Source organism: Cupressus sempervirens, chromosome 4 (assembly GCF_028749045.1).
Source record: "Cupressus sempervirens isolate cs-2001-9-10 chromosome 4, ASM2874904v1, whole genome shotgun sequence".
In the NCBI taxonomy this organism is placed as follows: domain Eukaryota; kingdom Viridiplantae; phylum Streptophyta; class Pinopsida; order Cupressales; family Cupressaceae; genus Cupressus; species Cupressus sempervirens.
This window is the reverse complement of record NC_143121.1, coordinates 274,413,357-274,485,445: the sequence shown is the minus strand read 5'-3', so window position 1 is coordinate 274,485,445 and position 72,089 is coordinate 274,413,357.

The window sequence follows — 72,089 nt, the reverse complement described above, 5'->3', positions numbered from 1 at the left end:
ATGATCTAGCTGACCAAAATGCATAAGTATCCAACCATTGCAATGCCCTAGTACATAGGATCAAAATACTAAATACATAGCTCATTCCATCAAACCAAGAAAGAAATAGAACCAACATAGCCCTCCGATAATTTTGAGAGGTAAGACATGAAAATTGAAACTAAATTCAATATCTCTTACAGAAAGAAGAACTAGGAACATCGAGAGTGCAAAAGAACTACAAGCACCTATAATGGCATGAGTCATCAACACATCATCAGGCTAATGTCATGGAAGCAACACTCACTTGACAAAAGAAGAAGACAAATATGGCCAAAATGAAACCCCAAATTGACTTTATAATGTATTATGAGTACAAAAAGATACAAATATGTGCAAGATCCCAAAATGCAATAGAGTGACAATTTATCTCAGTGCTTTTGCAAAAATACTACAAAAGGATGTCAACAAAGATCAAAAGACACATAAGGTTGATACAATAGATAGTATAACCCATGAAAAATAATTTGAAACAACATAATCAATCTTTGGACCTAAAATAACGAAGATATCCATTAGAATACAAAAAATGAGAAAAATGGATGGGATATGTTTGGAGCAGAATTTGGAAAGTAAAATGTCTAAGGATATGTCTCATGAAGGACAAAAGAGAAACTCTAAATTTGACTACATAAACTAGAAACCAAAAAAAATCAAAAGTTGAAATAAACTACACCATCATGATGGGCTTAGAATTATCTTTCTAACACTTCTTTCACATCAAAAAATAGAGTCTAGATGAGCAAGTTATAGCCAAAAAATCACATTTAGGTAAACAAAAGTGTTGGAAGGGCAAAATATCTTTTCCCACCTCAGGATCCATGCCAAAATACCACAAAAATCATGCCCACCAACACCATAAATTATTTGGGAAGCACATTAGTTTTGTAAAAAAAATGTTTCAATTTACATGTACAAAAAATCTCGATTAACATAACCAAAAATCTTATTTTTGTGGCAAAATAATCCCAATTTTTGTACAAAACATTGCAAAATCACCACCTTAGGAAATTTGCCAAAAAATTCATGATTTTTGGAAAAATTTTGATTTGCGTACTTAGAATAAGAAATCATCGCCTTAGGAAATGTGCCAAAAAACAAAAAAATCTTTACCTTGAGAAATGTGTCCAATCTAGAAGTAATATTATTTAGCCTCAAATTTTAACTATGTACAAATTGGACAAATTTTATATGAAAATAGAGATTTTTGGGTGCTCTAGAGAATAATGGTGTTGTTTATTTAGGCTCAAAGTGCTCAGAAAAATGGTGACCCCCATATTCAATACAAAAAAACTTCAAAAAATGAAACCCTCAGAAAGAGAAAACACATATCTAAAAGCAAAGCCATAGTTGTCATAAATAGAATAAGGGAATGCAGATTTGGAGCTCTAATACCATGTTGAAGTTGATGAAAGATCAACCCCACAACTCCTAAGAATCACCTACATGTAAACACTTACCACACAATAGAATCAAAAGGCTATGGAGGTTGAAATTTCTAGATCCATAGATGAGACATTCTGGATGAGAAAAAAGAGAAATTGCTATTATCAAAAGTGAATTAATCAATCTCAATAAATGTTTACAATGAGTGAAAATTCTTATAAAGGAGATCAATACTCTAAAAAGGTCTAACCTAGGTTGCATCATAATAATTAATAAAGGAATTAATTATTAGATGCCCAAAGTTTAGCTCAAGAAAACTAGAGTTAATTAGAAAATATCTAGTTACTCTAACATGTATGCATGTGTATATACATGTATGTATATATGTCTATATGTATATATGTATCTATATATATGTAGAGCTTATTTAAGGTGGTTATTACATCTTAGCACAATGGAAAAATTAATCTAAATACATAAATATTGTAGAATCCAAAAAATAAAACAATAAAACTCACTCAACCCATGCTAGGTGACTTACCTCAAAATCCTTCACAAAAATAATGAAGACTAGGAAAAATAGGTAGAGTTTGAAAGAAATTTTACAGAAGCATATCATAGTAGATATTTTTAGAGAGAAACAAGGCGTAAACAAGTTAAATATGTCTAGTTTCTAATTAGCTAGTTAATTACAAATTCTTGTAGAACTATCATCAGATTAGGTACAATAAAATGAACAATTAGTCATTCCCAACAAGCAGGATCAAATACAATTTTCCAAGTTGATAAAATTGCATATGTAGATGTATGTATGTATGTTTGTTTGTTTGTATATATGTATGTGTATATTTATGTAGTCATGTATATATTTATGTATGCATGTATGTGTATATGTGTGTTTATATATATGTATGTATGTATGTATATACAGAGAGATCTTGTGGATTGTGGAGGTCAATGGAGATCTAATATTCATTGTCATGTCCTTGTGATCACTACATTTTGTTGTCATGGCCTTGTAATAGCTACATCTCATTGTCGTACCCTTGTGATCTCTGTATATGTATATATGTATGTATGTTTATATCTATGTATGTTTATATATGTATATATATACATACATATACATATATGTATGTCTATTTATGTATGTATCCATATAAACATAGAGATATTTGTATATATACATAGATACATACATAGATAGACACACATATGTGTGTCTATGTATTTATATACACATATGTATACATAAAGAGAATCTTCTCTAATCAATTGCTTGGGGAAATATACAGAGATAAATGTTTAGAAGGAAAAGAAAAGAACATTTACATAAGTAGCTCTTCTCCCCTTAAAGAAAATCATAGAGAAAGGACACAAAGATCACAAGGGCATGTCATGACAACAAAATTATAGAGAAAGAGCACAAAGATCACAATAGAATGACAAAAATATGCAGAGATCACAAGGGCATGACAATGAAATGCAATGATCACAAGGATATGACAATAAAATCCCCGATTTCCACTAATCTCCACCTAGGGCATGACAATGAAATGGAGAGATCAGAAGGGCATGAAAATAAAATAAAGTGATCACAAGGGCATGAAAATGAAATCTCCACCAATGTTTAGAGCTTAAAGCTCTCCACTAATGTTTAGAGCTTAAAGCTCTCCACTAATGTTTAGAGCTTAAAGCTCTCCACTAATGTTTAGAGATCTCTACCCTCCTTTAGAGTTCTCCACCCTCTTTTGTGCGCAACTCTCTACAATAGACCAAAAATAATGGGGAATGGTTTATCTCATGTTTTCCTTTTTTTGTTTATACTCACACAAGCTTGCAATTGTGATGTAAATGTTGATATTATGATGGCATTGATGAAAATAACAAAAAAAAAAAAAAAACATGAAAATCCACAAATTACCCTACCATTGCAAATTATCATTGCAATTTGACCCCAAATGTTGTAGTGAATGTGAGTATTTTTAAGAATTTCAATTTGAAGATAGAAAAACCTATGGTTGGGGTTCCTACTATTGAAAGACAATAATATGATCTTGTGATTAAGAGTAGAGGAAGAAGAAAGAAAATTTCTAATTAGATGAAGGCTTGCAACAAGTATGACTCATTTGATCCTAGTGGTTGTAGTAGCAAGATAATAGTTGATATTTCTGATGATATAGGTGGTTGTAGAAGTAAGGTTGGAAAAACTTCTAGGATGATGAATGAAGAGGATTTGTAGATTAAGAATACACATGGGATTTATATTTTGAATTTATTCAAATGTTAAGAAGTCCTTATGGAACATCTTTTTTTTGAAACCTTGGCTCTCTAATGTATGTGCATCCTTGGGGTCTATTACCTTAAGCCCTACTTATAGTATCCCCTTAGGAGAAGTTATAGACTCATGGCTCACTTTGATCAAGATTCCTCTTCTCCTCTCTTTAGGAACCTTAGTGATCCTATGGTTTCTCATGACCCTAATCCTTCTATGGAGCATGACTCTTCTCATTCATCTGATGATGAGGATGAGGATTTAAGGGTTCCTCCTGAACAAGTTCATAAGATTGCTATTGAGATTGATAAAATGCATAATTGAATTCCTCAAGAGAATCACAATACCAATATTATGGATTATTTTAATGCTCTTAAGAAAGTATTTTTGTAATGATGGACATGGATCTCTTGTGTTGTCTTACTAACCTTGTCCACACCCATGTTAAGCCTTTAGCTCAAGCTGCATCTAAAATAGGAATAGCTTTATGTATCACTAGTGTTGAACTACCTTGTCTCTTTCCAAACCTATCTCTAGCATTCCTTCTTATGTTGCTCCTATTGTGACTATTTATATTTAACCATTTAATCCTCATGTTAGTAGTCTTACTATTTATTCTCTACCCATGAGTGTTTCACCTATTTCATTTCCTATCTCACAACCTCCATACAATAGTGTTCATTACACTTATTCTAATCCTCCTACTATGGTTCCTTATGTTCCACCTATAGCACCTTCTATTCTAGCTAATTTTTACACTCTTCCTAGTGTGTTAAATGTGTCATTGCATTCTACTTCCTCTATTATTTCTACTACCACTAGTATTACTCAAATTATTTCTTCCTTGCAACAAAAACTTGCATCCATTACTCAATCCAAGTTTAATATACCACCATATGATATGGGTACTCCTGCACAAAATAAATGTCGACAAAGAAAAAAGGGTAGAGTTCACATAAATTTTACAAAACCATATCATAGTAGATATTTTTAAAAAGAAGCAACCCATAACCTATTTAATTTGGTCTAGTTGATGATTACCTAGGTTGATTATAAATTCTTGTAGAACTTTCATCATATTAGGTACAAAAAAATAAACAATCAACTGTTTCCAGCTAACAGCATCAAATACAATTTTGCAAGGTGATAAAATTGCATATGTAGATGCATCACTTGCATGCTAGGCATGAAGCACATTCCCCAATTTATAAAGAATGGTTGGATATAAAATCTCCATACACTAGCCCAATAATGGAAGCCAAGGATGTAACCATGCATGTATTGGCACACTCTTCCCACAAGGATCCAAGTATCTACTATTGTTGTTAATTTAGGAATCACTATATGATCTAAAATATTATGAAGTACTAAACCTAGTAGTAACTTCTCCCATGTCTCTAGAAAAAGTAGCATAGCTTCAAGGTCCCTTGTCTTGTAGGAATTTGTAGCACCTATTCTCACTGTTGGAAGAATAACTTCAATGAAGAGTTGAGTGTAAGGAGTTGAAGAAGCAAGTTATGCTTTGTAGAAATACCATAATCATAAGGCTTATACCCTTAGAGAAGCCTCTAGCATAATGACATTACCTCTAAACCATGGAAAGGATGTTGACGTGGTTCCCAACCTTGAAACACTCTTCTAAGCAATGGACATATGTGTGCCTATGTATGTATATATAGAGAGATCTTGGCACAATAGAAAAATTTATCCAACAACATACATATTCTAGAATCCAAATAATAAAATAATAAAACTCACTCAACCCATGTTAAGTGACTTACCTCAAGATCATGGAAAAAAATTATACAGACCAAGAAAAATGGGCAGAATTCGTAAGAAATTTTACAAAAACATAACATAGCAAGAGCAATCAGTTGTTCCTTGCTAGCAGGATCAAATATAGTTTTCCAAAATGATAACATTGCATATGTAGATGTATGTATGTATGTATGTTTGTATATATGTATGTGTATATGTATGTATGTATGTATGTATGTATGTATGTATGTATGTATGTATGTATGTATGTGTGTATGTATATACATATATATAGATAGGTATATGTATATATGTGTATATATACATACAAACAAATATGTGTGTGCCTGTGTATGTATGTATGTATGTATATACAAAGAGATATTATTGATTGTGGAGATCAATGAAGACATAGGATTGCATTGTCATATCCTTGTTATCACTGCATTTTGTTTTCATGTCTTTGTGATCTTTGCATCTCGTTGTCATGCCCTTGTGATCTTTGTATATGTCTGTATTTATTTATATATATATTTATACATATGTATATGAATATATGTGTGTATATATTCATACATACACACACATATATATATATGTCTATGTATATATGTATGTATGTAAATAAGCATAGAGATCTTGGCACAACAAAAAATAAATAAAACTCATTCAACATATAGCATGACCATAGATGTGATGGCAATGCCTATTGGTAAGTAGATTCCTCTTTTTCTCTCTCATTTTTCATGTATTTATTTCACTTGAACTATTATTTCTTACAGGAAACATTGTAATAGTGGATTCATTTTATGCAGGATGTGATGAGGACATTCTTGGATGTACCCATGCTAAATGTATGAAAATGACTAAAGAATTGTGATGAATTTTTCATGACCAATTAAGATGGACTTCCCCTAAGAGTAGCTAGAATTTCCTCATCACCTTTTGCTACTCTTAGGGAAAGTCAATCTTCATTGCTCATGACAAGTAATAGGGAATTTAGATGTTGGGGGGGTGGGGAGGAATTAGCTTCCACCTTCATGAGGTTGGCCCTAATTAGTAGAGAATATTAAACTATTCTCAAAACCAAGTGAAGATCAATATTAACCTATGATTGCATGAAAACTAGTTGTGTGAATCTCTTGGTTTCAAGCAATGCCGAAGGATTCCATTGTTCAATATGAAATCTCAATTCTTATGCATATGACCTCAGGTGGAGCATAAAAATGCAATAGGTATGCATTGTTGTTAAAGGTCTTTAATTAGGAATTTTAAGTTATAGACCATCAAAACATTGTAACTTTGACTCTTATAGGCAACGGTAATGTCCTCAGCATGCAAGAAAATCAATACTTTCGATGTGCTAGCTTGTTGAGGAAATTTTGTTGGCCATAGTCACTAGAGTTGTAATGTTCATGATGATCTATAATTTTAAAAACTTAATAGACCTATTAAATAAATGTAATTGTATTGCATTTTGTCAACTCCACCTATTGTCCATTCATATAGAATGTAGTTGCATGTGCATTCTCAATTAAGAGTGGCATAATATTATTTTGGATGCGATGAAAAAATGACATGCACTAGAAGATGGGAAAAATATGTCACTTTTGTAGATCTAGAACCATTTTTTTAAACTTAAAGATGATTACATGATAACTAACTCTGTCAATCTCTTGGTTTTAGGTAATGAACATGGACACCATAGTTCAATATGAAATGTCAATTCATATGCATACGCCATTAGGTGGAGCTGAAAAATCCCAATAGGATTGCATTTTTGTTAGAGCTTTGCATAGACCTATTAAATAAATGTAAATATGGTGGGGTTTTTCAACTCTACATATTGTTCGTGCATATAGAACGTAGTTGCATGTGCATTCCTAATTCATAGTGGCATTCACAAGTTTATCAAATCAATGGTATGATGTTAATAAGGAATTTATTAATGGAATGAATGAATTTTATTAATTAATGAATGAATTTTAGATCTTAATAGGGAATTTAGATGTTGTGGGGGGGTGGGGCAAAATGAGCTTCCACCTTCACATGGTTGGGCTTGATTAGTAGATAATATTAAACTATTCTTCAAACTCGGCAAAGCTCAACATTAACCTATGATTGCATGGTAACTAACTATGTGAATCTCTTGGTTTTAGGCAATGCAGAAGGATGCCATAGTTCAATATGTAATCTTAATTCATATGCATACAAAATTAGGTGGAGCTGAAAAAGCTCAACAGATTTGCATTTTTGTTAGAGTTTTGCATAGACATGTTAAATAAATGTAAACGAGGTGTATTTTTGAGCTCCACCTATTGTCCATGCATATAGAATTTAGATTCATGCATTCTTGATTCAGAGTGGCATTCGCAAGTTTATCTAATCAATGACATGATGTTAACAAGGAATTTATTAATGGAATGAATGAATTTTATTAATGAATGAGTAAATTTTAGATATTAATGGCAAATTTACATGTTAGGAGGTGGGGTGGAAGGAAAATGAGCTTCCACCTTCACATGGTTAACCCTAATTAATAAAGAATATTAAACTCTTCTTGAAACCAAATGAAGCTCAACGTTAACCTATGATTGCATGACAACTAACTATGTGAATCTATTGGTTTTAGGCAATGCAAAAGGTCCCCATAGTTCAATATGCTACTATAATTCAAATAGCTTTAAATTTTTGAATCCTTTTGCCTATGGTCTCATGGTGTTTTTTACATAAAAAATTTTCCCACTAAATATATAGGTCAGTCATGTATAAGTGATCTTCATTGCTACAAAAAAGAACTGATAACCCACATTGCACAAGCATCAATTTTTCTTTCTTTAATATTTCATCTACACTTTGCAATTGTGATAATTTGTTCCAATGGATATCCATCTCACATACAATACAACTATTTCATACTCATCCCAATTATGATGACCTTTTTTGATAGATAGTTATTGCTTCTACAACACAACTGTCACAAATCCATCACAATTACGATGATAGACTAAAATCTTACACTATCATAATTGCAATAGTCTAATGCTACAATTTGGACAATGTGAACATGAAATCTTTCCCTTCCCCTCTTCCAAGTTGCAATAGTTTAATTCTTCATATTCATGATGAGCATCCATACCATTGCAATTCGAGACAACAAAATTTCAATGCCCATCTGGGAGCCAATTCGTGGTATTGTCACTTGGGCAATTGGTAGCCATCACAATGGCAATGTCTTGCCATTGCAATTTGGTCGCAAACATAGTAGTGAAAATACTAAAATTATTTAGGTTTATCAACAATTTTTCTTCCCTCTACTTATCAAACACCTTTTGAATATGCATCAAATTCTCCTCCAACATCTCACTAAAAGTCAAATTTTTTCTAGGTGAACAATGACCAACTTACGCAAAAAATCCTTCAGTACATCATTCATGAGTTGCATGAAATTTCATAGTGCATTGGTTAGCCCAAAAGGCATGACTAACCACTCATAAAGTCCTTTTGTTTACTTGAAAGTAGTCTTGCACTCATCACCTTCTCTGAAGTGAATATTATGGTATCCACTCTTCAGATCTATCTTTATGAAATATATAACTACATTAAAACCATCCATAATATCATCCATCCTTGTCAATGGAAATTTATATTTGATTGTGATCTTATTGATAGAATAAGAATATGTGCACATCCTCTATTCTCCAATATTCTTATGTGCTAGTATTTCTTGTATAGCACATGGATTCAGACTCTCATGAATCAACCCCTTCTACAAAAACTCATGCACTTTTTTGAATCAATGGAAATCTTTATGTTGCTATGTTCAAGTGTACGATGTTTACTCATTGTGACATACAAAAAATGTACCATTTCTCTAGGAAGTCTTTGATCACAAGATGAGGGCATGTAAGATTAAAAGTCTCTATTTGGCATGAAGTGATTTGTTTGACCTCCTCATCATTAAAAGGAAAATGACTCATCTATGTAGGTTTCAATTAGGATCATTTGGTGTCCTTTTGATAAATGATCTACATTTAAATTTTTCCATGAGAGTGTGTACCTATTGCCTCCAAAAAAATTATGAAGAATTAATTCACTCTCATGTGATTGAGATTTAAGGAAAAATGCAAAAGTATATTGTTCCTGATACAAAATGAGCTCATCTCTAAAGTGAATACAAGTAAAGAAATTTATAGAGCTAAGGAGATTTGAAGGTAAGAAATTTATAGAGCTAAGGAGATTTGGAGGTTGGTGTCAAAAGTGATGAACTAGGAACATTTGGAGAATTATGGTCACAAATTGGTAAATCATCATTCCTTTCCTAAAATTTTGTGTGTAGCTAATGAAACATAGAGAACTTTTGGTAGAGTAAACTCTAAAACTATTCAAAATTCTACCAAGAAGAGACTTCACAAGAAAAAAAAAGATTATCAAAAGAGGAATGTGTGTGATGATTTGTTGGAACAATTGGATGGATCAATGAATGATGCAACACATGAAAAGAAGATAGTCCATGTAACTCCATACCTTAAGCTAGTTGAGGATTTGAATAATAAGGGTAATTGGACCTTGGATGTGAAGGCTACCAAAAGTGTGTTGCAACATTTTAAGAAGTGGTTCTTAGAGATAAATATTTTCGTGCCACATGGAAATGTTTTCAATTTTGATCTTGGAAAATTGATTGTACTCATATTTGTTTATGGATCTAGGCCTGTTAACTTTAATTTCAAGAGTGTATGATCTAATTGATAGATGTGTAAGAAGTATAAATGAAGACTATATAGTTATGATAATGCCTGAGGAGATCTATGAAATTTTTGGGATGGATCCTTTCTTTGAATACCATGAGGCTATTGGTTTTAAGAAAATGGAGAAAATATATGAAGCTCAAAGGGTTTACATCAAGCATTGACATTTAAGGGGACATCTGATAACTCTTGGAAGCACACATTTGGTTACATCTTCAACTCTAGATCCTTTTAAGAAGGAACTCTTCATTTCACGTACCCTAGATGTGTATATATCTCTATGTAGGGGTTTTATAGAGGATGAGAAAATCTATATGATTGTTAGCTTCATGTATATGATGGTTCATTTGTTAAGTTTTGGAGTGAATTTTTTTTATGTTGCCTCATATTTAGCTAAAGAAATTCATAATGGATTAATCAAAATTACAAAAGGAAGAGTTGAGAAACCTTTTGGATGGTATTCTATGCTGATGCACATGTTCTTGTTCAAAGGAGCTATTTATTTTAGAGAAGAAATGCATCTAACAAGAAAGTATACGGAAGAGGTTTTACCTATTCAGTTATGGAGCGTAGGAATGTCTTGGGATGTAGATGATGCCAATTTTTTCAGGTTTGAGAAGTATTTTTCATAAAAGTTGGGACCAATATTGTCTAATGATAATCTAAGGATTCCAAATCCACCATTAGAATTTCTAGTATCTATGGATTTCACTAATGGATTCTAGGTTTCCCACAATTATGGTGTTATCATTCCTTATCTATTTTCAACTATTTTAAAAATATATGGATACTAGGGTGCCCCTCATGTTTAACCTTATCAAATACCTCTTAAGGTAGGAATGGAAGAGATTTTATGGAAAATTAGGGGCTTGGAGGAAGCTAGACTAGAAAGGAGATCTAGGGGCACCATTTTCCCTACATATAATCTAGCCCATTGGTTTGTAATCACAAAACACAGATGGATTTTCATATACAAAATTTTATATCCCTATAAGATAGCTACATCTCATTCTAGATTTTTTGATCTTGGAGGATTTTATGAAATATTCAAAAAGATGACCAAGGCAAAACATCATGACCACAAATTCTATTACCCTAAAGATAAAATCAAGAATAGGTTTTTCCTGTAAGAGCAAGAAGTTAAAAAGGAAAAATGGAGGGTCTATTGTAGAGTTCTTGAATTTTTGAATATCTTTGACCTACAATGAAGAAATAAGGAAAAGAATGAAGGCTGAAAGTGAGCTTTCTAGGTATAAGGGACAACAAATTAGGTAGTTATAGGTAGGGGAATTTTCCAAAAAATTTATTGCATCATCCCCTACCCTGCCTCCTCCTACCAAACCAATTTTGGAGATACTAGCCACCCCTCTACACCCAGAAGATTATTGTAAAATAGATATAGAGGATGAGAAAGCTAGGCTCAAGGATGTACAAGTAGAAGTGCTATAGAGATATGAAGATAAAATTAGGGATCCACTTCTATTTTTGGTTGACCATGTTAATTGGCCATTACTTCATTATACAATGTCTAAGTTAGTAAACATGTGGATTGATGTGAATAAGAATGAATTTTTGCTAAGGAAAATCCTAGATATGTGGATTGGTAGAGAGAATGATTTGGTCATCCTATGGCTAGTATAATTGACCAAATCAATACTAGCACACTCATTGAGAAAACATATGTTCAAACCATTGAAATATTATAGAGAAAAAAGAGAGGATATTTCTCCATACATGCTAGTAGAAACTTTAACATTTTTCCTCATGTCATAAATAGCCCAACAAATATTTAACCTAAAGAAGCATGGAGAGATTAATTGAAAGAAGTTCTTAGCCAACAAAAAAATGTGTCATGCCCAAAAATTAGGGCAAAAATGCACCATAATTTTTTTTAAAGATAATAATACCTATGTTTAATCCATAGAATCTATAAAAAATGATGTGAATATATGATAACATGATAAAGTTAGTTTTTGAGTCACAAGGTATAGGCCAAAAAAATGAGTTTAGGTTACATCTCATGATGATGTAGAGTTTGTATCCCAAATCACTTTACGGGTTTGAATCCATAAGTCTCTTTTCTACAGGAACACTTAGGTTGGGTCAATTACATTAGTTGATTAAACTATAGTTTCATGTTTAATAAAGTGTGATATCATATTTGAGAAACATTTGATTAGTAACACAAGTTATGTTAGGTTTGATTTGATACGTTCACACTAATTCATTATACTCCCCATATGTCTACTAATCTACACTTGTAGGTTGATGTATCAACATACACGTATTGAGTTCTAATTAAAAGCTAAACCTATGAGAATTCAAATAACATTTATTATTATGTATTAGGTCAATCATGTAATTAAAATTAACTCCTAACAAAAACCCTAAATAATTACCATGTTGCCTATGAAATACTCCCTCAATAACCCTTCAATCTTTTAACATTAGAAATTTTGAATTAATTAAGAAATATCTTTAGAATTAATTGATATTAATATAATACATTATTAAAATAATTTCCTTGATAAAATAATATAAAATTTCAATAATATTTGTCAATTAAAACAATCTCTAAACATAACCTTTACTTCTAACTAAGATACCCCTAATAAAAAACACACTATTACTAAGACACATTACTAAAATATTTTCCTTAATAAGATAATATAATTTCCACAAATATTCTATCACAAAATCTAAATCTAAACACATAATCCCTCTCTAGCAACCATAACTAGTTACTAACTATATACTCTTTATTAACACCAATGAATCTTTAAACATAATAAACTTTTAAAAAAAGTGTCAACTTATACATCCTAATATCCTTCATGATACTAATCCCTCTTGTTTAAATCCTAACTATAATTTTAGCATAAAACAATACTACTTAATACCAAAATATCAATATAAATATTTTCTACACAACAACTGTTTCATAACAAAATCTAATTATGATTAGTATATTACTAACCCAAATTTCATATTGCATAATTCTAACTTAACATTCCTAAACTACTTACTAACTTACTTTATTAACCATACTAAACTTTATTATTAAAAAAATCAACTTAATTAAAAATAACCTACATATATTCCTATACATTACCAACCCCTAAATCTTACCTACCACCTAAACTAGGCGACGTGGCTGCTACACAACCCATCTCCCAAGCATTGTGCATGATTATCCAAGTTTGGCCACACTTACAGAAGGTTTGACATGTCCTTTTAAATGGGGCAGCATATCGTACCCATGAAACAAGGAGTGGCCTTTTCAAAAAGGTGATTTTAATGACAAAGATAAGTGGGTAAGTTTGAAGGTAAATGTTTTGTTTTCAATTATTATTTTTGTTGATATTTTTTTTATTTTTGCAATTCATAAAACAATGTGGGTTTTGGATGGATGGAGGGTTATGGGTGGTGTGGTACCCACTCATCCCTTCCAACTTTTTTTTAATATATAAATTTTTATTTAGTTGTCTTCAATGCATTGAATTTGAATATTGACTAAACGGAGATGTATGCCCAAGTTTATTTTATTCACTTTTCTAATATATTATATTTTGTTAGGATGAAATTTTCTATGGCTACACTTTTTATAGACAAAATATTTTCTCATACATTTTCTAGATAGCAATTGTGCTTTCCCACGAAATGTATGGGTAGCATACATTTTGAGGGGATTTCTTATTTTCTTTCCTAGGAAGAATTACATGATTTTTATTTTATTTTATTAGGTGAGTATTGATATGCCAAATTAAATTTTCAAGGGCTTAGAAAATCAATTTAACAACTTAGAATATTCATGGATTAAATGTATTAGTTATTCTAGGTCTTCTTTCTCTTACAGACTTATTAAGTGGCTCTATTCATCCAAATTTAAAATGAACGATGAAATAGATGTACTAAATTGAGTATTGAAGTAATCATGAACCTTAGGATTGTATCTTTATTTGGTTTTAATACCTTAATGCACAAACCATGAGCTTACTAATGTCAATCTTCCATTTTAATTATAGTAGTACAAAATTACAAGGGAATAAATTTTCAATATGATACAAATCAATATTTAAAAAGTGCATTTGTTATTTCCATTTACTAACAATAATCACAATGGGAGAACTATTGAAACATTATAATAATTCAATGAAACTTTTATCCTATAAGGAACTATCATTCTATTAAAAACCTAATTCAAACACTCAATTAGGAAATAATTAGGGAAGAAAACCCAATTTCATAGTTGTTTTAGAAATAAGGTTAACAATAAATTTTTACATCAAGATTACTATCTTGAAGAGAAGTCTCCAATGCATTTGAATCAAAACACCAAAATCCTAAATTCTAGATTGGCTCCAAATCAAGGTAGCCATTATGAAATCTACAAATTACATCAAGGTAACCATGGAGAATCGAAACTGACTCGGAGACAATCATATTCAATAGAAGGACACAAAAAAACAAATAATCCCATCCTAGGTTTGCATAACAGGTTCATTATTGAACCAAACTAGGGAGAAGATGGATTTTTCTAGGGTATGAGAAGTCATTCACAACACTGAAATAGATACCCATTCCAAAGCTAATAATCACAAGAACTTATGTTCTTTCACTTCTTAATTCCCAAAACACAAAATGGTTTGTATTGACAAGTAGGGGCCCATATCATCCTATTCTCTCCCTCTTGTCATCATGAGGAGAGACTATGCATTGACCCAGAGTCCAACTAAGGCCCTCCTCCCATAAATGGCCACTTATGCCCTATCTAATGGTGAATAATACCAACACAACCCTTATAGTTTCCCTCATAAAACAAAATGGAAAAAAAAAAAGAAAAATAATTAAGAAACCCATAACAATCCCATCTCTTACATGTTTTATCATGTACATACAAACACACACATGCACAGAAAGTCTATTCAAGCAATGAAAAAAATACAGCATGAAGAACAAGAACTTGAAGGATTCCTACCTTCACAAATGGTTATGGCAAACTGAAATTTTGAGAAGAGCTATTCCTTCTTCCTCCTTCAATCCTAGCTTTACTCTCTGAATGTAGCTATTGGGTGAACACTCTTCAACCCTCAAATTTGCAACTAAATAGGCTTCTAACTCACCCACCTAAAAATTACAATAACTCCAAACTTGACTGAGGCTTTCTAGGGTCTTCTAACTTGATCCTTTAAGTAAGGCAACCTTTTTTGGTGGAATGTAAACTTGGAAAATTCATGAAGAAGTTCAATTTTCGCACTAAAGAAAAAATGAGATATTTAGGTAGTCATAAAAGTCAACAAAAGGGTCTAAAGGGGTGGAAAATGCCCCCAACCCATACACATACCCCCTAGGCACTTAGTTTGTATTAATTTTGACCTCTAGGACCATTTTAGAACCTATTAATTTGGCTTCAAATCTTTAAACTTTTAAAAAAACCTAGGAATGCAAACTTACCACTAAACCCTAATTAGGGTAATTGATCCAGGGTACCATCTAATTAGTCTTAGGTTACTAACCTAGTCCATCTCAAATTATCAAGTTACTTGGCTAAAACTAATTATCATGGTGATATACATATACGAATTATGAGTGTCAAGTGACACCATAAGATTCACTGTTACAAAATATTAGACACTTTACAATTACAGAATGATACACACATTCTGATTATGATACAAATAAAATATAAAGCTATGAGTTGTGCATCTCTTCATTACACTCAACTTTAGTTTCATAGATTGAGCATAGGGTTGATTATCGATTCTCCATTAGATCTCATGGTTAATAATCCTACACACTCAATTCACACATCAATAGCTCGAGAAAATCACATGCATATATTTAAAACTCATTTGGATAATCAAATTAATTAAAAAATCAACTTCTATTTAAATAATCCTTTATTATTTCTACACACATTTAATCACCAGTAATTGTATAACCAATATAACATAACCTATTCACCAATTTGAATTAAAATACTAGAATTATCATCATTAGGCATGCATATACCTAAACATCATAAACATCATCAATAGGGCATACTGCATATAACCTTATCATCAAGGTACCATAATTAAAATTGTCATAATCAGATGAAACACCTCATATCATCATTAGTGCAAATTAATGTTGAAACAGTTGAGATAATGTATTAGTTCTCGAATCATGGATTATTTAAACATGAACTTTTCAACTAATCTCAATTTTCATTAAGACATCTAAACCATAAAACATTACTTCATATCTATTCATGTCTCCTATAATAGATTTAATAGAGAAATTCATACTTAATAAGTATATATGAGGAGGGACCTTATAGAATTCCATCATAAATAAAGAAGACGACATTTTGTTCACTAGGATAGTTGAAGAAATTGTGTTTATCCAAATAGTTTTCGATTCTTTCAACCTTGAGATCAAAGAGTCAACGAGAACATGGAAAAATCTTATGATGAAAGACAAGGAGATCATTGAATTTTTCTAGCCAAGTGATTCAATTTTTGATGAATGATTGATGAAATATGGTCCATCAAACAAAGACTCATAGGTTGAGATAGAGGAGCAGAAACAAGATCAGAAAGATGAAAAGGTGACCCCACAAGATACTCAAGAAAAGATATGAGAGGTTGTTATAGAGCTTGAAAAAAGAGAAAAAATGAAGAGGCTCTTGCCCCACCAAACAGCACAAATAACTAGGATGCATGATAGAAAATGATTATCAAAAGAGAAGAAAGAGGTTATCAAAATTTGATACCTTACTTTTGTGGTTAATCAATTGGGGGTATAGCTATGAAATAAATTATGAAACTACTTTAAAGAAATATAGTATATGCCACATGTATTTAGGATCAATTGTCCCATGATTTTTTTCATATTGGCTTTTGTCTCTAATGCAACAACATTCGAGGGTCAAGGTTGTTGGCGTAGATTTGGGTTTTGGTCGAGATTCACTTTCAGGGGTCATAACTTTTGACTCAGATATTAGCTAAAATTTTATAGGTAGTTGCATTAGAAGGAGTTATTTGGATTACCAATGAGCTCAGCTTGATAGGTGGCCATTTAGACCTTTTTTTGGGAGCTTGAAAACTCATCTTGACCTTCGAAATTGGCTTTTAGTGTTTTTTTCTTTTTTTTTTGATTTTGTTTTTGTAATAAATCTGAAATTGTATCTTTGATTTCATTGATTAGTTGGCAATTTGTCTTGCCTTAGTTGGGTGATTTTTCTAGGAAAATTTGGGATTCATAGGATGATTTTTAAAAATTACCAAAAATAGAAATTTTTGTTTTTCCCAAAAAAATTCCAAATATGGTAATTTTTGTATTCGTAATAAGTAGGTGTTTGTTTTCATTGTAGAGGTAGGAAAGAGATGCAATTTTTTTTTAATGAAGAGTTATGTTATTCTGAAACATTTGTCTTGTGTCAAATTCTATTTTATTCTTTACTGACATTGGGGTTAGATTAGTCTCCAATATAACTATATTTTTTCTAAGAACAATTGTTCTTTTTCCCTCTTAGCCTGAAGCTTGTTGCATCTCACCTTATATAAGTGAGTTACCAAGGCTAGAGAGGGGTCGAAGTTTTAATTTTCAGATGAATTTATTATGATGATTAAGTCAGTCCATTGTTGTATAGTCATATTTTGTCTAGAAATGTCATTAATGGGAATTCAAAGCTAAATTATTGAGTTTTTCTGAGTTTTCCCATAGAAATTGATACTAAATTGTATATTTTCAAAGAATTTAATTCAAAGAACTTATTAGTTAATTTCTTAATTTGGATCTTATCTCTTCTTCTATTGCGTTTAATTTTCATGAATTTGGTGACAAAGTCTATTAAATTTTAGTTATATTTCACTTTGAATTATATCTTAGTTCATTTTTTTTTTGATAATCTAATGGATTATGTGAATGATTTATATGAGTTAGGATAATTGAGAATTGTCAAAATAGTATTATGATAAGAATGACATTTAGATTGAATATTGTTTTCCTTTTGACAAAGTGATAAGATAGATCTGATATCATGTGTCAAGTTTTGTAAGAAACAACACAAATGGACAAAACACTAATCACATTCTAAGGTTTGTTGCAGTTTCAAAATGCACACCCCATTTCCTATTGGAAATGGGGAACCCCTACTTTTATTTTTGGTTAGTCAGAACTCTAGCCTGAGGTTCAAGTAATTTTTTTACAGTTTTATTTGGTTCAAGTTTGGGTCCTGGTTCAAAGATTCCAAAAAGAAGAGTGAAGGAATAAGATGTCCTTTTTCTTGCAAAAAAGAAAGCACACCATTACACCTTATGAGGTGTGCTAGTGTGCAAAAACTATCAAAAGAGGGAATGTAAGCTGTGTTAGGTGCATAGTTATGCAACAATGCACCACACATAGAAGATTTAACCACTTTGAGCTATATAAATCATCCTTCCCTTCATTCTCCACTTCTAATTTTCATTTCACTTACTTGTGCCAAAGTCTTCCAAAGTGTAGCTCTGCACTACATGAGGTATGCTTCCTTTCTTGCTCCACTTAACCTGTGTAAAGGAAATACATGAAACATTAAGAAGATTAGGTGTGCATCAGTGCACCTCCATAGGTGCATTGATGTGCACCAAATGCTCTTCCTAAAACCCATAAAAAACAAACAAATAAAAAAAAGTTAACAGCATAAACAAAATTGGGTGTGCTGATGCACACCCAATTTAATTTATAACCTTAAAAAACTTGAACAAAAGCATCCAAGTGCAAAGTGAGGTGCACATTAGTGCACCCAAGGAGGTGCACTAATGCACACTTTATCTTTATAATATTCTCCCAAAAATGGGTGCATGCATTTTTTTACATTTCAGCGCATTAATAGGGTTTTTCATATTTTCAAATGCTCTAGTTTTTTTCAGTTTTTTCTAGGGTAGTAGTAGGGTGTAAATTAATCAAGTTTCCTTAAAACCAAACTAATGGACATCTTCTTTTGTAGATATAATGGCATCCTCTTCATCTTCCTTGGGTGAGAAAATGGCACCAAAATCTATGACCTCTAAGTTCCAAGGCTTTTCGATGAAGTCAAGATTTCAAGATGACAACTTGGAGATTAGAGATACTAATTTGGGACATATAGATTTAGGGGAATTTCTAAAGATATGCAATAAACCCACTGAGAGTTCTGCTATGGTCTCTGCTTTTATTTACTCAAGTTTAGTGAATGCAACTTTGCACCCAATGTCAGTATAACCTTCAAAGCTCACTATGACACTTGCAGAACACTTTGTCCCTAAGGAGAGGGTTGTGAAGAGCATAACAAGAGAGATTTTTCTTGATCTCCAACCTAATAAAATGAAAGTATTTTATCTCTCACGTATATATCAATTCATCAAGCTTACCTATGCATAAGCAGAAAGGTGGTACTGGGAAGATATTGAGGAGACCTCTAAAATCATTCAATCATCATATCTCATAGAGAAGACTCCTTTGGTAAAAAAGACTGGAAAAGTTGACATGACTAGAGGATACATGAAAGAAGACACTGGATACTCAATTATACTTTTGAGTAGGGTTATGGGTTTGCTGGTAGCCAGACATCTGAACATCTTTATGGTGCATTTTATCGAGACCATCAAGACAGAAAAGATGCCACTTGATTGGTCATCTACTTTGAGTGAAAATTTGTGTGAATAGTTGGAGGCAACAAAGAACAATTTTTTTTATTACATGACATCATACTTGGTGTGCTTATTAGCCATGAGAGTGACAGACTATTCTAGGATGTACAAGAGGGCAGCATGCAAGATGGTAATGCATGGCCATACATTGTGTACCCTCAGCTGGTAAAGAAGAGGATCTCAAAGTAGAGAAAAGAATATAGAATTATTAATTATTCCTTCATATTCATTATAATCTGATTCATAGAAGGGGATTTTGCAAAAATATTATCAGATGATGCAGTGGCACAGATATCAGTGCTCAGGGCTTATTATATCTAGTTAAGTATTTTCACATATTTGAGGGTGGTACGTACACTTCTCAAGCCTAAGAAGCGCTCGAGGTATCCCAGTGATAGAATTTTTCTCTTGGAGATCTCTTGACAACTCTTGTCCATATATGGTAGAGTTAGAAAGAAACATAAGACATGTCAAACATGGCATTTGACCATAGGACCTTTACAGGTGCATCAAAAGCAACATATTTCACCTTTTGAATGTGAATGGGATCAATATCCTTTGGAAGAGTACAATTCTCCAAGGTCATGTTTTGATAGCATTGGGAGAGAACAATATTTAGTAGGCAAAGAATTCAACCATGAAGAAGCTATTGAAGGTCATTGGTTGAATTCGTAAAATTGACTATGATGTCTTCATTAGGGATTATTGTAGGATGACTTTGTATTTGGTGGAAAAGGCCTTAAAAATAAAGGTGCCACTAATTTTTGTGCAACAAGACTCAGAGTAGTTACTTGATTCTTTGTTCAACATAGATAAGATTGGTGAATGACCCTTTTTTAATGATGAGGTTGACAGAGAAAAAAATTGTGATATCAACCATAGGGTGAGGCATGTCATCAAAATAACATAGGATTGGATCAAGAAACCATTTAAGATTGATCTATTTTTGGACAAAGTAATCTTCCATGCACAAGCCTACCCAGTTAAAGGATGAGGGAAAAAGGTCACAATTCCTACATGCATAACTCAGTCACTAGTAAGGCCCAAAATTGTGTACCAACTTGATAGACTGGTTGGATATTATCATGCTCAAAAAGGAAAAGGAAAGGGAAAAAGAAAGAGGAATTCTCCTCAAAGAACGAAACCTGAAGAAGGTGAAATCTAAGTGCCTCCATAAGGAAAAGAAAACATACAAGGGCCAAAGAGTACTTAAGTTGCACAAGCCTAGGGTAATCCTCAAGTGCCACCAGTTGCACCAAGCCAAAATGAGGTAGAGGTTGAAATTTAAGAGGTTTCCCCACCCCATCAAATAGAAAAGGCATATCCTTCATAATTGAAAAGAAGAAAGATTAAGACTCCAACAAAAAGGAGACATAAGGTGATCCCTTTCCCATCAATCCCTGAGCCTATCCTAGAGGGAGAAGAAGGAGAAGAGGATGATGAGGAGGAACAAAGGAGAAGTTTCACAACTACACCACCATCTATCCCTGATGAACCCATGCAAACCACTACATTAGAAGATGAAATGTAGTAATGGATAGATGAGCAGGATGTAGAGGGCATTGATATCTTTAGGATATCATATTTTGATTTTATGCTTGTGGGTACTGAGTTGATTGAGTACAAGATTAGAGACTTTCCCATAATCAACTTCAATAGGAGGATTGGACTTAGATGCCTCCCAAATCATAGGGACGTGAGATAGCACCATCGTCCCTAGCGCAAGTCACATTTTTGTTGATAAGGGATCAACTACTCCTCTACCTCCAAAAAATGAAGAGGAAGAGGTACAAGGAGATGAGGCACAAGAAGTATCCATCAAGGATGTGTTGAAAGAGGGACAAATAGGAGAATAAACTCAGTAAATTTGCCAGGACACTAAGGTACAAATTGTAGGCTCAATAGAAACAAAGACTACAGATGAAGAGAAATCACAAAGGGAAATGATCCCAAAAAGGAGTGATAAGGGGAAGAGCATAGCTGAAAAAACTCCTTCATCCTGAAAAGGAAAGTCCTCAGCACAACATGTTCCAAGGTGGCTTCAAAAGCAAGTGATCAAAAACAAGAAACAATAGTTCACTACTAAGGAGGAGGATAGTGTTGGAAATTTGATTAAAAAGTTCATTGATGAAGACGAAAGAGGGAGATTTTTGTAAAGAAGGAAGATTTTTGTTAAAAGAATGTTTTCAATCATTTTTTTGTCATTGATGTCAAACCTACTATTTGTAGGAATGATATTTGTTTATAAGATCCAAGTACCATCACTTAGTTGATTGATGAAGAGGATTTGATCAACAAGATGTAATGAGATCACCTAAGGGAAAGGTTTAGTTATGATGTTGTAATGAAGTGCAAGGATCAATTAAGACAATGGTTAAATAATGTATTGATAACATACTCAAAAATATCGAAGTTGGTCACACTAAGAGACATTGGAGGAATAATTTGTAAGAAGGTTGACTAAAAAGCTTAAACTAAGACAATTAGTGGGTGTCGAGTAAGGTAGTTAAAGTTGAGCAAGTTCTTAGTTTGAGCCAAGTAATAGAAAATTCTAGTGTGTGTCGTGTGATCTTCAAGTGTTGAGCATTAGGAAAAAATAGTTGATGCCAAGTAACACAGTATGTGTTGAGCACCAGTATTTTAATAGTGTCGAGCTACTGCATTATTTCAAATGACAAAGTTTCACCAAAATTGAGCTGAAAAAGTAGTTGTCTTGAATTTTGTGAACTAGTTGGAGGATAAGGATGATGAGCTGGTAGCATAGAATTCTATGTAAATTGTTTTTGAGAGAATTAAAAATGATTATTCAAGAAGTTTCTAGAGGAAACAACATATGTGTTAGATGCAATGAATCCTACCTAATCCATATGAATTGAAATCAAAATGAAGGAAGAATCGACTAGAAAAAGACCTCCAAGACTTTTATTTACGAATCATAAACCAAGAAGCAAATGCTACTGATGTTGCTGCCACTGAAGAGTCAAACTGCAAAGTCGTTGGAAGGGTGTCAAGGAGAAGATAGCTACAAGAAGGAAAAGCACAAAGGTTCTGCTTCTACAAGTGGTCATGAAGAGATAATTACACTAGTAAATTGAGTATGGAGACTCAAGGAGACTAAGCTTGAAAAAAGGCCAAGCTATCAAAGTTGCAGAGATTGAAGGCTAGGCAATGGTACAAGATGAGAAGTGATTTGAGATCTACAAGTTAATTTGTATGTTGTAGTTAGCTCAAAGATTTTCTAATACTCTCTAGCAATTGTATTAGATATGAAAATCCTATGGACTTAGGTTGGTTTAATAGCCATTTGTAAATCCTTTAATAGGATGGCATTCCAAGTGAATGTTCTAAAGTCCTCTAATGAGGCCCACTTCTAACAAGGTCACATTTAACATTGTGTTGTAAGCCTTTAACAAGGCAGGCCTTTCACAAGGCATCACTTCAGAAGAGTGAGAATTGAGTAGTATATTATTGGTGGTTTTTCCCAAATTAGGTTTCCATGAAAATCACTACGTTATGTGTTGATCTCTTATGTGTTATGCTTGCATGTTGATTTACAGTAGCTTGCTAACTAGAAAATTTAAAGCTTGGATGAATGAATGGGTTCACTACACTTAATGAAAAGTTTGAATAGGATTTAGTTTCAAGGTACTAGAAGTAAGAAGATCAAGATGTCCAATTGAGAAGTTCCCAAGCTCAACAAAGACAACTTTGTTGCATGGTAGAGTCTGATGAAATTGCACCTTGGATCAATAGGTGACTATGCAAAAACCTCAATTGGAACAGAACATGTAAATCAAGTTGGACCTCTTATTGCAGATGTTTTGAGCAAAAGGAAGGAGCACAGTTAGGAAATGTTGAAAATTGCCTCTACACTCAGTTATGCAGAATATGATGACATCAAAGATTGTGACACTACATTCAAACTGTGGAAAGCCTTAATAGATATTTATGAGGAGATCAGAAAGTCTAGAGAGCAAAGAGAGAAAGCCTAAGAGGAAAGTTTGATGACATGAAAATGGAGGAAGGTTAAAATGTTGCTCAATATGTCACTAGAATAAAAGAAGTGGTAAGTGCAATAAGAAGTCTAGGTGGTCAATTAGAAGAAGAAACTGTTATCAAAAAATACTTAAGAACCCTACTCCCTATCTATGCTATTAGGGTTTCAACCATCTAAGAGCTAAGGTGTGTACAAATAAACACGCTAACCTTTGAAGGAATAGTGGGAAGACTTACTTTATTTGAGCTATCCAACTTTGACAACTATAGACCTGAGAACCTTGAATTTGTTTTCAAAGGCAAGATGACAATAAAAGACACTAAGGAGGAGATATCAAGCAAGAAGAGAAGAAAAGGAAAACTTGCATCCAATAATAGCAGCACAGATGAGGAAGATGTGGAACAATTAGAAGCACTACTGGCTAGGAGATTCCATAGAGGCAAAGGTAAATTCAAAGGTAAGCCCCCTATCATATGTTTCAATTGCAATGAAGAAGGTCATATTGCTAGAAGATGTACATAGAGGAAAAAATACAAAGAAGGAAACAAGTACAAGAACAGAAAAGAAGATGATAGCAAAGACTACAAAGAAAAAGGAAACAATTGCTACATTGTTGAAGAAGATTCTAATTAGAATGATGATGAAGTAGTCTATGTGGCCATGAAGGATGAATTAGATAAAGAAGAATATGAAGAAACAACATTGGTTACCTGTGTGAACAAGAATGAGAAGTGGATCATAGATAGTGGATGCTCACGACACATGATAGGATATAAAAGTAAGTTCATTACCTTTACTCAATATGATGGAAATAGTGTGAGATTTGGTAATGATGCTCCATGTCAAATCAAAGGAAAAGGCTCTATTAAACTCACAGAGAAAATTTCATGTGATAATGCATACTATGTTGAAGGTTTGAACTAAAACTTGTTGAGTGTATCATAGTTAGGAAATGAAGGTTGCAAAGTTGAATTTGGAAACAAAACAACCAAGATCTATGACACTGATTGAAATCTGATAGCAAAAGGTGAACAAACTAGGAGTAACCTATTTTACCTAAAAATGGAAGATGCAACATGTCTTGTTGTTAGACTTGATGATGTGTGGTTGTGGCATAAAAGGTTGTGTCATGTTAACTTTGATAATTTGATCAGTATTAGCAAAAAGAACAAAGTTAGAGGGTTGCCAAAATTAAAGAATCCTAAAAACACAATGTGCAAACAATATCAACTAGGGAAGATGAATAAGTCTAGTTTCAAAAGAAAAATATACACTTCCAAACAAACACTAGAGTTAGTCCATATAGACTTATGTGGTCCAATAGAAGTGCAAAGCTACCTAGGACACACACACACACACACACACACACACACACACACACACACACACACACACACACACACACACACACACACACATAAAATTTTATTTGTAGATGACTTTTCTAGGATGATGAATGCTATGTTTTTGAAGAAAAAATTTGATGCATTTCAAATGTTCAAGTGGTATTTGGCCAGAGTTGAGAAGGAAACAAGAAAGTATTTGAAGTTCTTAAGGTTAGACAGAGGAGGTGAGTTCACATCAAATGAATTTGAGATATTTTTCAATGACAAAGGCATCAAAAGGAAAACATTAGCACCAAGAACTCCACCATAGAATGGTATTGCTAAAAGAAGGAAATGGTCAGTCATTAACTATGCTAGAACCTTGATGATGGAGAAAAATGTTGCACTAAAGTGCTAGAGAGAAGCTGTAAGTACTACAGTCTACACACTGAATAGAGTCCAAACCAAGAAAGGTACAAATGCAACACCTTTTGAATTATAGTATGGTCACTCACCTAATGGAAAAAATTTCAATGTATTTGGTTGTAAATGCTATATTCTTCAAGATGATAGAAATGACAAGTTTGATGCAAAAAGTGATGAAGGCATATTCCTTGGATACTCCACTAGAAGTAAAGCATACAAGTGTTTGAACACTAACACTAACAAGATTGTGGAGAGTGCAAATGTAAATTTTGATGAACATGTAGAAGTTCAAGTTGATGAGTCCAAGAAATCAGAGGATTATAGATCCTTTGTATACTTCTATGAAGAAATAACTATTCAAGAGAATGTTGCAAATCAAGTTGGGAATCAGCAACAAATCTTAGTATCAACTGAGTCACAGCAAGAGAATGCGAAGCTACATTTAGAAGTCGAGTTGTAGAATCTAAAAAATGTAGATTCTAATTCCAAAAATAGCACACATGAGAGAAATGATGAAGTACCAGAAGAAGAACAAAATGACTCTAAACCTAAAGGATCAAACATGGAAAGGACAAAACCAAGGTTAGCCAAGTATGTAAAAAGACATCACCCTGCTGATCAAATCATTGTTGACAATGATGTCAGACCAATGAAAAGGAATAGACTAAGGAATGAATCATGTCTACTGAGCAAGGTTGAACCAAAAATAGTGAAAGATGCACTACAAGATGATGATTGGTATAAAGCCATGGAAGAGGAGATAGATTAGATTGAGAAAAACAAAACTTGGACCCTCATTCCTAGACCTACTGACAAGAATGTAATTGGTACCAAATGGGTGTTTAGAAACAAACTTGATGAGAATAGTGAGATAACAAGAAACAAACCTAGATTAGTTTGAAAAGGTTATGCACAAGAAGAAGGACTAGATTATGTTACTTACTTGTATATGCTACATAATACAAAGGTTTCAAAGTGTACCAAATGTATGTTATGTCTACTTTTCTGAATGGTATGTTGGAAGAGGAAGTCTACATAGAACATCTTGAGGGATTTGTTAATGAGAAGAACAAGGATATGGTCTGCAAACTACAGAAAGCACTTTATGGATTGAAGCAAGTACCTAGAGCATGGTATGAGAGACTACACAAATATCTTGTGAAAATCAGATTTGAGAGAACAGATGACAATAGAAACTTGTATATCAAAGCTAAAAAACGTAAAGACATTTTGATATCAAAAATCTTTGTTGATGATATAATATTTGGAGGAAAAGACATCTATGTAAAGATTTTGCTAATCAAATGAAACATGAATTTGAGATGTCAATGTTTGTAGAAATCAAATTCTTTGTTGGTGTGCAAATACATCAATTAAAGAATGATATGTTTGTGACCCAATCCAAATATACTAAGGAGATACTCAAGACATTTGGATTAGAAGAGTCAAAGCCAGGTAGGACACAAATGGCAACTAGACATAAGTTATCTAAGAATGATGAGTCTGCTGAAGTAAATCAAATTTTGTATACATCAATGATTGGAAAGTTGCAATATGTTGTACATAGTAGACCAAACATTGCATTAGCTATTGGAATAGTGGCAATATTTTTTGCAAATCCAAGAGAAAATCATTTAATGGTAATCAAGATAATACTAAGATATCTAAAAGGAACTTATGACTTTGGTCTATACTACAAGAGGAGTGAAAACTTTGAACTAAAAGCCTACGTAGATGTAGATTGGGGAGGTACATTGATGATAGAAAATGCACCAGTGGAGGAGCACTTTTCTTGGGAAAAAGATTGATTACATGGACCAGAAAAAAGAAAAGCTATACCTCACAGTCCACTACAGAAGCTGAATATGTTGTAGCTACTATAAATTGCACCAATATTGTATGGATCAAACATTTGCTGCAAGGTATGAAGGAAGGGGTAACTGACCCTATTATACTTTATTGTGTTAATACAAGTGCTATCAACATATCAAAGAACCTTGTAATGCATGTTAAAACCAAGCACATTGCAATCAAGTATCACTATGTGAGAGAGTTTGTGGAAGACAAACAAGTAAAGATGGAATATGTTAGCTCAAAGCAATAGATTATTGACATCTTCACAAAAGCACTACCTAAAGATGTTTTTGAGTATCTTAGAGGTATGTTAGGGGTGATACCCCTAGCCAAATCTACTTGAAGCAAAACCAAGACTGGCCTACATTAAATAAGTTGACAGTTGAATATTTTATACATTGATGCAGAGGAGGTTTACTTTAGGGTTGATGCCTAAAGTAGTTGAAGTGCTGAATTTATAAATCAATCACAAGCATGGTGACATAGGAAAAAATGAATGAATCTACAAAGGCTACACTTTCATATTAAGATGCTAATATGTCTTTGGCATTGTTATCAAAGAGGGAGAAGTTGTGAGAAACTGATCAATAGCATGAGATCAAAAGTATGAGGGAGATACTGATCAAATGAAGATAGAGGGAGAAGTAGATAGAAGTAATCAAAAGTTTATTAGAACAATAGAAGATGAGCAATACAGAGGGATGAGAAATAAAGAACATGAATATAATAGCTAAGAGGGAGAAGTAGAAATGAAGCAATTAGAATAGTAGAGGAAGATGTGAAGTCACAATTTACTTTTTGGCATTTCACTTACTGTTCTAACCTAGTTAGCTTATGGTTGAATAGTTTAGTCTAATGGTTTATCAGTTCGGTTTTCCATCAATGTGAAAGAGGGAGATTGTTGGAAATCTAATTGAAAAGCTCATTGATGAAGATCAACGAGGGAGATTTTTGTAAAGAATGAAGATTTTTGTTAAAAAAATGTTTTGAATCATTGTCTTTTCATTGATGTCAAACCTTCTATTTGTAGGAATGACATTTGCTTATAAGATCCAAGTACTATCACTTAGCTGATTGATGAAGAGGATTTGATCAACAAGATGTAGCAAGAGCACCTAAGGGAAAGGTTGAGTTATGATGTTGTAATGAAGTGCAAGGATCAGTTAAGATGATGGTTAAATAATGTATTGATAACATACTCAAAGATACAGAGGTTGGGTAGACTTAGAGATATTGGAGGAATAAGTTGTAACAAGGTTGACTGCAAAGCTTAAACTAAGATCATTAGTGGGTGTTGAGCAAGTTCTCAGTTGGAGCTAAGTAATAGAAAATTCTAGTGTGTGCCGAGTGATCATCAAGCACCGAGCATTAGGAAAAACATAGTTGATGTTGTGTAACACAATATGTGCTGAGCATAGGTATTTCAATAGTGTCAATTTGTTGCATTATTTCAAATGATGAAGTTTTTCCAAAACTAAGTGGAAAAAGTTGTTGTCTTGAATTTTGCGAAGTAGTTGGAGGATAAGGATGATGAGTTGGTGGCATAGAATACTATGTAAACCATTTTTTAGCGAATTCAAAAGAATTATTCAAGAAGTTTCTAGAGGAAACAACATATGGGTTAGATGCAATGAATCCTACCTAATCCGTATGAATTGAAATCAAAAGGATGGAAGAATCAAGTGGGAAGAGAACTCCGAGATTTCTATTTAAGGAGTCACAAACCAAGAAGAAAATGTTACTAATGCTGCTACTACTAAAGAGACAAACTACAAAGTGGGTGGAAGGGGGTCATGGAGAAGACATTTAAAAGAAGGAAGAGCATAGAGGCTCTGCTTCTACAAGTGGTCATGAAGAGATGGTTGCTCTAGTAAATTGAGTATAGAGACTCAAGGAGACTAAGCTTGAAAGAAGGCCAAGTTATCAGAGTTGTAGAGATTGAAGGACAAGCAATGGTATGAGCTAAGAAGTGATCTGAGATCTGCAAGTTAAGTTGTATGTTGTAGTCAGGTCAAAGATTTTCTAATACTCTCTAGCAATTGTATTAGATATGAAAATCCTATGGACTTGGTTTAATAGCCATTTGTAAATCATTAAATAGGGTGGCATTCCAAGTGAATGTTCTAAAGTCCTCTAATGAGGCCCACTTCTAACAAGGTGGTTAAATCCTCTAACATGTTCACATTTAACAGTGTGTTGTAAGCCTTTAATAGGGCATCACTTTAGAAGAGTGAGAATTGAGTAGTATGTTACTAGTGGTTTTTCTCAAATTGGGTTTCCATGTAAATCACTATGTTCTATGTTGATTTCTTATGTGTTATGCTTGCATGTTGATTTATAGTAAGTTGTTGATTAGAAAAGTTAAAGCTTGGATAAATGTACGGGTTCACTACACTTAATGAAAACTTTGAATAGGACATTTGGACCTTGAATAACCGATTCACCCCCCTCCCCCAAACCACCCCACCCCCTCTAAGTTATTCTAAAGCATTTCTAAAAAATAGAATGGAGCTAATTGAAGTACTAAGGAAACCTAATTCACCTCCAAAGGATGTAAGAGCATTAGCCTTCATCATGAGTGATCGAAACTAGGACCTTTTTGCTCACATGGATATCCCTCCTCCAAGATTGAATGTCAAAGAACTAACTCCTAGGGATTATCAGATTCAGGAGGTTTTACTTATGAAGCCAACTTTGGAAACAACCAAGCTGATGGTTACTATAGGGATGAAGGAAGTTTTTTAGGAGTCTAGAATAGGATGAGGCAGAGTTGATAACACTTTGGCAAAAAAATAAAATCCTAAAAGGATATTTGAGGGAAGTTGTTGGACCTTTGGATCCCACTAACCCCAAGGAGACTCTAAATGCAACAATTCAAAGGAGAGATAGGTGAGTGGTGCAAATGGATCTATTTTGGAATGTCTATCAGCAATGGTGGGAGAGTTATGAGGAGAAAGGTGTACTTCTCATCCAAGGAAATCTTAAGCTACTACATCTCATGCAAGACAATGTAGGTAAAATGGTAGTAATTTTAAATGAAGATTTTTGTCTTATGGATGAGGTGCATAACTGTGGAAAGGATTGACAGGTGTTATAGGTGATAAAAGGCCAAAGGTATCAGATGCTTATGGATGTATATATGGTAGAGGAGTTATATTTAATAGATGATTGGATAGAGAAGATAGTGTATAGCAATAAAGCAATGGAATCACTACATGTAGAGATTCACTAGCTCAAGGACCAAACCTGAGAGAAATTTTTGGAAGCTAAGAAGCAATATAGTGATGCATGTCTAGACATTTTTTAAGATGATGAATAGGAAAATTTGATACCTATAAAAGTGGTAGCTCAGAGGTTCTGTACAATTTTTGATGAAGTTTCTAATGATGAAGATATTCAACAGGCATTTAGGATAGAAGAAACTTTGTTAGAGCTTGATACAAAACTCAATGATTTTGTTGAAACTCATATAGAGGTAGATAATTACCGATAGAAAGTTAAAGATTATTATAATACCTTAGATTTACAAAATGTGGAATAAGTCACTAAGATAATAGAGAAATTCAAGGGCAAACACCCAAACATATCTCTAGTATGAAGGGGGAACAAAACCCATAAGATAGAATTTCATTATTGATACTCAGTGAAATTTTTGTATTTTTTGGACCCTTGAGGTGTGTTGGTGTGCTTTTTGCAAGAATGTGTTGGAATAATTTTGGAGAAGTCAAAGGTGCCCTTCTTTTTGAGGTGCGCTTATTCTGAGGTGCACCAACAATTAACTGCTAGTTCAAAAATTAGACCTTTCCATGCATGGGAAACACATTTTGACAATAGTTTAACTCCTATGGATGCCTAGTAAAGATGGAGCTTATATTTTATGCACTTATAGATGCTTTGACATCAACTCATGGCTCTCTTCTTCTTATTTTCTCATTAAAAAAAAAATTATGACATGTAAAGGCTCATGCATCCAAATAATGTTATAAAAATGGATGGAGTCCTACTAAGTGCTAGTTTTATTATTAGTATGTACATAAATAGATTTGTTAAATTACTTTAGAAGCATATGATTTCATTAAGATATCTCTTACTCTAAAAAAAAATTGAGGAGATGATTTCTTATAAATATAGGATTGTAACATGTAATCAAGGCCATCGTTATTTTGCAATAATATATGCTTTTGGTGCTCGCATTTGGAGTGTAGTGATTCTTTCCTAACTGTATTATATTTTTTGAATGTATGTTCATGGAATATGATTGAGCTAAAAGTTTATTTCATTATTTTTGGTTGTGCGATCTTTTAATTCTGGTGTTTGCTATAGTTTTACAAATTCTGCTAACGTATCTAGTTCAAGAAGAGATCAACATTTTGTTCCTTCATAACTTTTTGTCTTGCATGAGCACACTTTCCATAGCTACATGATTTGATGAGAAGTGAAATATCATATGATTACTAAATTCTTACAGATGATTGCATCAGTGGGATTAAGGAAGCATTGCTCCTATTTTCATTGGTTACCCACTAACCTTTTCAAAAGCTTAACTTGCAGACACTTTGTTTCTATAGCTTACATTTCTGTTAGGATTTATTTTTTATCTTGATTTCTTAAACCTCTTGTTACTCTATCTTTTTTATTTTCTTTACTAACCCATTGGTTAATTTAGGAATTCATTGTAGTTGCATTATTAGATTACATTCATTCAAAAATAGGAAAATACAAAAACATAGTTCTTTTTGCATGTTTTATTTTGAACTAGTGAATAGATTTGACATCCTCTCAAAAGTTATTAGAACCAACAAAGGCCTCCTCATAAATGTTCACATTTATCTTCAACTAAGTGGATTCTAGTAGGGCACAAGATCACTTAGAACCTTGCAGTTAATCCTCAAGTTAACTTTTCAAGAGAGAAGTTTGAAAGGATTCCTGCCATTAAGCATCAAACAAAATGATAGCTCAACAAGATTGATGAAATCTGGAGTGATTATATGGTGCAAAAGAATTAATTAATCAAATCTTTAAATTTTATTGTTGTAGATCTAAAAAGTAAGCCTCTACTTGATTCAAGGGTTTTTAGGGTATAAGGAATTAGTCACTTTCTATTCCTTTTCCAACTCTTAAGTTAGAAGAATTAAAGGTATCTATCTACTAAGAAAGAATTTACTATGAATTTCTAGTAGGAAGAGATATTATAAGTTCCAGGGTACACTCACTTGAATCTTGTAGATTTCAAAGGGAAGAAGAATCAAATAGTCTTAATAGTTGGTCCTATTGATTTGTTCTTGGGATACCTATTACAATATTTTGTTGATTCCTAGTTATTATATATTTTCAAAAGGAAGTTAAAATATTGTCGAATCATGAGCCAACAAGATGAACATGCTTTGGAAGTGAGCAAGTGATGTCTTCTTTATTTTTAGATTAGGTAGTACAAGGATCAAGTGTTATACGATATTGTGAACATGAGTAGTTGTGACATATTTCTCAATACACCTTGGTAATATGATTGAAGAGATGTACATGATTTCATTAAGAATCTAATTACTATTGAGATAGGTGGTAGGAATTTTTTGCTGATTCTTTTGTAGAATGAAGAACACGATAGGAGGAACCTAAGCTTTGGGAGTCAAGATGAGCTAAAGGATTCTAAGAGGGTTAGACATTAGCATAGAAAATACACCTATGTTGTACATAGAAATTATATTAAGAAGAAGAACTTAAATGTGATTGTTGGTGAAAAGGATTGGCAGAAGTGGAATAAAGGGAAGAGTGTGCAAGTTGATAACTTGGAGGATATATATGTGAAGAACCCATTTTTTATTTATGTGTTGACTCATGCAAGATGTTATTTCAGTTGCTAAGAACATTTTTTTGTAGCTAGTATGTTTGATGAAGGAGAATGCTAAGGAAATTGAAAATCCTACATGTTGGAATTTTCTTGACCTTGGATTTTTAGGAATTGGTCATAGGAGGGTTGATGCTTGATCACTATTTAGTAGTTTTTGGTTGTAGTGTTGGGTAAGTAGACTCATTCTTCAAAGGAGCTTGGTGTAAATTGTTGCTCAGCGATACTAGACATGGCCATTCTCTAAAAGAATTCAGTCATTGAAGGTACTCAACACCTATATATATGTGACACCTAAATGAGCTCACTAATACATTTGAACCTAAATTGTGATAGTAGGCCATCACAATTATGATATTCACCCATTGCCCAAGTGAAAGAAGCATGAATTTACTCTTCTCAAATAGGTGTCAGACTTTTGTTGTCAAAAATTATCATGGAAAGCTCATCCATCACAATTGCAATGCCTAAAGTTGTCACAATTTGGAAGAAGGAAAGGGAAAGAGTTCATCTTTAGGCTATCCCAATTATGATAGTAGGCCATCACAATTACAATGGCTTATATTTTTAGTCTTCTATCATAAATTTGATGGTTGTGCTATAGGGCCAACAACCATTCATCTAAATTGTCAATCACAAGTGTAATGGTATGCCACAATAGTGTCATGGCTGTGATGACTATCCATCATAGTTGCAATAGGTATGTGATAGTTATGTTGATAGACCAATGACTATCCATTAGAACTAGCCATTGCAATTGATGCAATAAGGTAGGAGAATCCCCAAAAGAGATGTCCTAGCCCCCAACAATTAACCACATAGCAAAAACTCAACACAAGAAGAAACAATACAAGATCTAATACCAAATTACAATAATTTGTTCATAAAATATAACTGATTACATGCAATATGCTTAGCTATAAGGTCTTCCAAGTTAGAGCCAAATACAAGAAATAATTACAAATATAGTTTTCCAAGATCTCTCAAGATCCAACTAACAACACTAATCCTAGCTAGTTTGGATCTACAACATAGTAGAAATCTAGTAGAAACCACCAAGGAAATTTGAACTTGTGCTCTCAAGCCTACCATGAAATCTCCTTATTTTCTAGCCATAGCCCTAGCTTTGTTCAAATTTGTATCTATCCTTCATTCCATCCCAACTAAATCATAATCCTATAGTAAACTACCTCACATTTGGCACTCTGCCCATAGACTCAGGAAAAATTTCTCTCCAACTACTCTCCACCATGGATGAATGATAAAAAGACTCCACAAAACCCCTATTTATACTAATCTAAGCCACAAGTTGGCCCAAAATGAAAATTAAATACCCATGCATAAATTAAATGCCCAAAATCTATATTCGAGTAAAATCGCGATATCTCCTAGCTCTGATTGAATTAGAACTCATGCTTTGAACCATAGGTGTCAATCTAGGCCCTCTTCAATTCTTGAAAAGAATAACCTCTAAATAATTGTGAAATATTAGTTACATTCCCTACAATACAAACCCAAAAACCAAAAAAAAGTTCCAACAGCAAGGTACAAATAGCTCAAACTTCAACTCAATCCATCCAATCTCTATGCAATCATGAGGAAAGGTTCCCCAATGTGTCTCCAAAACATCCCTAACCATGAAAATAATAACTCCACTAAAATCCAATCTCGATGCTCCTACATCTAGTTCCCCAGGTAAATAGAAAAGTATGTCTCATACTTTGATGCCCAAAGAAAGATCTGCAACCAACTCCATCCTTACCAAAGGCTTCCACTTCATTAAAGTCAATAGAAAAAAATTGAAAATGAACCATGTATGCTTTATCCACTAAAATATTAGAATCAAATACATATCAACAACCCAATCAACATAGTGCTTCATTAGCAAACAATCATCCACATTAGCAACTAGTGAATCCACACTAGCAGCAACAAACTTCACATTAGCAACAACATGTAGATTCAAATCACCACTAATAAGAAAATGTAAATCCTCAGCCATGTCATAGGAAAATTAGTAACATACAGATCTACAATATCATGTAGATCCAAAACCAAATTAGCAACTAGATCATCCATGACCAAGTTCTTTGTAATTTCCATGATAGACCCAACCAACTAATCATTAAAACTAATCTCTATCCCAGCATCAACAAGGTTAGGAATATCTTCAGCAACAACCTTAAGTTTCTCTATAGGTTCTACATAAGACTCTACAAACTGATCAACAAAAAAAACCTCTTCCACCGTGGCCTTGTTATGCCATCTTTTCTCTCGAACAACTCTTCTAACCAGCTAGACAAGTCTCTTCTAGATTGGTAGACTCCAACTCTACAAACATCCATGGAATGCCTTCCTCACCCTATCCTTAACATGATCAGCCAAGTTAGCTTCAAACTAAGTAGACATCTTAGAAAACCTCCTCTCCACCACATCAAGGAGATTTGCAATCATCTCAAGGTACAATCCTCTCAGATCCACCTTCCAAAATCTGTGCAAATCCTATGCAACAAATCCTTCCCACAATCCTTGTGATAAACCCAAATTTTTTTCAAGTAAGATCATAACTTTCCACCTTGCACAAACAATTAGGAACCAAATCACAAGTCTAGGACCATGGATAGGCAATACACAAAGTCTCTTTGATCATGCCACAACAAGATTAGTCTTTGATCTTCACATCCATCAATCCATCTGTGAGAACTCTATAATTACAAGTTAGAACCATAATTTTCCACCTCACAACCAAGATATAAAGGGCTCTAGAAAGAACAATCCATCACCAGGTCAAAATCAACTCAGATCAAAATCTCCAACCCAAGTCTGGGTGCAAAGCTTTGATGATCTATCTACACAATCAGGAACAAATAGGCTTTAATACCACTTGATGTAGTACAAGGTAGGAAAATCTCCAAAGGAGATGTTCTATCCCCTAACAATTAACCAAACAACATAAATAGAATAAAAATGCAAGATCTGATACCAAATTATAATAATTTGTCCATAAAATATAACTCATTACATGTAATATGCAGGGCTATAAGGCATTTTAGGTTAGGTCAAATACAAAAAAAATTAAAAAAGGAGTTCTACAAGATCCCTCAAGCTTTGACTCACAACACTAATCCTAGCTAGTCCAGATCTACAAAATAGCAGCAATCTAGTAGAAACCACCAAGGAAATCTCAACTTGTGCTCATAAGCCTACCAAGAAATCTCCTTGTTTTCCAACCATAGCCCTAGCTCTAGTCAAATTTCTATCTATCATTCATTCCATCCCAACTAAATCATAATCCTACTATAAACTGCCTCACATTTGGTGCTTTGCGCATAGACTCAGAAAAACTTTCTCTCCACCTACTCTTGACAATGGATTAATGAAAAAAGATTCCAAAAGACCCCAAATTATACTAATATAACCTACAAGTCATCCCAAAATAAAAATTAAATATCCATACATAAATGAAATGCCACAAGTTAGCCTCCAATAGAAATTAAATGCCCAAAATTAATATTCAAGTAAAATCATGATATCTCCTAGCTCTAATTGAATAGAACTTGCACTTGGAACCATAGCTATTACTCTAGGCCCTTTTTATTTCATGATAAGAATAGCCTCTAACTCATTGTGGAAAATTAGTTACATGCCCTACAACAGGCACCTAGAAACTAGAAAACACAGTTCCAGTGGTAAGGTACAAACAACTCAAACTTTAACTCAATCCATCTAATCTCTATGCAATCATGAGGAAAGGTTCCCTAATGTGTCTCTAGCACATCCATTATCATGGAAAAAATAACTCCACGAAAATCCAATCTCGATGCTCCTACATCAGCAATTATGGTGGCTTACTAAATTTAAAAAAAAATTTGGTGGTAAACATTGAATAAGTATTCTAATATTTTGATATTCTATTGTTTCTATAGTTTTAAAGCTATAGACTTCTATGTATTTGTAGACTGGATACTATACTCAGATATCTAAGAAATAAAAGGTTGAAAGGAATTGATTTTTCTAGTGAGTTCATGCACTAAAACTAGAGCATTTTCCATGTGGACATCATGAGCTTTTTGTAAACAATCGTTCTTCCTATCATCCCCAAGGTTATAAGGTAGTGGGGACTCATGGACTTCACATAGAAAACACAACAAGAATATCTATAAGATGACTAAATGAAATCATTTCTACACAGCACCCACATGAGATGCGACCAACAAGAAAACACTTAATAGATATAAGGAACATTCCAAATAGAATGGGAAACTGGAACAATAGAAAGGGACCAATATCTGATGCAAACAACTGATGGACACATTGATGTTGCTAGAGCTATATATATTCACCCAAGGATATTAGAAGATAGGAAGAACCAATAGAAGAGACACAACATTTTTCATAACTAGTAAACAACCAAAAATTTATATGTACAAAATACACAATATTTTCTATTCATAGAAGACATCAAATGGTAGAGAGAATCAAAATCACACTTCCCATGTGCAAAAAATAAAATAATAATGATCAAGTATTTGAACCAAATTATAGAGATATAGTTGGCAACAAACATGAGGGAATAAATGATACTTACTTTCATGGATAGAAACATAACATAGAAAACTGATATTTATAGACTGTTAGATTTCACATTGCATAGACATCAAGCATAGTTACAAAATCTAATTGGGAGAACCAAACACATGTCAAACACTATAATGATGACAGAGAAGTATGTTTCCAATTTATAAGTCATTTATTATCAATGTGAACTAGAGGTTGGGTCATCACCAATTACTTCACAAATCCTTTTGTATCCAAAATCCAATTCAAAACTATGATCTATAAATCAAGTAATTTCATAGTGACAAGTTGATGGTATACAATTTGACGTCATAGTAAGAGACAAGATATAATTAAGTCCAAACAAGTCTCACAAGTATTATTATCAGTGATATTGGAAGGACATGACCTATTCATAAGATATATCATATTTATAATCAGCATAACTAGGAATGGGGACATTACAAACATTTAACCTAGTTTGTCAATTACCACCTAAATTTATAGTCAAGCCAACATATCAAGTCAATTCACTACAACATTTAGGGTAAAATTGTGACAATAATTTGTGATGATAGTGTAATTTGTGGTGATTTTCATGTTTTTTTTAAAAATAATTATCCCTGATTCCATCACAATACTGACATTGGCATCATAATTGTGACACCCCTATGTGTATAAGAAAATAAAAAGAAAATACTACATAAATTATTCCCTATATTTTTTGATTGTGGAGAGATATGCATGAAAGAGGGTGGAGAGCTCCAACTGAGGGTGGAGAGCTCCAATTGAGGGTGGAGAGTTGTGAACATTGCTATGATCTTTGCATTCTATTGCATGCCCTTGCTTTGCAATTTCATTGCTATAATCTCTACATTGTGTTGATGTGCCCTTGCTTTGCAATTTCATTGCAATGTGGTTGCCCTATGATTTTTTTTGCCATGTCATGCCCTTGTGATATCTATGCCCTTTCTCTTCAATTTCATTATCATGTCATTACCTTGCTCTATGATTTTTTTCAAGGGCTATGTAAATGTTCATTTGTTTTCCTTCTAAATAAGTATCTCTTTATATTTCCTTTTAAACATGTATATTTAGAGTTCTTATTTAAGGTTCTTATTATATCTTAGCATGACAAAAAAATTGATCTAGCTGCATAAATATTCTAAAATCCAAAAAATAAAACAATAAAACTCACTCAACCTTTGCTAAGTGACATACCTCAAGATCCTGCATAAAAATAATGCAGACCAAGAAAAATGGGTAGAGTTCGCAAGAAATTTTACAAAAGCATATCATAGAAAATATTTTTAGAAAGAAACTACCCATAACCTAGTTAAATGGGTCTAGTTGCTAATCAGATAGGTTGATTTAAAATTCCTATAGAATAGTAAGTAGATTAGGTACAATCAAACAAAAAATCAGTTGTTCCCAGCTAGCAGGATCAAATGCAATTTTCCATGGTGAAAAAATTACATATGTAGATGCATTACTTGAATGTCAGGTGTGAACTGTAATCCCCAATTTATAATGAATGGTTGGATATAAAGGCTCTAAATGATATCCCAATGATGGAAGCCAAGGATGTAACCATGCATGTATTGGCACACTCTCCTTGCAAGAACCCCATTTATCTACATCTATTCTTAATTTGGGCATCACTGTATGATCTAGAATGTTATTGAGTACTAAAGCTAGTAGTAACTTCTCCCATATCTCTAGAAAATGTAGCATAGGTTCAAGGTCCCTTGGATCCTTAGAATTTGTAGTAGTCATTCTCATTGCTTGAAGAATAACTTCAATGAAGAGTTGAGTGTAAGGATTTGAAGAAGAAAGTTCTACTTCTATGTAAATGCCTTAATCATGAGGCTCATTCTCTTGCAAAAGCCTTCTCCACAATAAAATTACCTCTAAACCATGAAAATGATGTTTAAGTCATTCCCAACCTTGCTACACTATTATAATAATTTAATACTTGGGATCACCATAGGGAGATTGTGCCAATACTTCAAAAACTATTATAAGCATTTGATATTTCGACTGTAAATTCTCAAAGACACTTGCAAGTGATTCCAATGTCATAGTACATACCACAACACTTTCCTAGATTCTATCCAATGGCTCTTATAATATCCTCTATGTTTTCTAGTTGTTGTTTATGCTATGTAGTCTCTTTCCAAAGTTGTTCCTTCTCTTTCTCTTTCTAAAGCCTTTCCTTCTCCTTCTCTCTCATACCTTAAATTTTGATTATGAAACTTCTGAATATCTACCTCTACCTTATCTAAAATAAACTTGACATTTTGTTGTAACTTTGGCATTGGCATTTGATCATTGATTTCTTTCATTTCAGCATTCAAGTTTTCAAGATTGGTCAACACCCTCACCTACAGACCTTTCATGTCAAGCACTTTCTATACTATTTCAACACCATGTTCTTTTTTTTGAGCTAACAGTTCTTCAAGTGCATTTTCTTGTAAAACATTAATTTTGTTGAACAATTATAAACTCTTAGAAAGTGCATTGTTGTTTTCATGTATATATGTATGTATAATAATGAATAATAATAATGTTTTCATGTATGTCAAGATAATAACTAACATTACCATTTAATCATATAATAATTAATTAATCAACCTAGATAATCAACAACTAGACCAATTTAACTAGTGTTTCCAATGGCATAGTACCTACCATAGAACTTTCCTACATTTTATCCAGTGGCACATTGATTATCAACATTCTGAATATCTACATCTAGCTTATCTAAAATCAACTTCACAGTGTGTTGTAACTCTAGCATAGGTATTTCATCATTGACAACTTTCATTTCAGCATTCTAGTTTTGAAGATTAGTCAAGACCCTCACTTGTGGACCTCTCAAATCAAGCACTTTCTATACTACTTCAACATGCCATGTTCTTTCTTCTTAGCCAATAGTTCTTTAGGTGCATTTTCTTGTAAAACATTAATTTTTTTGAACAATTGTAAACTCTTAGAAAGTGTGTTGTTGTTTTCATGCATGTATGTGTGTATATATGTATTTAGGTATATATATGTACATATTTATGTATGTATATACATGTATATTCATATATATACAAATGTATATATAAGTGTATATATACATACATACACACACATATTTGTGTGTCTATGTATGTATGTGTATATATATACAGAGAGATCTCTTGGATTGTGAATTATGGATTATGAACAAAAAAGAAAACAAAATACGAGATTAATCATTCCCCATTTGTTTTGAATGATTGTGGAGAGATGTGCACAAAAGAGGGTGGAGAGCTCTAAATGTTGTTGAAGTTTAGTAGAGATCTATGATTTTGTTTTCATTCCCTTGTGATTGCTACATTTCATTATCATGTCATGTCCTTGTGATCTCTATGCCCTTGATCTATGATTTTCTTCAAGGGGAGGAGGTACCTATGTAATTTTTTATTTTTTATTTTCCTTGTAAACATGTATCTATTGTTCATATATAATAGCTTTGGTCAGGTTCAAGGATAACTTATTATGATGATTGTATGCATATGTGAATGTGTGTGTGTATATTAGTTCACTATGTGAACTACCTTACATGCATACATACACACTTGCATAGTATTTGTGATAAACTAAATTAATCATTCATGTCTTGAATTCACCCTAGCAATTATCCTTGCATTCAATTGAAACTATTCATACCAAACTAAGTATGCATAAATCTATAGTTACAGATTATATTATCTCTTAGTGATTGAGTAAATATATCATCCATAAAATTGTCTAGGTAATGATTAGATGAATTCCCATTAAGTCATAATAGGATCAAGCAAATGATCCACTTATGTTAATTCATACTTATTTTATAGAACATTTTATTTAACATAATTAGTAATACTAGAATTATATAGCTATAACTAGTACTCTTGTTTATTTTATTTAATCATATACATTTAAGACTATTTTTAAAAAAAAACTAGACTATATATTTGTTATCACCAAAACAAAAATATAGATATTTAATAATTATCATTTTTTATTTCAAGATCTTCATATTTAACGTAAAGATTTTCCACTACTGGACGGTGGAATAGCCACAATATGGAGCCACATAGCTCATGGCTTTTCCCACCAAATTATATTTGTATTATATTTTTGTCCTTAAAAAATACTATAGGTGAATGTTGTCCTAAGTTTCCATACATTTAATATTGTGTCAATTGTAATTTATCATTTGTGGTAATTTCCTATTCTAAGATAGAGACATATATCATAAGGATGGACATGCCAATTTTGATCATCCCACTTTCAAAGTTGATCTGCCTTATAAAATTAATGAAACTACTTCAACTAACACCCTAAGGTTTTGTAACTTTCCTGATTAGCCATTCACACAACCATCTTCCTCCTACTCCACCATAGTACACAAACCTTGTTTGAGGTTTATCTCTTAGTGCCTCTTGGGTTTTGAACCTCATTGAACCTATTTCAAAATGGTTTCACTATTTCAAAGAGGTTTATATGTCCGTTAAGTTTAGTGTTCTAGGAAGTTTAGTAGTGTCAATGCTCAAAAGGGTCTTGGCTTGGATCAGAGTACTGAGATTCAAAGACTCTGTAATTTAGATTGAATAGTTCATATCAATTTGTGCAGATGCTTTTAGATATCTCTAAGAACACTTAGGTGTATATTGATTCATAATAGTCCATTCACCACAAATCAAAATAAAGGTTCACATTTCAAAGGCCAAAGGTTCTAAACATGATTCAACTATTGGTTCAAAGTGTTGGTTCATCAATCTAAATGTACAATTCAATGGTTCAAGTTTGAAAATTCCAAGTAGTCCATACAATTTAAGAAGACCAAGTCTAGTGATTTATATCTATCAATTTGATGATATAGAAATTCAATATGGAGGAGGAAATATTGGCATCACAAAGGAATCATCCCATATCCATAAACAACATCTAATATTATGTAAGTCTCTATCCTCTATGTTGATCTAAGATTGTTTTGAAGAGAGGAACCTATAATGGAACAATTATTATTTTGTCAACAATGTCAAACCTACTAGTGAGACAAGACAATTTCTTTTTGGTCTAAAAGGAATCATTTAGTTGATTAATGAAGAGGAGATAACAATAGCACCTAGAGAAAGGTTGAGCTACTTGGTATGTAAATGAAGCACTAAGATAAAGTAAGACATTGATACTATAGGGTATTGTTTATCTACTTAAAGTTTGAAATGAAAGATTACTCAAGTAAAGACTAGAAAAAGATCAAGTATGAAAAGTGTTTGTCGATCTTTGCTAAGAAGATAGCGCAAACCAAGTAGAAATTAGTGGAAGATGAATGAAAAGGAAGAGGTACCAAGCAAAGATGAAAAATAGTGCAAGGTGAGTGATTGTCAATATATGTTGAGTAAATTTTAGCTGATGCCAAGCATCAATAAATTTTAGTGTTTTCCGAGTGAACTAGTGTTGGCCAAGTGACAACATATTGATGTCGAGTTCTAGTAAATATGTTAAATTGAAGATTCAACAAATTTGAGCTAACTATATTATTTTCTTGAATTTTGTGAAGCATGTGGATTATAACTATGATGAGATGGTGGTACATAATTCAAGGTAAATCATTTTGAGGTGAATTCAAGGTGGATTTAAGAAGAAGTTTCTAGAGGAACCAAATGGAAATGTGGTTATATTCATTGTATCCTACCTAACCCTAATCAACAATTGTGGTTAAACACAAAAAGATCTGAATTATCTATTTATAGAGATGGCTAGTTAGGAGAAAAGATTTTCATGTGCAAGAACCTAAGGTAGACAAGGAGTCTAGGGTAGTACATCTTTCAATGGCCAAACAAAAGTGACTACAATTGGCATGTAAAGAAAGAAGGCTTAAGAGTATGAATACTTGAATGGTGAACAAGCTATTATAGCTAAAGTGTGTGAATGCCAAGTAGAATGGAGGACTGAAAAAAAGATATGTAATCTACAAGTGAGTTGTAATTTATTATCAGATCAAGCCTTACTATTACTTTCTAATTATTGTATCAGTCTAGGGTAAATCCTTTAGATTAAGATTCACCTAACAATTATTTATAAATCCTTTTACCAGGTGACATTCTGATGGAATGGTCTAAAGCCTTCTAACAGGGTTTACTCCTAATAAGGTGATTGAAATCCTTTAGCCAAGTCACATTTAATAGTGTGTATTGTAACCTTTAATAGGGTTAGCCTTTCATAAGGCATCACTTCAGAAGAGTGAGAATTAGCAGCATGTTACTTGTGGTTTTTCCCAAATTGGGTTGCCATTTAAAATTCTTTTTTCAAATGCATTATTGAATCTATTATTTTTCATGTTTACATTTTTGTAATGTTGTTTTGACCTAGGATAGCAACCTACAAAGTTTAAGTATTGTATGATCTAATGGATGCATGCCATACAAGGTTTTTATGGATATGGGTCTACTAAGCATTGAAAAGTTTTATTTTTACATCTGGACCTTGGATAGCTAATTCACCCCACTTTTAGTTATTCTAAAGAATTCCAACACTCTAAAGACCCAATACATGCATCCATTATCATCATGAGTAGACTCACTCTCCTTAGATGAATTCAATTGAAACTATTCATACCAAACTAAGTATGCTGAAATATGTACTTACATATTATATTATCTCTTGGTGATTGAGTAAAGACCAAATACAGTTTTCCAAGGTGATAAAATTACATATGTAGATGTATGTATGAGGTATATGCAAGATCATGGTCAACCAAACTATACCCTTAAGTGGTAATAAAAAGTCAAAAAATTAGGGTTATATCAACTTGACTTGCAATTTTCAACTTGTTGTGAACTTTCTATCAAAAAAATGAGAGAAAAGAATCTATAGGAAAATGAATTTAGTTTCTGAAATGTTAGGCCTTATCTGAAAAAAATTAAAATTGATTAGTCAATTTTTTAAATTTTAATGCAATAGTACAAAACATTCAAGAAAAAAATAAGAAGTAGGTGTATGTCTTACCACCTTAATCAAAATAAATAATAAGTATATTCCTATTTTTCTCTCTCATTTTTCATGTATTTATTTCACTTGAACTATTACTTCTTAGGGGACAATTTGTAATATTGGATTCATTTTATGTAGGAGGTGATGAGGACATTCTTGGATGTACGTGTGTGATGAATTCCTAATGAGAAATGAAGATGGACTTTCCCTGAGAGTAGCTGAAGGCGATGAGGACATTCTAGGTACTTTAAAGATTGATCATTTCTTATAGATTTTAGATGTTAATGAGGAATTTAAATATTAGGGGGGGATGGGTGTTGGGGCCAAATGAACTTCCACCTTCACGTGGTTGGCCTTGATTAGTAGAAAATATTAAACTATTCTCAAAACCAAGTGAAACTTAACATTAACCTATGATTGCATGACAACTAACTATGTGAATCTACTATGAGCTATGAGAGAATCATAATTATTCAATATTTTCCACCAATTTATTTTTTCACAAATACAACAAGTCATCACAATTGCGATGACTTATTCTAATGGCTAGCCATTGGTCCCATAGTATTTCTGCCACATACTTGTCACTATTGCAATAGATTTTTCTGATGGCTAGCTATTGGTCTCACAATATTATTGTCGCATACACATCACATGTGTCATGACATCTCTAATAGCTAGTTGTTGCCACTAAGATGATGTAAATATGAACTCTTACCCCTTGTCTTACTTCAATATATGAAATGTTTAGCCATTATAATTGTGATGGACACACTTTTCATCATAATTTGTGACAGCAAAAGTCTAACACCCATCTGATGGGAGCCAATTCATGTTGATGTCACTCAGGTGATGGGTGGTTGTCACAATTGCAATGACCTATCATTGCAATTTGGGCCCAAATGTAGTAGTAATTTGTATGACAAGATTCATTTAGAAATTAAAAAAAATATCATAAATAAATGTATACTTTAGAATGATCTAATATCATTTATTTCCACTATTTAAATTCTTCTTGATATCTCCCAATTTGGGACAAAATTTATTGAATGTAATCATTCAATGAGAAAATGCAAAATATTAGACTAAATAGTTGAAAATTCATAATCCAACATTTTAGTGTCTTCCTCCCATGATTTTTGTTTCTTCACCTACAAAGGTATTCTAATATTTAACCATGACCACAAATTTATTTTTCATATAAAAATAAGAGGAGGAAAGCCCAGTGACTCATACCTTTGCCCATCTTAGTGTCATAATTGCAATGCAAGACAAGACATGAAAAATTTTAATTATGAAAATGAAGACATATATATTTGATGGATCCCATCTTGTGACATAAGAGGAACATTCCCCTACATCAAAATAATGAAGGACAAGTTTATTTAATTTTCTTTACATTAGAAGAATAGCTCCATTCTATATGAATACACAAGAAAAAAATTCTACCTTTGAAGCATAATGACCAGTTGCAACCTCATTTGTTGCCAAGCTCCACCTTAATGGTGTTTCATGAGAAGCTATGGAAATGAGCTTTCTATGTATTGAAAATTTTCAGTCTCCTCAACACTACTATCTTCTTCTTTTGAGACCTCCTCCTTTGGACATGGAAGGAAAGATTCTCCTAAGCTCTCAGATATACAAATCTCTACAATTCTTGTTTGCCCAACAGTATGTAAGAAGTGAGATAAATCCCAACAATATCAATTCTGCAAGAAATTCAGAAGAAATCAAGCTAAATCGAGCTTAGGGATTTGTTTATGTATTTCTTCAGCCACTACATTTGAAAGACACAAAAAAACATTTCAGTTCATTATGGTCTCAAATTTCCATAGTTTATTGTGTTGTGCAGATTATTTCTAGATTGAATTGTATTAAAGTTTGTGTATTGATGTTCTAAATTACATTTTATGATCCATCATCATGTTATGTTTCTATTGTGTTGCAAATTTTGTATTAAAATTTTCAATGACTCCATGATCCAACATGAGGATATGATGTAATTATATGATCCACTTAATGAATGTATTAGAATGAATGATGCCATAAATATAATTGTGTGTGTGTGTGTGTGTGTGTCTATATATATATATATATATATATATATATATATATATATATATATATATATATATATATATATATATATATATATATATATATATATATATATAGTTAGAATCATCATTGAAACAAGAAGATTGACACGTAACATAATATTTTGTCACATGACCTACCTTCTCCTTTGGCTTACATGAATTCAATGTTTTGTTCATACACATCAGTGATGAAGTCTATGCAGGTACAACTTGTGTTAATAGATTCAATGGCAGAAAGTTTCAGGCCTCACATTCATTTTTCTCAACGGAAAAAATATCTAAAAATGGGCTTATTAATACAAAATATTAGAGAATGATCAGTATATTTAGACAAGTTTGTCTGATTTTGATAAGCCCACATATCCTCTTTTCTTCAAATGCATGAGTTTGTGAGAGTTTGAAGGCATATAACATTGCTTGATTTCCAAAACTATGTGTGGTGGAGGCAGAAGATCTAAAAATTATATATTTCCCATTCTTATGTTTTGTTGAACCCAAATAATCATTGTGGGGCATGGAATGGTGATTCTAAAGAATACTAGTTTGATTGAGGTGGTGGCGGACTATTTTGAGCTGAGTTTGATGACTTAGAATTTATGCTCATCATTACGAGAGTTTGTGAAGAAGAGAAGAGATGATCATCACATTATTTTGGACAAGGCTATCACTTTGAAGGAGGCCAAAATTTGTCTGTCAGAGGAAGAGTGTAAGAAAATTTTAGAAGAGCTAAAAGTTTTCATATGTGTAGAGGAGTTTGAAAGCATCTACAAAAGATATGAAAAGTCAGATAATTTGGATTGTAAAAAGATATGCCAAGTTGTATAAAAGATTAATGAAAAGTCAATCTATAGTAGCTGCTTCAGTTAGGAGATTGAAAAATCTGAGACTAGAACTGCGAAATGTATGTGGGATAATATTGTCGAGGTGAAATATAAATATGTTTTGGTGGAATCCATGAAATTTGGAGATGTGGAGATGATGAGGGTGCTGATGGATTGACTCCATGTGGAACTTAAGCAAAGAGAAATAATCATTCATTTTGGAGACAGGTGCAGTGATTCTTCTACTCTGCTCTTGTCTTTGCAACATCTTACCAACACACAGCCTCAATTTCTCAAGCAATTGGAATTGCTTGAAAGGAAAACACTTGTTTTCAATTTGAGCATCTCCATGGTTCGAGCCTCTGTTGTAATAAATTGACTGATATGCATTTCATCGATTAATTGTCAAGCCACAAAAGCATGATGTCCCCATCTACATATTAAATTAAAGTTTATTTCTTTGTCTCCCACACTTATCTTTACTTATAAAAGGTTAATCATCAAGAATGTGGCCATCATCAAAGGGAAATTAAATATAATCCAGCTATATTTGATGTTGCGGCCACACTAAAAATTGTGAGAAATATAAATTAAAATCAATACTAACAACCTTAAACCTAAAAATTTTGCTTGGTACTTAAAAATTGCTCAGCACATGAAGGTGCCAAGTGCCAATTTTGCTCAGCACTTGCTCGGCACTTGAAGGTGCCGAGTCACAAATTGCTTGGCACTTGCTTGGCACTTGATAGTGCCAAGTGAAAGTCAACAGGTGTCGAGTGAGCTCGGCACTAAAAGAGAAATTGCTCGGCAATAATGAATGTCGAGTAAGCTCGGCTCCAATTGAGAAAGAGAAGAGGATGCCGAGTGTTCTGTTCAAATTGAAAAATATTATAACTTATAAAATTTCAACATGAATGCTTTCACCATTAAAACCAAAAGACTCAATACTTGAAACTTCCAAAAAAACTTGTCAAATGCAATGAATAGAAGAGGAAGATAGATTCAAGTATGCCTACTTGCTTTCCATTCAATCTTTCATTAAACTATGACAAAATCTGGGAGCATTCGGCTTCAACCAGAAAACCTAAAATATCCCTAAACTAATAATACTTCAAACTGGAATAAAATTTTAAACCTGCAGCTCTAATGGCTAGATACAAAGGTGGCTGGAGCAATCACTGCTTCAACAAGAAAAAACAAAACAACAACCAACTCACAGAATGAATAGAGGAGTCACATGCAACTGGAGACACTGAACATACTTCCTTCTATCTTTGCAACAAGTGGATCTTCTAACCACTTTCTTCTTCTTCTTTTGCTTTCCTCTATTGAACTAAATCTCTAAATAATCTAAATGAATTAATATGAATGAAGAAACATTCCCTTTTGTCACATCCCATTTTCCCCCTCATTTTCGATTTCAAAATCTCACCCACTGCATTCATGTTTTCTGTCTGTTCTGCTAATTGTCAGGTGGTAGGTGGGCGTTTGGCTCTAGGGGAAAATGTCAACTATCACATTAAATATTCAAACACTTCCCCTTTGTCCCGATCCAAAAAAACAAGGATCGGAATTGATCCAAATCAACTACACCAAGACACTCTCTTAGGTGTACAAAAGTTCCAATGCCTAATGGCTTGGTAAAAATTTCTGCTAGCTGCTGCTTAGACTTACAAAATTCCATCTTGATATCCCCATTCTCCACCAACTCTCTGATGAAGTGATATCTGATCTCAATATGCTTGCTTCTCCCATGGAAGACTAGATTCTTGTACAATGCAATTGATGAGATGTTGTCACAATAAATTGTGGTTCCATCCTCTTGCTTTTCATTCAAATCTGTCAAGATCCTTCTTAACCAAATAGCTTGACATGCTGCTTTATTTGCTGCTATGTATTCAGCCTTTGTTGTAGATTGAGCAATCATAGGTTGCTTCTTGGATGCCCATGAAATTGCACCTGATCTCATATGAAACATGTATTTGGAAGTGCTCTTCCTATCATCTATACTTCTAGCCCAATCACTATCCATGTAACCAACCAACTTGAAATCATCATTTCCAGTATACAAAATTCCAAATCCCTTGGTACCTTTCACATACCTTAGGATCATTTTTCCCACTTGCCAATGGGAATCCTTTGGTGTTTCCATAAATCTGGAAATCAAACTGACTGCATGCATTAGGTCTGGCTGAGTTGCAGTCAAATACATCAAACTTCCAATCATACTCTTGTATAGTGTTAGATCCACTCTCTTGCTAGAGTCTTCCTTGCTCAACTTTAGACCTATTACTATTGGTGTTGGGGCTTCCTTACTATTTTGCATTTTAAATCTCTCCAAGATCTACCCTGCATATTTTTCTTGAGAGATAAAAATGCCATCATGTATTTGTTTTATTTCTATGCCTAGAAAATATTTCAAGAGACCTAGGCCTGTCATCTCAAACTCATTTTTCATGGTCTCTTTGAATTCACAAATTAGAGCCATGTCATTACCAGAAAAAATCAAATCATCTACATACAAGACAACAATCAACACATTACCATTTTCTGCCTCGATGTTGAGAGTAGGCTCACCATTTCTTTTGCTAAAGCCATTTCTCATCAAATATGAGTCAATCTTGTTGTACCATGCCCTTGGAGCTTGCTTGAGCCCATAAAGGGCTCTCTTCAATCTATATACTTTGTGTTCCTCACCTGCAACTTCATAACCAGGTGGCTACTCCACATAGACTTCTTTGTTCAATACACCATTTAGGAAGGCAGACTTCACATCCATTTAAAATACCTTCCATTTGTGCTGAGCTGCAATTGCTATGACATCATGCACGATTTCCATTCTTGCAACCAGGGCATAGGTCTCATCATAATCTCTGTCATACTGCTGTTTGTAGCCCTTGATTACCGGCCTTGCCTTATGCCTATCAATCTTCCCTTCAGCATTGCATTTGGTCTTATAGACCCATTTCACTCCAATCACTTGCTTCTTGGGAGGTAGTTCAATTAGCTCCCATGTCTCATTTCTTTCTATAGCATCTATTTCCTCATCCATGGCCTTACACCATTTCTTCTCCTTAACAACTTCTTCAAAATACATTGGATCACTATGAGAAAATAATGCAAAATTAACACTCTCATCATAATCTTCATACCTTTCATCTTGATATATCTCCCTAAGACTCTTGGTCTTTCTTGGTAATAGGGAGGAGAGTGTGGGATCAAAATCTTCATTGTTGCTGCTTGGCACTGACACTCGGTCATGCCTAGAGGAGCTCGGTAATGACTAAGGCTGCTTGCATTTTCTTCTATCTGCTCCTTCTTCTTGCTATTCATCAGCATCTTCTTCACTCATAATTGGCACTTCACTTGATGTGCCCGGTGACTCACCAATTGAACCATACTAGGACTAATTTTGAAGAAATTCCACATCTCTTGAAAGAGTCATCTTGTTGTTCAATAGGTCATACAATCTCTATGCCTTTGATTCTGAGCTGTACCCTATGAAGATGCACTTCACACCTTTATCATCCAATTTTTTCCTTTGCTCTTTAGGCACATGTGTATATGCAACACATCCAAACACTCTTAGGTGTTCAACTATCCATCTTCCTTGGGACCATGCTTCCATTGGAATTCTATCACAAATTGCCTTTGTAGGACACCTATTAATTATGTAAACTACTGTTGCTACAACCTCTCCCCAAAATTCAATTGGGAGACCTTTCTCTTTCATCATGCTCCTTGCCATTTCAACAATGGTCCTGTTCTTTCTTTTAGCCACTCTATTCTGTTGTGGTGTATAGCTGACTGTGAGCTCTTTCTTTATGCCATGTTTCCTGCAAAAATTTACAAAAGAATTGGAGGTATACTCCTCTCTTCTATCTGATCTTAGGACTTTGATATAGTGTCCACATTCTTTTTCAGCCTAGGCTTTAAATTCTACAAATTTATCAAATGCTTCAGATTTATTCTTTAAAAAATACACCCATGCTCTATGACTGAAATCATCAATGAATGTCATGAAATAAGTACTTCCCCCAATGGAAGTAACTTTCATAGGACCAACTAGGTCAGTATGCACTAACTCTAATGCATATCTAGCCCTCCTAGAATTTCAAGAATTAAAGGGAATCCTATGTTGCTTACCCAAAATACAAGCCTCACACTTGTCACATGAATTTCCTTTATGTGCAAACCTTCTACCATTCTTTTATTTGACAATAAATTTAAACCAGCATAGCTAAGATGACCATACCTGAGGTGCCATAGCCGTGAGGGGTCTTCAATCACACTCCTTAGAGTTGATTGTGTGTGAGGTGCAACATCAACTCGAGATGAGAAACATGTCCCAATCCTCAAGGGAAACATTTTGTTCTTTGTCATTTGAACTGCTGCAAGTAAGTTCTTGCTCCCGTCCTTTTCATGAATGACGCACGTGTCATTCTACATTAGCACTTTGTATCCATTTTGAATGAGCTGACCAATGATCATTAGATTGTGCTTCATACTAGGGGCAAAATACACATTTTTTATTTCTTTCTTCTCACCTTTCTTGGTGCAGACCATAATAGATCCTTTGCCCACAACTAGTAGGGTTCCATTGTTTCCCATTTTAATCTCAGATTTGAAGCTCTTGTCAATGAATCAAAACAAGATTTCATTACCACTCATGTGGTTGCTACATCCACTGTTGAGGTACCAAACCTCAAGGCTTCCTTTTTCACCAACATTACACATGATGAAGGCAACAACATTGGGTCCACTTCCCATGTTCACATCAGCCACATTTGCTTGTCCCGACTGATCATTTTGCTTCTTCCAGCATTCATTTGCATAATGCCCATATTTATGATAGTAGTAGCATTCTACATTACTATTATTTGAGTTGTAGTTTTTCTTACCTCCTCTTGAAGTATTTTGTGAGCTACTTGCTCCATCTGCTCTTCCTGAGCTTTCTGCTGTAGCATTTCTTTGTCCTCCATTTACTCGGCCTCTACCTCTGGAGTTTTTGCTTGAGCCATTTGTTCCTCTCCCCCTTCCTCTGTGATTTTACTGAGCCTTGAATCCTAGCTCTTGGGAAGAAGAAGATGTAGATCTATTGATCCTATGCTCATGGGTTTGAAGAGTACCCATCAACTCATCCATTGCCAAAATAGTGAGGTCTTTTGCCTCTTCTATGGTCATGACCAAATTGTCATATTTATGAGGTAAGCTCCTCAATATCTTTTCCACTATCCTCTACTCTTTATAGTCTTCTCCATTTGATTTCAATTGGTTAATCACATTGGAGGGCCTTGAACTGAAATCTGCAACTGATTCATTTTCCTTCATCTGAATGTTCTCAAACTCCCTCCTTATATTTTGTAGCTTTACTGTATGGACTTTCTCAGTCCCCTTGAAGTTTTTCTCAAGGATATCCCATGCTTCCTTTGCATAATTTTCTACTACAATCTTAGGGAATATAGTCTCTGTCATTGCTGCTTCAATAAGACTTAATGCCTTAGCATCCTTCCTCCTTGACTCTTTCAAATGAGTCTTCTGTGCATTTGTGAGAGCAGCATACTGAGCTAGGTCTATCACATCATTGAACCCATTAACTAAAAACTCTCACAAATCATTTTCAACCATTATGGTTTTTATCTTCTTTTCCCATGTATCATAATTTTTCCCATTGAATAGTGGTGGTTGTTGCCATATCTTCCCTGCATCTCCTGCCATGTCAAATGTCCCAAGAAAAACAAATGCCCTAACTCAATGTGGATGTGGGGCCCCAAAGCTCTGATACCATGTGAGAAATATAAATTAAAATAAATACTCACAACTGTAAACCTAAAAATTTTGCTCGGTACTTAAAAATTGCTCGGCACATGAAGGTGTTGAGTGCCAGTTTTGCTTGGCACTTGCTCAGCACTTGAAGGTGCCGAGTCACAGATTGCTCGGCACTTGCTTGGCACTTGATGGTGCCGAGTGAATCTCCACAGGTGTCGAGTGAGCTCGGCACTCAAAGAGAAATTTCTTGGCAAAAATGGATACCGAGTAAGCTTATCTCCAACTGAGAAAGAGAAGAGGATCCCGAGTGTTCTGTTCAAAATGAAAAATATTATAACTTATAAAATTTCAACGTGAATGCTTTCAGCATTAAAACCAAAAGACCCAATACTTGAAACTTCCAAAAAAACTTGTCAAATGTAATGAATAGAAGAGGAAGATAGATTCAAGTATGCCTGCTTGCTTTCCATTCAATCTTTCATTAAACTATTACAAAATCTAGGAGCATTCAGCTTCAACTAGAAAACCTAAAATAACCCTAAACTGATAATACTTCAAACTTCAATAAACTTTTAAATCTTTAGCTCTAATGGCTGCATACAAAGGTGCCTGGAGAAATCACTAATTCAATAGGACAAAAAAAAATAACAACCAACTCACAGAATGAATAGAGGAGTCACCTGCAACTAGAGACACTGAACATACTTCCTTTTGTCTCTGCAATAAGTGGATCTGCTAACCACTTTCTTCTTCTTCCTTTTCTCTACTCTGCTGAACTGAATCTCTGAATAATCTAAATGAATTAATATGAATGAAGAAATATTCCCTTTTGTCACATTCCATTTTCCCCCTCATTTCTGATTTCAAAATCTCACCTACCACATTCATGTTTTTTGTCTGTTCTGCTGGTCGTCAGGTGGTAGGTGGGCATTTGGCTCCAAGGGCAAACGTCAACTGTCGCATTAAATATTCCAACAAAAATGTGTAATTCCATGAATTCAAAATGGTTGGGATTACTTAGATGACCAAATTGTTATTGTTTTAATAACAGAATTTAGTTTCTAATTGAGGAGAGTTTCTATAAATTATTGGTCACATGTCCATTTGAAGAAATGTCCTTCGCTTTTTTAATGGTTTCTTTGTTCTGAAGCATGTTCTCAGTTTCAATATTTACTATTTTTAAATATAAAAAGTATAATATTTAAATAAAACCAATAATAGTTCTTAAATTATAGTTAGAATAGATAAATTAAATTTAAAGTGACAAAGAAGGCCATTGTTATCAAGTTTTTTTGCAAAACTGGTGCAAGAAACATTTTATGTCATCTTTAAGAAGACCAAAAAGTGATGTACCATTTCTAGAGACAATGGTATTCAACTGCTTTTAATTACCTTCAATTCATGGTACTATGTAGTTAGATATTTGTTGTTGTTGATTTGTTGTTAATCTAATTTTTAATTTTTTTATGCAAACTCTTTTATTCAAACATTTTATATCTTAACCATTTAAAATTTGATTTCTATATTGCACTTTACAGAGTTCCTATTCATTTTTTGTTAAGGCATGTTGACTTTCATTCTTTAATAGTAATTTGTAATTTCATTGCCTACTCTAAATTTTCAATTATAGAAGACTTGTGCATGATTAGAACTTATCACCATCATTTATATCTAACATAATTTGTTTCAAACTACAAAGCAGATGTAATAGCAATGAATTTATCTATAAAACCTAGAAATTATTTGCAAAAATAGATATAAGAGCAACAAATTTAAATTCTTGTAGAGTCCAAGACAAAGATAAATAGAAACAATAGAATACCTTAGAGACGAATAACTTGAGGCAATCCCATAGAAAGTCATTCTTGTTAATACTTCATAGACTGTAACTAAATTTCATAAATCATTGAGTTTGACTATGGCATCCTTCAATATTGCCTAAAACCAAGAGATTCACATAGTTAGTTGTCATGCAATCATAGATTAATATTGAGCTTCACTTTGTTTTGGGAATAGTTTAATATTCTCTACTAATCAAGGCCAACCACGTGAAGGTGGAAGCTCATTCCCCCCCCCTAGCCCCACCTCCCCCAACATCTAAATTGCCTGTTAACATCTAAAATTCATTCATTCTATTAATAAAATGTAACATTAAAGAATTATCGCATGATAACATTTATTAACACATAAGTTTCATTAGAACATTCACATTACCATTAAAACATAAGATTCATTAGAACATAAACAAAAAGTCTAGATATAAACATCAGTTTTATCAAATAAGTTACATAAATAAGTTACATAAGTTCGCATGAATTTTTTTTTTTTTTTTTTTTTTTCCTTTCCTACATTGTTGTAGAGGCATATCCATGTAGTCATGATGAATTGATATTTCTTCTCACCCATGGAAGTGCATTGATCGTTCTTTGCAAAAGAAAGTCCATTGCAATAACAAGTAAAAGGGTTAAATTTATAAAATTTGGGACTTCAAAGGTTATAAAGAACATTGTAGCACTCTTACCTTGTCCAACCACATCATCTAGTCCATCGGCTTGGACCTCAACATGCTCATCAGGAACAATCCCTGCATCCCTTACAGTTGCAATAGGAGATGTTTTCTTATTCCAACACGTATTATAGGTAAATTTGTATTACTACACCAAATTCAATTTAAAATGTTTACTTGTATTAATAATTTAGAAATATAAAATTGAATATAAAACATATACCTTGAGAACTAGGATCTATATTAGGATGGCCACCTCCATGGTGCTCAGTTGATGTATCGAGATTGACAAGTTGCAATCCAATGTAAATAACTACTGCATTTATCAACAATATATACATATAAATACAAGAAAAATACTAAGAAATGTTAATCATTTATTTTAATACAAATAAATATATTCACTTTAAAGTTTTAAACAAATATATAATCATTGTTTCCTTACTTAAAAAAAATATAATGAAATATTTTTGGAACTTAATATCAAATACAATAATTACTAAAGTATTCAATTTGAAATAAAATAAAATTGACTTATTTACCTCATTGATAGATCCAGCTAAAGAACCTTGTGCACTCACTGCTTGGAGTCATATAACCATGACTATATAGCGTTTTGTGTAGGCTAATTTCTTATCCTCTTCAAAAGTTGTTATTTTAAACTCCATGGCCTACATTTTTTCTTGGTATCATGATATTTTTTTGTAATCAATTTCATCAAAGACCAAATTGTTTATAATTTATAAATATTTGCATTTAACTTTTTATTTACTTATCCTTACAATTAATGTAGCAAGTTTTGAATATCCATTTGAGCTGAGCTTGTGTTGCTCATGCTTCTAATTTCTTGCTTTAGTTTCCTTTGATGTGTCAAGAAGTATATGTGAAGTTTGAAATATGTTATATTGCATAAGGATTAAGAGTAATTGTTACATAATTCCATTGTTAATATTATGATAGACCTTCTTTCCTTGGGTGGTACCATTTCTCCATCATCTCCTATTTTTTTCTCAATGGCATCCTTTTTAAGATTCTCCCACTGAATAATATGAATATAAGGGGTTGCTTATAAAATGGGTTCTTTTTTTCATTTGGGTCCTATAGTTGTACCTAATATACTTCAAAACTTGGCTCACTTTCTCAAGGAGCCTAAGTCTTTGAAAGATGTTGGGTCCAAAAAGTGTTGTCATGGCATTAATGAGTTTGTCCTTTAACTCTTTCATTTGCAAATTCCACCTTTTAAAAAAAGATAAAAAATGTTAGATTCATAAATAAACTAAAGCTACCTTTTAATTTACTTGAAGAAATTGATCAAAGGAAACATTTCCCCACAATGAAATCAAAATATGATACCTTGTGTGTATGGTCAGCCCAAATATACACAAACATTCATCATTAATTTTTTCATAAAATATATTATTCCGTTCAAAATAATAATGGGATTAGTAGTTATTGCAAGGGACTACATGAGAGGTTAGTGTATTTGATTATGAGCATAAGATTGTTTAGTAAAAGAAAAGATTAATATTTAAAGTACCTAGAAGTTGGGGTACTTTCAAGGGAAGACCATCTTCATTGCTAATGAGAAATTGATCACAATTCTTTATTATTCTCATACATCTAACACAAGTACACCCAAGAAGGTCCTCATCACCTCCTACATAAAATGAATCCAATATTACAAAATGCCCCTAAGATATAACAATTCAAGTGAAATAAGCACATGAAAAATGAGAGAGAAAAAGAGGAATGCACTTACCTATAGGCAATGCCAATGGATTTATCGTCATGCCACATGTTTCCAAATTTGAGTCAGTAATGCCTCTTCAGTTCTGTTCCTTGTAGCAGGTGGCATACTGAACATAGTATCAATTGTAGTAGCGTAAAATGAGGTTATTAGAGAACAATAAAAAAATTGTTAGATCCATTAAAAAAATTTGTTTGAGAAAAACATAAGTGTAGGATAGAATATGCAATGTACTTGAACCACCTAAACTATCACACTCTCAGACATTGCCCTTGTATGTCCTCAATATACTCTATAAAAATAACATATATGAATTTTATTTAATGACATAAAAATATTATACTATAGAAAAATTATTGAAACTTTTTTATAATTAAAAACTACATTAATACCTACTATATATGTATGAAGGTGCATCAACCTATCCTCTATCTATTGTAATTTAGGAATTTGAGGTTGAGTTGATGCTAATTCTATTAACCTTCTTCCTATAGCACAAATCACCTTTTTCATTGTAGTTTTCAGATCAGCAGCTGACACAAAATCAATAATAAATTCATTCAACTCATCGTGCTCCTCCTCCTCATGGACTACTTTTTCTTTTCCCTTTTCCTAAGCAGCACTCATTTGCGAGAGAAATATTATTAGCTCTGTATTTTAAATCAATGTAAAATAGTAGTGAGCAATAAAACATAATAAAAAAAATGCATTAACATATTTCTTGTATGTAATTTGTACAACAATAATGAGTTTTACCTATCTGGAAGAAGAACCATCACTGTCGTGCATATCTTGTGAATGTTGATCTATACTATAGCCATGTACTTCAAAAAAAATTATTGAGACATACTAAAACATGTGTTATTATTCTAAGTTAGCAAAAAAAATATCAAAATTTAATGATGTGTTAGATTCATTGATTGGAGTTAATTTTAAATGTATATAGTATGTACCACCTCACCCATGGTAGTGTCTTTTTTTGTATCTATTCCATTCAAATTGTCATCATTAAGAATTTATTCACCTCCATGCATTAATTTTATCTCACATACAAATATGAGATATGACTCACATACCTCAAATATGCAATTGGGTCACTTCTTAGTTGATGTAGGTATTGTACTATTTATAAAACCTACAATATTCCCTAATGCTTTTGGCCCTCCATCAATCTATATAGCTACTATTTTCTTTTTTCACTAACTTTTTTTTTTATATAATTTTCCACAAGTGTAGACCTACACATACATTTTTTATATCCAATAATCTACATCCAACTACTATTATCATAGCAAGGTCTGACATAATCTAATTTAAAAACCTTGTTGTAAGAGATCCTTATTCCATTGATGGAAAATAGGACCAAACCATGTAATGAAGATGGTGCTATGTGATATTTCCCCTCTCCAATACAAAAATTAGTGTTTATCGAAAGAAGTTCATCGGGACCCATTGTTTATGTAGATGTGTGTACCTAAAGGGCACATCGGAGTCTCCTCCACTATCATTGTCATAAGAACATGATCACCCTTGAGAAAGGAAAAATTGCATGCAATTATTGAATTTCATTCTAATATTTTTACCTCGAGTCGATCTCCTTGATTTAGACATACTAAATGTCTCAATTTATTCTTCTATTCCTTCATTTTCCTCTCTCAAGGAAGACAAATCTAGTAAATACCTATGTTTTGGTACCTGCACTACAAGAAATGAGAGAGATAGCTAGAAATGAGAGATATATTTTACAAATGGTAAAAGACATTAATCTCTATAAGGTGTACTGATATATACTTGATGATCCATGAGATTTCATGGGATGCACATGAAATGGCTTTAGGTTTCTACAATAGTAAATCAATTTTCTTGTCTTAGCTAAAAAATTCATGATACATACACTAAAAATTACATTGAATAATAGCATCACATATGAATATAAATATTAAAATGTACATGACAAGTTAATCAAAACAATCATTGAACTATAAAGAACTTAATATTGAATAGCATAGGTATTGATCAGATAACTATACATTTTTTTCTTCTCATTTTTAATCAAACTCCCCTCAAATATTAGCTATTCAAACCCCCCATCATTGATATTATTCTTCATCCATCTCATCATCAAGATCATTCTCATCATCAACATTGTCTAGGGATTTTTTAGTGGCTATTATTTGCCAATTGGCTAATATGTCCCAATTGGGCTATATAAATTGGCTAAAAAAAAAACCATATACTAGTTGACTGATTTGCCCAAATTTTATAAAATACTCATATAGTGGTCAGAATGTTCACCACTATTATTACATAATTTTAGCTTGGTAGTCGAGTTCTTCACCCATATTTCTCTTTAATGTTTACTCTTATTTGCCATAGAATTAATTGAGTGTCTCTTTTGACGATCATCATTCACCAAATTCCCATTTTCCTATGTGATTTTTTTTTATGAGTGACACTATACTCCACAGACAACTTACCTTGATACATGTCAACATTTCGGTGACTACCTCAACAATTCTTCTTCCTTCAAGAAATGTTGGCCAAAATTAAACCTCAGCCATTGATCTTGGATCATCAGATGGTCTGAGTTCTCAAATAGTACATTTAACATAATTACATTTCAAAACATAATTCATCGTCAATATTAATAATTTTATTAAAAATTATAATTATAATCACCATTATTTTATAAAAATTGTCTAAACTATTAAAAAATTTGCCACCAAATATCCATTGATTGACACATAATTTACCAACACTATTAATTATTTTTCACCCAAATGACATGTGATTCGCCACAATTTTATAAATTTTGCGAGGGGGGGTTCCTTAAAGTTATCCCTAACATTTTCACCATCACTATCTTGGTCATTATCATTATTGTCATCATCATTTTCACCGTCATCATCATCATCATCATAATCCTAATCAAGATGATCAGTAGAAGCATCATCATCATGATTAGAAGTAACATCATTTGCATCAGAAGTATCATCAATTAACCCTTGATCATGATCCACTTCTTTCTCTTCCATGATATTTTCTTCTTCTTCCATCACATTATACTTTATCTACCTTCCCTTGGATCATGTCTAAAACAAAATCACCAACTCAATTTATATGGAACCTCTAAGTAAAATACCTACTCACATTGGCCTGGAAGAACATAGGGCTCATCCCCAACTAGCTCAAACAACCTTGTATTAATCATTGGAAATTCATTCTCATGATCAATAAAAGTTCTATTATGATTATCTTGATTGATTCATAGTCTATACTATTTGACGACAAAGATAATTACTTAGAAGGAATTAAAGTCATAGTCAATTATATAAGCCAAAATTCCATAGTATCATTTTTGAGATGCTTGGGGATGTAAGTCATTTCTAGATGAAATATTAGTGACCTGGAAGACTACACTTATACCAGAATCACAAATTCTCTTCATGTCATCTAAATATTTAATGTGAAATTTATAACCACAACATAACATAGCCTTGTGGTATTTCACCTACAATAATGTCAAACATGTACAAATTATTGTATCACGAGTTCAAAAATATAAAATTGATTAAAATACTTATAAGTAATGAGAAATATCTTAAACCATATGCTAAATCTATTTCCTTTTGTGTAATATTGGGATCTCTATTACAATGAGCTTGTTTAACCAATGAAGACATGGATTCTCATTTTAATCTATGAGTAGAATGTTGACATTGTTCAATCCATACTGTCATCTAATCTTGATCATTCAATTCATGATACATATACTCAAAATTACATCGGCTATTAGTGCCACATATGAATATAAATAGTTAAAGGTACATGACAAGTTAATCATACCAATCATTGATATATCAAGAACTGAATATTGAATAGCATAGGCATTGATCATATAATTTTACATTTCATTATTCTCATTGATAATCAAACCCGCCTACAATTTTAGCTAATCAAATGCCCCCATCATTGATATTATTCTTCATCTATCTCATCATCAAAATCATTGTCATCATTGACATCATCAGGACCACTATCCTGGTCATCATCATTATCATTGTTATCATCATCATCATGATTAGTAGAAGAATCATCATCGTGATCAGAAGTAACATCATTTGCCTTAGGGTATCATTGATTAACACTCGATCATGATCAAATTCTTCCTCTACCTTGATATCTTCTTCTTCTATCACATTATATTTTATCGACCTTCCCTTGGATCATGTCTAAAAAAATGACCAACCTAGTTTATGTGGAACCTCTGAATAAAATACCTTGTCATATTGGCCTAGAAGAACATAGGCCTCATTCACAACTCCTTCAAAAAAACTTGCATTAATCATTGGAAATCCATTCTCATGATCAAAAAAAGTTCTATTAGGATCATTTTGATCAAGTCCTAGTCTATACCATTTTATGACAAAGGGAACTAATTTGAAGGAATTAAAGTCACAATCAATTATATCAGCCAAAATTCCATAGTATAAATTTTGATTTTCTCAAGGATGTAAGTGCTTTCTAGATGAAATATTATTGACCTTGAAGATTACTATTGATCAAATAAGTAAGATTGACAAATGAGTGTCAACACACTTAACCATCTTCACTATACATGCCGAGTATACAATGGAAGCCAAGTTAGAACCCTAACACATGCTGAGTTACAGATAGTGCCGAGTGATTCAGCAATCAGTAGAAGTCGAGCAATACATAAAACTAATAGGTGTTGAGTAACATAGGAAGTTAATAGGTGCTAAGTAACATAGGAATTCTATAGGTTCCAAGTGACAAATTAATTCTATAGGAGCTGAGTAATGCAAGAAACACGGTGGATGCCAAGCAATCTAGAATATATGGTGCCGAGCATTAGTATTACTTCATGTGCTGAGCAACATAGGATTAGCATAACAGTTTATGCCAATACAAACCATGATGTGAAATGGTTATGCATGACTCATGACAACATAAAAGGATAAGATCAAATCCTCCCAACCACCTATGTAATCCTCATGTAGCCAATGGGTGAATTTCAAGGGTTTGAGCAGGAACACTCAAATCAAGGATGCATAATGAACCACTAATCCTTATAAGGGAGTCTTGATGCCATTGAACAAAGTAGAGAAGAAAAAAGAAAGAGTAGAGTGGAAAGAAGAAGGAAAAGTAGAGCCTATTATTAAGGTTGTTGTAGAACATTGGTGTCAAAGATTTAGTGGAAAGGATGGCATTTACACATCTAGTTGATCATAACAGAATAGGGAACACAATTAGCATATCAGATCTAGTAGAAATCAGTGATAAAAGAGAAAATCTAGTACCTAATATCGGCATCAGAGATTGCATTAGATTGGGTGTATTATTATAATATTTTCTCACAATTGTTTTAGGAATTTTGAAATCCTATTGAGTTAGGTGGATTTAACAACCTTATGTGAATCCTTTAACAGGGTGACCCTTCATGTAAAGTTTTTGTAAATCCTTTCAACAGGTCACATTTGACAGTGTGTAAAGCCTTTAACAGGGCATGCCTTTAATATGGGAAACCATCAGAAGTGGTTGAAACCAGTTGGTGCAGTAATTTTGTGGGTGTCATGCCCACCCCAACTTTACCTTCTTATTCCTGGAGGGTTTCTAGGTCATCAAAATCTCAAGTGTTATGTGGTGATGCATGTTTGCTTCTCATGATTGTTTAATGTTTATATGCATGCATGTCAATTTTAGTTATATGTTATTAAGGATTTAAAACAAGTGAAAAGGTCAGTACTTTTGATTCACACCCCCCCCCCCCCCTCAGAAGTACTCTTCCCATTAAGAAATTCCAACAATTGGTATGAGAGCCAAATTCTCTTAAAAAGAAGCTTAACAACTTGGAGGAAAAGATATAAAGATGGAAGTCTTCAAACATGGGAAGATCATTGAGAACCAGGTGATAGATGTGCATCTCGCTCTACACAAGGTAGAGGAAGCTAGAGAGGAATTAAGAAAATCCTTAAAAAGAAGGAAGGAAATACCTATAGCTGAAAATGATATTCACTACAAGGATATTGACACCACACAACTATTTGCCAAAGGAGATTCCAAAGAATTTGATGCAGCAATAGCAGAACTGATGGAGAAAAATAAAGTTCAAGCAGAAGAAATAAGAACTCTTAAGATGGAGCATGAATCACAAGCCATGATGCTATGTGAAATCATTGAGCAAAAGAAAAGAGTAGTTGAGGATAGAGTCATGATGGAAGATGACAAAAGAAATCTTGCAAACGGACTTGAAGAAAAATGTACTAAATTAACAAGGTTCTCAAACATGTAGATGGATACACTTGGCCAATTGATGAATCTTCATATGAACTCAATATGAAAGATATTGAGATCTCTACTTTGAGGATGCAGAATGAACAACTGTAGAATGAATTGAAGAGAGAAAAAGAAATAGCAGAGATTGTCAACAAGTCAAGTGAAGCTGTCAAGTACTCTCAATAGTTTTTGAAATCCCCAAGATCAACCCATGATACATTAGGACTTGGATACACCAGCACTGAAGTTGGTGAATCATCAAGGAGTGTTGAGCAAAGAAGTGATAAAGGTAAGGATCCTAAACCCACTTGTCATTACTGTAATAAAAAGGGGCATCCTGCAAATGTTTGCAGGAGTAGAAGGATCAATCAGCAAAGTATACCTAAGAGTAAATGGTATTGTCACAAGTATAACAAGCAAGGACATATGACACAACACTGGAGGTCTAATGTCATAGGTACACAAAGATTTGATGGACACTGCCATAATTGCAAGAAGTATGGACATATAGCCTTTGAATGTAGATCAAAGCCTATGTGGACACCAAATTAGCATGTAAGAAGGGATAGCTATGTACACCATCACAATTAGGACTACAATACAAGATAAAGTTGTCATTATTGTCAAGAGTATGGTCACATACCCCAAAATTGCATCAGAACACATTTCAAGGGGAACTATAAAAGGTGGTTGAACCAAACTACTTGCTTTAGTTGCTTGAAAACTAGACATGTCAGTAGGAATTGTCCAACAAAGGCCAAGGCACCCAAGACTGAAGTAAATAAGGGCAAAGAAAAAGTTGAGGAGGCACACATCAGAATAGACGTAAAGAAGACATGGCAAAAAAAAGATGTACCAAGTACATCCAATGGAAGGGTCACTTCACCCAAGAGGTCAAGTGATCATATCTCATCCAACTAATCACAAGATGAGCCTATGGGGCTGATACATATAAGGAAGTATCATACATTAGCCCTAAATAGAGAAGAAGCACTGCAAAGTATAAATTTGCATGAGATAAGATGCCAAGACAAAATTTGACTGATGATGCCAAGCTATTTTTGGTGGTCGAGTAAAATTGCTTTGGAAGCTGAGTTAAGAATTCTAGTGGAAGCCAAGCAAAGCCTATAAGTGGTCGCTGAGTTACTAACAAAATCAATAGATGCCAAGTGAGAATAGCTGCCAAGTAAAATGGAGTGGATGCCGAGTTGAAAATCTTTGGGAGCCGAGTGACAGGTGAAGGTATAAGAATGTATTAAATGCAAAGTTTTTGAGCCACTTAAAGGTGAAAATTGATTCATTTTGAGCCATTAAAATGAAGAGAGATCACCAGGAGAATGACTAAGCAATTTTCAAGCATTCAATCAGTGATTTGCAGTGATTCAACATCTACCCAAGTGATTCAAGCATTTAACTAGGTATTTCCTTCAAGTGCCTAGTTGTACAATTTGTGAAGTTTGCTTTAAACATTAAACCCTAGTTCAGCCAAAATGGTGTCTACTTCAAAGTTGACCCAAGGAAAGGAAAGCCATGAGATTCAGCTTGTTAGTAATGAGGTTAAACAACCTAAGTTTAGGCCCATACCAGAGGTAGCATACAAAAATGATCCCGCAAGTGCATTGTCTATGATTCTAGAAAAACTCGTTATGGTCCAAGACGTGTGTAAGTGTTACAACTGTAAGATTGGAGCCATAGGAGACCTAGAAATCTACAATGCCTACAAAAAACTCTGTGATAATGGTATATTGAAAGATGAGTTTTCAATTGTAGAGAAGAAGGGTTTAATCAAAGCCCTAGTTTTTCCAATCGTATTCAAAACTTAGTGGATACATATAGTACTTAGCAGAATCCATGATGGATCATTCTAGTTAGAGGAAGGACTAGTTAAAATTAATAAGAAGATGGTTCATAGGGTCACAGGTTTTCCAACCCTAGATCGGCCCAAGACAGTCATAAGTGAAAAGAGGGAAACCATTGAGAAAAACATAGGAGCAAAGTGAAACAATAGAGGCATGATCATAGACACCATAACTAATCCCCTTCTAGATTTTTTTGTAAGGATCATGTCACATAAGTTTTATCAATCTAGTAGGTTGAATAGTGTATCCTACATAGCAGTGGATGTGGCATATAAGATTGTAAAGAAAGACCACACCTATGACCTTGCAGAGCTCATGTTGTAGTAGATAAATAAAAATCTTGGAGCAATAAGAAAGTCCAAGGGAGCATAATGTAAATTTGGGTTAGTGTTGGTATGCATGTTCTTTTATGTGATGAAGGAATTTCCTTCATTTGGAAAAGTCAACTGGAGTCAGAATAAAACAATTGTTGATCAAATTGATGATTATATTGCACAAATGAGAGATAGCTTTGATGATCAAATGTCTATCTATTTTGATGATTTCAAGAATGCAACAAAGAAATGAATGAGGATACCAGTCTCATTGGTGAAAAAACATGTAAATGACATATGCTTTCTTATTGACATTGATTATACTTATATCCAAGCAGTCCTTCCAAGAGTAAGATGGCTTAGACCATTGGGATATGAGCTTGATGTTGACCAAGCTTCAGCAGCCATCACAACACTACTTGTAGAGGAGATGGATAAAATTGCAAAGGCATTTGGAACCTATGACACTGTCAGATGAAGAGTTGTTATAGAACTCAAAATAGCCGCAGTAGTGAAAAAGAAGGAAAAGCTGGTGAAAAAGATAAAGAAGAAATTTGGTGTTGAAGCAACAAGTATAGCAGAAGAAGCAAAGGATATTAGTGATGATGAAGAGGAAGGTAACGATGAGAAAGATGAAGATGAGCAAAAACAAGGGCCACTCAAATTCATAGAAGGCCAAGGTGAAGACAAAGATGAGAGTGTGGAGGAAAAAGGAGCCAAGGAAGCACCCATCAAACGAAAGGTCATCAAAAGGAAGGCAAAGATGCCTCCTACTCCTTAGCCTAAATCAAAGAAAGCTAGCATGCTAACACCCAAGAAGCCAACAACCAGGGCTACAACAAGGGCCTCTACACAAAAAGCCAAAGAGGAAGTTGTCACAAAGAAGAAAGCAATCAAGAAGGCACAAGAAGAGCCAAGGAAAAGAAAAATATATGTGGCTCAAACTGATACTAATGAGGAAGATCAATCTAAAAAGGTAAGTCATTCTCCTAAGTCTTTAGTTGATACATTATGTGAAAAGATTAGGAATGGAGACTTAAGTGACATGAAAAAGGTTGATTTCAATAAGTTCACTAAAGAGGAACAAAATAGGATAGAAGAATTAGTCTATGCAATGATGGCACAGTTCAAGTATACACCTCTTGAACTAGATGAACAATTTCCAAAGGGATTGTCTAAAAATGTAGAAGACAGGTGGCATTTTTGTTTGAAAATGGAGAAGGAGATGAGAGAATCAACCCTAGCAAGCATACTACTTGATATGACAAGGGAATAGATAACTAAAGTAGTCAAAAGACATAACACAAGGTTTACACCTAAGTATAGGGCATTCTCCATTCTCCAAAACAAAATTGAAGAAGCTGTACAAAGAACCACAAGATCGTGGAAGAATTTATATAAGAAAATTGAAGATGTTTTTGAAGAGGAATAAAAAGAAGAAGCTACTGCTAAGCTAGAAGAGAGAAGAAAGAGGAGAGAAGAGAAGATAGAAGTAGAGAAAAAGGTTGAAGAGGAGGAAGGAAAAGATGAAGATAGGGGTACTGATGGGTAGCAAGACCAAAATGTGCAAGACACACAACTACCACCTCCTAGCCCTCCTCACTCTTCCATCACACCTACAGAAATCATAAAGATTAAGGATGTTATTAACACCACAAGTCAAAACATCAACCCATTAACTACAAAGGATCTCACTAAGATCCTTGATCAAACAACACTTCAAGAAAAATTGTGTACAAGTCCCATATTGGTCAATGTAGATCAGCTCCAAAAGTCAGTAGATAAAATCAAGGAAGGTAAGGTGCCACCACAAGAACCACCTCAAAAAATTGAAATTACTAGACTTTCATTTCTACCACCTCCATCACCGCCAAGAATAGCCATGCAAGCTCATTAGGAGCTGAGTGCAACAACAAAGGAAGTCATAGGTACATTAGTATAGATAACAAGTACACCCTTAGCAGTAGTGGCACAATAAGAGGATAGGGAAGAAACACAAGATAAGGAGGAGTCTACAATACAAAATTTGGTTGAATTTCCAAAAACAAGAACTCCTACCAAACCCATTCAAAAGCTGAGAACTAACATGTTGACCTTACAAGTCAGGACACCAGTCTCAAGTTGTACTAGGGTACCCAGGACCATTCATTATGGTATTCCTGAGCTTGATGAAGAAATTCAAATACCCTATTATGATTCAAGCACTTTAACTGAGGAAAAGATGAATGAGATACAAAGTGCATTGGATAAAAAAAGGAGGCAAGAGGCATTAAGGAAAGAGTTCAAATACAAGTTCATGGATGCCTTCAACCTACAACCTCTAGATGCATGCAGGCCAATCCTTGAGCAACTATCTAATATAGTTGACCAAGTTAATAATGAAGACCATGATACAACTGCAAAGCTAATGGAATGGTCAGAAAAGAAGTTTCTAGGCAAGATCAACCAAAAGATAGCCAATAACATAATTTTAGGATAGGTTGACCTAGCAAGGAAATTGGATAAGGTAAAAATTGTACTAGGGAACATCTTTTCCCTTTATAGCAAATTGTGTGATTTTTCCAGGTTCACACAAGAAATAAATCCTAAAATTCTGAACCTTGAGAGAAAACTAATGCTCTCTAGTATGCAACTACCCTCAAATCTTGCACATAGTGAGAAGCATTTTACTCAAACACTTCACAGTCAAAGGGAATTAGCTGCATTATCAGCAGAAGAGGCCACTATTAAAAAAAACTGATGCAAATTCAAGCTTCAATTACTCCTCATTTGGAAGTCTTACACAAGGAGAAAATGTACGTTGAAACAATCCTCAAGAAGGATCCAAATATTTCTACATGTAAAGGACTTGTTGATCTAGTAGCAGAGCTTGCAATCCAACACAAGTCATTGGATATTGCATTGAATAATTATGATGCAGCTCTCAAAATACTCCTTGAGGTAAATAAGACATTATTGGCCAAGCATGGCATTACTATTTAGAACCCTTTGACATCAGTGTCAAAAATGGGGAGATAATGAAGGAGATAATATTCTAAGGGGGAGATATATTAAAGGAGGAGAAATGCATATAGCAAGAAGATAAGGAGATTATCCACATTTTGATCATAAATATAGTTGAATGGTTGTAAATAGAAATAAAGGAGTGAAGGAACATGCAAATTTTGGTAATCACATGGAGACAGGGTCATCAAACAGATCAGATACATCAAATAGGTCCAGAATGCAGGAATAGGTCAGAAATAGGTCAAAGAACAAAGTAGATCAGGCACATTGGCACAATTCTCATGAAATGACAAGGCATAAACAACTCAAGGGTAGTCATAAGGTATATTGATTGTTTACAAAAAAAAAATTTGAAGTTTTGTATGTAAGTTAAGAAAGTGAAGAATGTACACATAAGGATTAGATCATGAATGATCAGTTAAGTGTTTTTGACACTCATATCAAAAGGGGAGATTGTTGATCAAATAAGTAAGATTGAAAAATGAGTGTCAACACACTTAACCATCTTCACTATACATGCCAAGTATACAATGGAAGCCGAGCTAGAACTCTAAGACATGCCAACTTACAGATAGTACCGAGTGATTCAGGAATCAGTAACACAGGAAGTTAATAGGTGTCGAGTAACACAAGAATTCTATAGGTGTCGAGTGACACAGTAATTCTATAGGAGTCGAGTAATACAAAAAACATAGTGGATGCCAAGCAATCCAAAATAGATGGTGCCGAGCATCAGTATTACTTCCTATGCCGAGAAACACAAGATTAGCATAAGAGTTTGTGCCAATACAAACCATGATGTGAAATGGTTATGCATGACTCATGACAAGATAAAAGGATAAGATCAAATCCTCCCAACCACCTATGCAATCCTCATGTAGCCAATCAAAAAATTAGAGACTGCATGCAACCAATGGGTGAAATTCAAGGGTTTGAGTAAGAACACGTGAATCAAGGATGCATAACGAACCACTAATCCTTATAAGGGATTCTTGATGCCATTGAACAAAGTAGAGAAGAAAAAAAAAGAGTAGAGAGGAAAGAAGAAGGAAAAGAAAAGCCTATTATTAAGGTCATTGCAGAACATTGGTGTCAAAGATTTAGTGGAAAGGATGACATTTACACATCTAGTTGATCATAATAGAACAAGGAACACAATTAGCAGATCAGATCTAGTAGAGATCAGTGATAGAAGAGTAGATCTAGTACTTGAGATTAGCATCAGAGATTGTATTAGATTAGGTGTATTATTCTAATACTCTCTCACAATTGTATTAGGAATTTGGAAATCCTATTGAGTTAGGTGGGTTTAATAGCCTTATGTAAATCCTTTAATAGGATGAAACTTCATGTAAAGTGTTTGTAAATCCTTTCAACAGGTCACATTTGATAGTGTGTAAAGCCTTTAATAGGGCAAACCATCAGAAGTGGTTGAAACCAATTGGTGCAGTAATTTTTTGGGTGTCATGCCCACCCCAACTTTACCTTCTTATTCCTGGATGGTTTCTGGGTCATCAAAATCTCAAGTGTTATGTGGTAATGCATGTTTTCTTCTCATGATTTTTTAATGTTTATATGCATGCATGTTAATTTCAGTTATATGTTATTAAGGATTTAAAACAAGTGAAAAGGTTAGTACTTCTGGTTCAACCCCCCGCCCACCCCCCCCACCCCCCCCCCCCCCCCCACACACACACACACCTCTTAGAAGCACTCTTCCCATTAAGACATTCCAAGAATTACACTTATTCTAGAATCACAACTTCTCTTCGTGTCATCTAAATATTTGATGCAAAATTTATAACCATTTGCATAACATAGCCTTATGGTTTTTCACCTACAATAATGTCAAATATGTATAAATTATTGTATCATGAGTTTAATAACATAAAATTTATTAACAAACTTATAAGTACTGAGAAATCTCTTAAACCATATGCTAAATTTATTTCTTTTTGTGTAACATTGGGATCTCCATTACAATGAGATTGTTTAACCAATGAAGCCAGAGATTCCCATTTCAATCTATGACAAGATTGTTGACATCGTTCAATCCATATTGTCATCTAATATTGATTGTTTGCAATAAACAAATATATTGCATCCCACTCTTTAGTAGTTCTACAAAAGTATATAGATTACTTAAAAAATATTTATTTTAAAGATTAAGGATTAATTAACTACAAAAACATCTGATAATCTATTACATTTCACTTTTCTAAATCTATCATTCCTCACCAAGTACTCCCCTTCAATTTTTTTAATGGAGTCAAGATCCCAAATGCAATCTATATGGGTTTTTGCTACAAGATTAAGAAGATATTGAGTAACATACAACATCATCTAGTATATCATGTATCCCTCAATGATAGAACCCTTTGGGATGTGCTCTTTGTCAAACCAAAACCTTAAAAAATTTCAAGTGTTTCTCAACCATCCACATTGACCTAGGTTGTATAGGTCCACACAATTCCATCTCCTCAACTTGGTGTATGATGTAGTTTTATTGTGCATTGAAAAAAGTTTAAGGCAAACACTTTTGCATTTCACACATTAGTAGACAAATTCTGTTCTTCCAATATTCTATATCTTCTTTATGAATTTCTTTAGATGAAAACCACCTAAAAGGTATTCAAGACACAAAAACATATAAATACAAGACTTTACAATATATTACTTATTTGATATATTGAACAAATATCACTATTTACCTTGTGTATTTTCCAAGATCATATATCACTTGTTTGATATTATTGTCAAAGTTTTTTGGGAGTGATAGAGGTAGAACATACTA